Source organism: Myxocyprinus asiaticus, chromosome 35, assembly GCF_019703515.2.
Source record: "Myxocyprinus asiaticus isolate MX2 ecotype Aquarium Trade chromosome 35, UBuf_Myxa_2, whole genome shotgun sequence".
In the NCBI taxonomy this organism is placed as follows: Eukaryota; Metazoa; Chordata; class Actinopteri; order Cypriniformes; family Catostomidae; genus Myxocyprinus; species Myxocyprinus asiaticus.
Window position 1 is genome coordinate 29,919,774 of NC_059378.1, and position 72,089 is coordinate 29,991,862.

General features: G+C 38.7%; 1 protein-coding gene across 6 annotated transcripts; it reads left to right on the forward strand.

Moving 5' to 3' along the window:
- The first annotated feature begins 27,960 nt into the window (after nucleotides 1–27,960).
- Nucleotides 27,961–47,490, forward strand: LOC127425972 (heterogeneous nuclear ribonucleoprotein A1-like). Of its 6 annotated transcripts, XR_007894715.1 has the most exons (13): nucleotides 27,961–28,091; nucleotides 28,814–28,936; nucleotides 29,251–29,397; nucleotides 29,732–29,942; nucleotides 30,060–30,152; nucleotides 30,353–30,403; nucleotides 38,849–38,911; nucleotides 41,980–42,114; nucleotides 44,063–44,185; nucleotides 44,862–44,937; nucleotides 45,360–46,602; nucleotides 46,881–46,952; nucleotides 47,362–47,490. XR_007894715.1 is itself a non-coding variant. In XM_051672364.1 (11 exons), the coding sequence occupies exons 1-10, from the start codon at nucleotides 28,080–28,082 to the stop codon at nucleotides 44,927–44,929; spliced, it is 1,026 nt and encodes a 341-aa protein (XP_051528324.1). In that variant the 5' UTR covers nucleotides 27,961–28,079; the 3' UTR covers nucleotides 44,930–44,937; nucleotides 45,360–47,490. The 6 variants fall into 6 exon arrangements, 2 of the variants coding, with proteins under 2 accessions (XP_051528324.1, XP_051528325.1); XR_007894713.1 differs by having other exon boundaries at nucleotides 45,360–46,952; XR_007894714.1 differs by having other exon boundaries at nucleotides 46,881–47,490.
- The last annotated feature ends 24,599 nt before the right edge of the window (nucleotides 47,491–72,089 follow it).

Here is a 72,089-nt window from a genome sequence, read left to right on the forward strand (position 1 = left end):
CATGCACTCTCCATCCATGGGTACACTTAAAAAAAAATTGTTCTTCATAATGTGAAGTTTATTCCAGATTGCCAGTTTTATGTCAAGCTAAGGAACATTTAGAATTTGTTGATGTGTTTAATAGACAATATATTGGTACTCTGGAGATGGTTTTTTTTTTTTTTTTTATGTTGGCAAATCAGTAGCAAAATTGTTACTAAGTGATTCCTGTGGAAATGCAGTTGTATCGCAAATTCATGGATATTTATAATTTGATTGTGACTCCAATTAATGAACTAGTACTTGTTGCAATGAAGCTTGGTACATTAATCCATAAGATCTATGCATGGGCGCTTGCTTTGGTGTTGCCACCCCTCATAGTACATAGTACAAACTCTAATTGTATTTTTTTGTATACGGCCATATACCAGATTTAAATATCAGAAAATTTAAATATTGCAACAGTCCTAATTATTTAATTCTCATTTATCTTTTTAGTTTACAGATTTATTGTACATGTATTTTAACCTTAGATATGTTGTCTTGCATTACCTAACTGCACCGTAATTTGATGACCAAGCTTTTGTTGTGGCAATGTATTTGATTATGTTGTGACAGCCATAAAAGTGAATTTCCTATATTCGTAGCCACAATGTAACTTTGGACCGGTGCCAGTCCGTCATTACCACGTTGTGGCAGCATCGAGGAACAATAGTTGTTTGTTGGTTACCAGTTGGTAATTTTTGCTTTTAATGATTATTCTATGGGCGGACATGCAGTAGTGTAACCTAATTATGTCCTTATTTTCCCAACACAATTTAAAGGTGTAACACTTAAAGATGGGAAAGGAGGAAGCTGAGACCAGCTTGACAAACACATAGACATTTAATAACACTTTTCAGCGCCCAAAGAAACAAAAATACGCACTGCTTCTCAGCCAGCTGCGTCAAATCCTAAAGGCACGCGGACAAGTTTCGTATACCTCTCTCCTGTCTGCCGCTGTTTCTTCTCCTTAAATACTCCCGCCGCCCCTCGCTGGAACGTGAGGCAGGTGTGACGCGCAGGTGGAAGTCATTTGCCACTTATCTTCTCGGCCTCGCTCTGCATAGACGCCGCTCGGCTCCACCCTGCTCCCCACAAAAGGCTATTTAAACAGTTGCGTATGAATACAGAATGCAGACTAAAAGTTAATGTACTTAATTTTTTTCAAAAGAGAACAGAGAAAAAAAAATGCAACAATAAAAGAAACTGAGACCTAGTGCTACATAATTGCAACAAAATTATAAGGCTAAAATATAGCTGCAAGCAGCAATTGTCGGGGTTCAAGCCTTTTAAGAACTTTCAAAGTATGCAAAAAAAGGTATGTATTTGTATATGTACTTTGTAAGTTGCTGAATTTGCAAACTGGTGTTAAATATGACTCTGATGTCTTGTGTTCAACGATCCTGAAACAGAATAATTGTTATGGTGGTAATTTTTTTTAAGATTTTTTAACTGTTATAAAGCCACAAAGCACCCAATCTCCTAAAAGGTTTTAGAAATTTGAATATTTATTTTAGGAATTATAGGCTTTTGGATACACTTGGTCAAACCCACATGATAAATGCAACCCCTAAATAACTAAAGTTCAACTTTTCTTTGATAATTATTGACCTAGGGAGTCCTAGGTGTAGTTCACAATAGCAGGTAACATTGGATAATATACAATAATTTACACACCATTTATACCGCCATTTTGCTGAAATTTGATTGGCTCCTGGCGGCCATGCTTTTTATTTGTCAGAGTCATATTGTAGAATATGTTAGCATATGGCCCCTACAAGAAGCATACCAATTTTCAACTTCATTGATAATACAGTTTCGGAGTTATGAGCATTTTTTAGTTGTAGCGCCCCCTAAAGGCTAATTTTTTTCACGATTTTGCATGCAGACTCAAAATATGCTGTTGTATAATTGTATCAATTTTCATAACATTTGGCCTTTTCGTTTGGGATATTGGTCAATTCGTTGGCTTATATCTTCGCAGCGCTTCGACAAATCAAAATTCCTTTGATAACTTTTTGTCAGGAGGGTTCATAGTAGATACACACCAATTTTTGTGAGAATCGGATATACGGCCTAGGAAGCGTTCGAAAAAGTAGGTTTTTTGAATTATGCAAATTAGCGCAAACATTTTCATGATGGAAATTAAATCGGAGATATACGTTTTGTTCGTCTTGAGCCAAGGAATCCAATGATGTAAGACTCTTGAGTGTGCCAGTTATGGGCCATAACGTAAACATGATCACTATAGCGCCACCTTGAGGCCGCTGATACGCTGTAGTACTCTGGGGGACTACCTTCCCTCAAAGTTTCAGCTCTCTACGACTTACGGTTTGGTCTGCATGATCAGTTTTAGGGCAGAATAATAATAATAAACATTTTTAAAAATCCTTACAATTACAGTAGGGTTTCAGCCCTTCGGGCTTGAACCCCTAATAAAAATCAGAACAAATACAATAGGGTTCTTGCACCTTCGGTGCTTGGACCCCTAATAATAAAAAGATAATCCGTACAAATACAATAGGGTTCCTGCCCCTTCGGTGCTTGGACCCCTAATAAAAAGAAAATCAGTACAAATACAGTAGGGTTCCAGCACTTCGTGCTTGGACCCCTAATAATAAGAAAATCAGAACAAATACAATAGGGTTCCTGCACCTTCGGTGCTTGGACCCCTAATAATAAAAAGAAAATCAGTACAAATACAATAGGGTTCCAGCACTTCATGCTTGGACCCCTAAATATAGCTGCTAGCAGCAATTATCGGGGTTCAAGCACCGTAGGGCCTTTAAGCGCATGTTCTGGACTGTATTAGGCATTTCTCAAACATTATGTAACAAAGACAATGCACAAATTAAATACAAAATGACAACTCAATCGGAAAAGTGGTAACATTGTTACATCCACTTTAAATTTTTTCATTGTTATTGCGCCACCAAGTGGCCAAGATCCATTTCTTTGTATGTTTGTCCTCAGAATGAGCCCTTACATAAGTGTGCCAAATTTTGTTACACTATCTCATTACATTTAAGAGTTATAGCTATATAAGTGGCAAATATTTGGTTGAACGGTTTGACGGACGGTTTGGTTCTTGAGGTAAAGTTGTTCAGAATGAGAACAGCTATCATATGATATGAATTACTTGTGTTTTTTTAAAAACACTGTGTTATTTACAACCGTTAACACGCACAAAAATCGTGATAGCGCCACCCAGTGGCCGATTTTTTTTAAAAACGTTGCACAGACCTCTTAGGGCAAGAGTCAAATAGGTCGACCGAGTACCATTCCGATCAACCTTTGTTAACCTTGTCTAATAGCTGCTGAAAGCTGATTGGCTGATGCCGGCCATGTTTTTAAACGTACGCAAATGTCCTCATAGACATTGATGGGAACTGAGACAAAGACACTGCATGCAAAGATTGAAGTCAGTCGGACCAACGGTTCCATAGTTACAGCTATTTTAATGTTTTTCCCTGTTATAGCGCCGTCAAGTGGCAAAACTGCGCTGATTTTTTTGTGCATCCTCAGATAGAACCCATACATAAGTTTGTCAGATTTAGTGAAGATATCTAATTTTGTTCAAGAGTTATAGCATTTACGTAAAAGTGGCCACACCTACTTCCTGTGTTTTCACATATTGTAGCTAACATAAATCGAAAGTTCAATTTGTTTTTAATAATTATTGATATTGACAGTCCATAGAATCGTTTGGCATTGGTTTGGTCCCGATTGGACGAACGGCCTAGGACTAGTTTGCAAAAGTAGGTTTTGCAAAACATCCAAGATGGCAGAACATTTTTCATTTTTCAATTAAATTGGAGACATGCATTTTGTTCGTCTTGAGCCACAGATTCCATTGCTATAAGACACTTGAGTGACAAACGGTTAAAAAGTTATGGCCATCTTTCTAAAAAAGAATTGTTTTGCTCACTATAGTGCCACTGTCTGGCCAATCAGGGCGAGACTTTGTGCCTGAGTAGCGACAGTGAGTACTACCTTCTGGCCAAGTTTCATGTCTCTATGCCTTACGGTTTGGGCTCCACGATCAGTTTTAAGGCAGAAAAATAATAATAATAATAACTAGAGAAAACAACGGCAATTGAACCTGAGGAAACAATGTAACAAGCAGTGGTGGTGTCAGAAGTTTCCTTTAAGATTAGCCTGGACTTGCCCTGTCCATAAAGTACAAGGCCTAACAATGAACAAAGCTGTTGTATCACTTAAAAAGATGTTTGCTCCAGGACAAGCATATGTGGCATTAAGTTGTGTGACTTCTCTTGATGGGCTCACAATAGAAGATTTCAATGAGAAAGCAATTTTTGCAAAAGACTACATTGAGCAAACACTACAGACCATGCCTTCATTTATTCTAAAATACTTGAAAATCCCTTATTCAAAATCTTTTTACACAATGTTGAAGAACTCAATCCACATATTGAAGATGTTCAAAAAGATAACATATTTTCTAGCAGATATAATATGTTTAACAGAAACATGGCTAAAGCCAAACCCTTTTGCAGATGATGCTAGTCTTTCTGGATACTCTTTCCATTGCAGAGCATGATCTCTTTCATATGACACAAGTCAAGACGTTTTTGCAGAACTAAAAGAGCAAAATCATGGTGGTGTTGGTATATATCATAAAGAGGATGTCAAATGTACTTTGGTTGATTTCATCAGTCCATGACCAGTTTATCCTTCTCCATCCAAATCCAGGGATAAAAGAAGACTACGTTAATGGTGTCCTTTACAATTGCAAGTTGACACATACACAGAAGATGCATTACATTCTTCAAGCTGTCTGTGATGCTTAACTTGCCATCAGAACACTTCCACTAATTTGAAGATTTTATAGTTGTCATCTACAGCAACATTTCCTGTATTTCAAAATCAGGTGAAACTAAAATATTCTTTAACTGTGAAAATTTCCACAATACAAATGGCTAGTAACTTGTGGAACAGACATGGAGTAGACTACACTAGATCAGACTTGTTTTACTTGGAATGACATAGAAAGATTTCAGTGGGACAAAGTCCCTATCCCAAATGGCACACTTCATGTGCACTTGCGGTCCTGCTGAATTACAATGGCCATGACATGGGTTTGACCATGAAGTCCACAAGACTGTAGGTTCTCCCATTTATCATTTTAGATTTCAGAAGGGTGCTCATGAGCACCTTCCTTCGCAACTGCTATGCATCCTCAATGCACTCTTCTGTTTAGCCTGTACAGTGGACTACTAGCTGACTGTCAAATAGGCATTACATCCCTAAACTGTGAACTTGGAGGAAGACTGCAAGGACTTAGAGTGCCATTTGAAACAAGGCCTAAGAAAGATATACTTTGAGGTCTATCAGCATAACAAGGACAATCATGCGGTTATATGACAATATGTTTAACACGTTTCATGTTTATTTATTTTAAAGGACAATATCACCATTTTTAATTATTTTTATTTTTTTAACAAAAGAAAACTTACAGCAACACAAAAACATACACACACACAGACAAATAGGGCACAATGGCGTAACCACTACATTTTACTAAACACAATACTAAACACAATTTTCTCATGGAAATATCTGTGTTTGAAAAAAGCACATGGAAAATGTAAATTGTGTTTTAACCAGCAAGTTAATGTAGGGATTACTTTACTTTAAATTGTATTTTATTTTGAAGATTATTTTAATCGGGTGTAGTATGATATATTATTATCGTCTACTACTAACTGTAAATTTTAGTTTTATATATTGTCATACATTAACCCAAAAACAAAGAAACAAACTAATTTAAAACATAGACATTTACATTTATTCATTTAGCAGACACTTTTTTCCAAAGCGAGTTACAAATGAGGAACATCACAAGCAATTTTTCATAAAAGCCAACAATATTCGTAGTGCATATTGCCAAGTATATGGTGTAAGCTAGATTAGTACACAAACTAGAGAAGAAGAAGAATGCGGATAAGAAGGGAAAGAGAGTTGTTGTTTTTTTTAATTATTTATTTTATAAATAAGAGTTATAGTAACTGCCTTTGATTATGGTTGTGGGTTAGTCAAGTGCATTCGAAATAGGCAGGTCTTGAGCTGTTTCTTCAGGTAGAGGACATAGACATGGTTCTTTTTATCCCTAATTGGTTTTATATTATTCTTGTTATATTTACAATTTTATTTTCATTTAAAATTAAATAAAATTGGATTTTTTACAATTTTATTTTACAATAAAAATTTTATTGAAATTGAAATTTGACATTTAAAGAAATATCTATTACATTTACTAATAATATAATTTCTCTAAACCTATAAGGCAACTTAAAAACTGCCTCTTTCTTTTACACCCTACATTCAAAACAGCTTCTACTTGTAATCATATATGCAATAAAATACCTAAATCATGTAATTACACATACATACAGAAATCTAATGAATTAATTAATGAATCTATTTAATCATTTTTTATGTTTGTGAAATGACTGCATTAAAATTTGGTCATTGTGTAAATTGTTGTTGTTTTTGTGAAATTACCACCTTAAAATGTGTTACTTGTGTGAATTTTGTGTTTTCATATTTTTTAATAAATTGATCTAATACCATATACAATATAATAATTAGTAATTCTTGAGATATGGTACTAACCATCCCTGACCTTTTCACATGCCATTATAAAGAGGAAATGTTGCTATTTTCAGAAGTAATCAATTATAAATACTGTAGTGAGGTCAGTGATTCCCCTTTATGGTTACTTGGGGATTGCTAGCAGTATTTACTCACTACATATGTAGTACTCACTACATGTTTTGTGCTACTGTCTTGTTTTAGTTCAGAGTTTCCTGTCTTTATTATTTCCAGGTGTATTTTGTTATGCCATTACTTTATTTAAACCTTCAAACCTTTCCTGTGTACTTTGTGAGGTATTTTCCATTCGTTACTGGATTGTTTAGTTGGGTTGGTTTTTCTCTTGTTCTGTCTGATGGCTTAGTTCTGTTTTGTTGCTCTTTGCAAACTCTGCTTAATGAATACACAGCATTAGCTTAAAAGTTCCAACTGTATCGCCACCAAGTGGTCAATCTCCATTTAATTTGTCTAAAATGGAGTTATAGCCATTTAAGTAAAACAGCCCAGTCCACTACACGCATTTTGGCTGGCTGTACCCACCTTGATTGGGAAAATAAACATGTTTTTACATAATTAGTGATCTAGGGACTGCAAACAAATCATTCTAGATTGGTTTCACAATGCATTTATGAGGGTGTCCGAGTACTGTCACTCTTACTGAGTATAGCCTACAACTAGCATCTGCTTTTTTATTGCCTGATCGTGGCCAAGTTTATGATATATACAAATATGCCCCTTCATATGTGTATAAACTGTGATGGTGTTACATTATTATGTTACATAATAGCCATTTAAGTAAAACTGGACATATACAGTCTTTAGCATGCAAGAAAAACGCAAGTGCACCTTGTGGATGCTTTGCACGCACCATTGAGACCAAGAGTCAAAAAGTTCCACCATGTTTCATTCAAATCAGCCTTTGCTGACCTTGTCTGATGGCTGCTGAAAGTTGATAGGTCAATGGTAGCCATGTTTTTCAAGATATGCAGATTTCTCCAAAGACCTTGTTGGGACCTTGGACAAAGACACTGCATGCATAATTTCAAGTTATTTGGACTAACGGTTCTATATTTAGAGCCATTTGAAAATTTGTAAATTTTCCCAGGAAAATTCATTACAGATACTCACTTTGATGCCTTACAAATTTGTCTTAAGTTTGGTCAAGATTGCTCATTGCGTTCAGGAGTTATCACCTTTTAAGTGTTTTTGGCTCCGCCCACAAGATTTGACTGGTCTATTATAGCCATGCAAAATATAAAACTCAACATGTTTTTGATAGTTTTTGATGAAGGGACTCCAAAGAATCTTTCTAAACTGGTTTAATTTTGATTGAACTTAAAACATATAACTAGTTCACAAAAGTAGATTTTTCAAATAAACTCAAATATTTAATGAACAATTTGATTGACACTTATGGTTTTTGAGGCAAAGTTGTTCAGAACAAGGAGAGCTATCATATGAAATGAATTACTTGTGTTTTTTTAAAACACTGTGCAACCGTTAAAAGGCACAAAAATCGTGATAGCGCCACCCAGTTGCCGATTTTCTTGAAACTTTGCACAGACCTCTTAGGCCAAGCGTCAAATAGGTCCACTGAGTTTCGTTCTGATCAGCCTATGATAACCCTGTGTAATAGCTGTTTAAATGTGATACTTGATACTTGATAGTAGCTTGGACAAAGACACAGCATGCAAAATTTCAAGCTGATCGGACCAACGGTTCCATAGTTACAGCTGTTTTAATATTTTAAATTATTATAGTGCCACCAAGAGGCAGAGCCACGTAATTTTTTTCATGTGTCCTCAGAATGACTCCATACATAACTGTACCAAATTGGGTGAGAATATCTCATCCCGTTCAAGACTTATAACCGTTTAAGCAAAAGTTGCCACTTGCGCTACGTACAATTTAGCATTCCGTTGTGAAGATTAATCGAAATTTAAATTTTTTAAAATAATTTTTCAAAAGGGTACTCTGCTGAATCTTTCTGCACTGGTTTGGTTCCGATGGGGCAATTCGGATAGCCATTTGTTCGTCTCGAGCCAAGGATTGCAAAGATATAAAACACTTGATAATATGACAAACGGTTCAGGAGTTATGGCCCAAAACGTGTTTTCCTTTGTTACAGCTGTAGACTGTGGGAGTACTACCTACCCTCAAAGTTTCAGTTCTCTACGACTTACGGTTTGGTCTGCACGATCAGTTTTACGGCAGAATAATAATAATATAATAATATAGCTGTGAGCAGCAATTAACGGGGTTCAAGCGGTTTAAGGCCTTTAAGCACATGCGTAAAAAGGTATTATGTTTTATTTAGCAAGCATATTGCCAATACAGGCAATTTACTAAGGAAATACAAGGTTTTTCAAACTTTTTAAAGCTCATAGTGCCAGCTATGGTCCGATCTCCATAAAAGTCTGCATGCTTGTTTAGAATCATATGTCGCATGTGCTCAGCTTATTTGTACACTTGACCACGCCCATTTTCTAAATGACTCTGTTATAGTTACCAAAGGGTAAAGGGTGTCCGATTTATTTCAAATTTCTCACAGACCTCTAGGGCCAGGAGTCGAACAGGCCCACCGAGTTTTGTGCCGATCGGCCTCCGTTAACCTTGTCTAATAGGTGCTCAAACTTCATTGGCCGATGGCAGCCATGTTTTTTGAGATACGCCAATGTCCTCATAGTCGTGGCACCTTGGACAAAGACACTGCATGCTGATTTTCAACTCAATCAGGCTAACAGTTGCGTAGTTAGAGCTGTTTTCAATTTTTTCCTGTTATAGCGCCACCAAGTGGCCAAACTCTGCATTTTTGTTTTACTGTGACCTCAGATTGAGCTCATACACATGTATATCGAGTTTGGTGAAAATATTTCGTTCAGGCGTTATAGCCATTTTAGTAAAAATGGCCCGCCTTTTCGAACGTTTTGGCACCCCTTAGCGACCGTGAGTCGAAATGTCAACTTTTTTTTTGATAATTATTGATAAACAGACACCATAGTATATTTCTGCACTGGTTTGCTTCCGATCGGGCAAAAAACCTAGGACTAGTTCGCAAAAGTAAGTTTGTAACATTATCTGAAATATGTACCGAACGGTTTGACAGACACCAATGCTTCTTGAGGCAAAGTTGTTTAGAATGAGAAGAGCTGTCAAATGATATATACTACTTGTGTTTTTTTACAACACTGCATTATATACAACCATTAACACCGACAAAAATCATGATAGCACCACCTAGTGGCCGATTTTTTTAAAACTTTGCACAACCTTCTCAGACCAAGTGTCAAATAGGTCCACAAAGTTTCATTCCGATCGGTCATTGTTTCTTTGTGATTAACATTTTTATTAATTTTTCAAAACAAAGAAAAAAAAACATCTTGCGTAATAAGTACACACATATACAGAGAATAAAATAATAATAAATAAATATATATATACATACACACATACATATACATGTGTGTATATATATATATATATATATATATATATATATATATATATATATATATATATATACATACACACACACACACACACACATATATATATATATATATATATATATATATATATATATATATATATATATATATATATATATATACACACACATATACATACATACATACATACACATATAATAAACACACAACTCTAAACTATACCTCTCTCTCCACAGACCCACTGCGATAGCCCCCCAAAAACATCAAATATCTACCCCATTTCCCAATAAAAGAATCCCATATCCCCAGCCTTCTACATGTTACCTCTTCGAAGGCTGCCACCCTTCCCATCTCTTCGCACCACTCCCCAATTGAGGGTGCTCCCACCGACTTTCAACCCCTTAAAACAATCTGCCTGCCTATCATCGCACTGGTGAGGACCCAATTGTTTATGTATTTGTCACCTACGTCGATGACCGCCCCATCACCCAAAACACAGAGTCTGGGGCAAAACGAAATCCGAATGCCCAACATGTCAAACAGAACACTCTGTACCTTCAACCAAAATTCCTGAATCTCAGTGCACCACCAAAAAACATGGGCCATGTCTCCATCCTCTGATTGGCATCGCCAGCAGGTGGGTGTGTCTTTAAGACCAAGCCTATACAATTTAGAGGGGGTCCAATAGAACCGATGTAAAATCTTGAATTGTATAAGGCGCACCCTTGCATCTCTCGATGTAGTTTTTATATTTTTTAAAATCCTAGCCCATTCTCTCTCCTCCAATTCCAGGTTTAAATCTTTCTCCCATAATCTGTTGAGAGTGGTTGAGACTCCGTCCCCCAGACTCTGAATTAATAAGGAGTAATACACTGATGCCTCATGGCCCTTTCCAAAAGCAGAAATCACCTCTCCTAGAGTATCTGCTGGTTTAGAGGGGAGTATGCTATTCCTAAAAATAGTACAGAGCAAATGACGTAACTGAAGATAACTAAAAAACTGAGATTTGGGGATCCCAAAATATTGAACCAGATTTTCAAAGGATCTCATCACACCGCTCTCATAAAGATCACCAAGTGAATTAAACCCCCTCGCAATCCACTCTGACCAACAAAAAGGGGACTTATTAATGCATAGTTTGGGGTTTAGCCATAGGCTCGAGTCAACATTTAGATAAATATCTGAATTAAACACTCTGGACACTTTTGTCCATACTGAGTGTAAATGTAAAATAACGGGGTGTGATTTAACTTCTCTATTTAGTTTGATGGAAGGCTTTGCAATGGCAAAATAGGGGCAAAAAGTTCTTGTTCAATGCAGAACCAGGGAGGGGCTCTTTCAGGTGGAAGCGACCAATGAGCCAAATGTCTGACACCGAATGCTTAATAATAAAACAAAATCTTGGGTAGGCCTAGCCCACCTTTGTCAATCGGCCTATGTAACTTATTGTAATGTAGTCTGGGGCGCTTACCACTCCAAATGAAAGACTTCGCTATGCTCTCAAATTGCTTGAAATAAGAGAAGGGGACATCTACCGGGAGAGACTGTAGCAAGTAGTTACATTTTGGAATACAGATCATTTTAATAACATTAACCTTCCCAATCATCGATAAGTGTAATGAAGCCCACCTGTCTACATCGCTCGAAAACTGTTTTATTAAAGGGTCAAAATTAACTCTAAATCAGACAAATTTGTTGGGAATAAAATGCCCAAATACTTAATGCCCTGTTTGGGCCACTGGAAGGCGCCTGGCTGGAAGGCCGTTACTGGACAGTACGCTGTCAAAGCCAAAGCTTTGGATTTAGACCAGTTGACTTTGTATCCTGAGAATTTGGAAAAGGAATGAATAATTCTGTGGAGGCAAGGCATAGATTTAGTAGGTTCAGAGACAAATAATAAAATATCATCTGCGTAAAGCAGAAGCTTATGCGCCACGCCTTCCGCCGTCACCACTGGAAAATCATCCTCCTTTCTTATCGCGGCTGCTAATGGTTCCAGGTCAAGACAGAACAATAATGGGAAAAGAGGGCAACCCTGACGGGTGCCCCTATCCAGAGTAATATAATCTGAAATTAATCCATTTGTTTGTACTGCTGCTACAGGGTGTCTATAAAGTAACTTGATCCAACCAACAAACGTACTCCCGAACCCATACATTTCCAAAATCTTAAAAAGATAATCCCATTCTACCATATCAAACGCCTTTTTGGCATCAAGTGAGATGGCAGCGACTGGAGTCTGATCATTCGCCACTGACCACATGATATTGATGAAACGCCTAATATTATCAGAAGACCTACGACCCCGAATAAACCCCACCTGATCTATATGTATAAGAGGTGTCATAACTTTACTTAATCGGTTAGCCAATATTTTTGTCAAACTTTTTACATCTAGCTGGATCAGGGAAATTGGATGGTAACTTTTACACTCGTTTGGATCTTTGTCTTTTTTAAGAATCAGACTGATCCGGGCTTGTGTCATGGTTGGCGGAAGCTTTCCATTCTTTAATGATTCAGTATAAACTTCTAACAAAAGTGGAGCCAATTCTGTAGCATAAGATCTAAAAAATTCAGTGGCAAAACCATCTGGCCCCGGAGCCTTGCCTGTAGGTAAGGAGTTAATTACCTCGTCCTAATTTCCTCCAAGGTTATCTCAGAATCAAGAGAGCTTTTTTTGCTCATTCATCAGTTTAGGGAGTTCTAATGGTTCCACAAAGTTTCTAATATCTTCATCAGTAGACGAAGACGTGGAACTATAGAGATCAATATAGATTTCTTTAAAGGCATTATTAATATCAATGGCTGAGGTAAAAATTTCACCACCAGCAGATTTCACTGAGGGAATGGTAGAAAAAGACTCTCTCTGCTTCATATATCTAGCCAAAAGCTTCCCTGCTTTGTCCCCTGACTCAAAGTATGATTGTCTTGCCCTGAACAACCAAAACTCCACTTTCCGCGACAAAATAGTATTATATCTATATTTCAATTGGGTCAATTCTCTGAGACCATCAGACGACATTCGGCGCTTCAGCTCCGCTTTTATTATTTCCTTCCAACTCCACGAATTCTCGTGCTTTGGATTTTTTGGTGAATGAGGCATACTGTATGATCCGACCCCTAAGAACCGCCTTAAGTGCCTCCCAAGCCACGCCCACAGAAGATACTGAGGACCAGTTGGTTTCCATATAAACATTGATTTCAGTCTTTAACATTTGTTGGAAATCAGGATTTTGCAAAATCAGGATTTTTCTCTGTATGTGGCAAGATCTCTAAGTTCACCAGGGCATGATCTGAGACTAAAATGTTTCCAATTGAGCAATCCACAACAGATGAAATGAGGGACTTAGATATAAAAAAAAAAAATCTATTCTAGAGTAAATCTTATGAACTGATGAAAAAAATGTATAATCCCGACCAGATGGGTTCAAAAGTCGCCAGATATCTGCAAGACCAAGATTTTACAGATCCCGTGAAGCATCAGTGTTGCTCCAGGGGGCTTACACACTTTTGCTTCACTATGATCAAGGACTGAGTCCATCAAAATATTAAAGTCTCCTCCCAATATTATGTCACGAGAGATGCCAGCAGCTTGCAACATCCCATCAAGATCTATAAAAAAAGCCCTGATCATAAACGTTAGGTGCGTAAATATTAGCCAAAATCAACCTTTGCCCCAGAATTTCTCCTAAAACAACAATGACTCTTCCTAGTTTATCTTTAATCTGTTTGAGACATTTGAACTGTAGATGCTTATTTATCATTGTAATGACTCCTCTGCTCTTACTTGAACCAGCACTAAAGAAAACATGTCCACCCCATATCTTACCAAATTTTGCAGCTTCCTGCAGGGAAAGATGTGTTTCTTGAAGAAACACAATATCATATTTCTTACATTTAAGAAAAGAAATAACCTATCTTCTTTTTATAGGGTGCCCCAACCCATTCACATTCCATGTGGAGAGAGACAACTTATTCATATTAACATTTGACATATTGATAAAATAAAAATAAAAAAATGTGTGAGTCAAGATTACACAGACCACATTCCCCATTAATGCAACAATCAAACCCCAAACTTCCCCCCCAAACAAAACAAACAGAAAAAAGAAAAACATGTGCATTAACCCCACACACGACAGCAGCAACCGGCGACAATCCCTTTAAACTCAAAGAGTCCATGTACGCATGCGAGAATCCCCGCAACAACTTTGCCATCGGATTATTCAAGTCCGGTGTTTCTGCATAATTTTGTGAGGCAAAATTACATAACAGAAAATACTTTGTAAAACAGACCCCAGCCAACAGGCAGTATCACAGAAAAAAAAACATGTAGATTCATTCACAGAACTGTCTCGAAGGTGTGTTCCTCCACAAATTAAACTCCAGCTGATATAAAGCCATTCAGTTTCCTCGGACAGACAAACAATTATTCAGTGAACTGTTATGAGTGCAGCAGATGAGGTAATCATTCTACTAGGAGGCATAAGCACAAAGAATGAACAGATTTAACCACAACTGTCTCGAAGTAGTGTAATTCCACAAAACAAGCTCCAGCCGCTAGGCGGAGCCAGCACGAAAAACAAAACCGGCACCCCGGTTCCTCGGATGATCAAGAGGCAAACAAACCGGAGGCTGCGGTAAAAAAAAAAAAACACACCAGAATTTACTCAGCCCGTCAACTTTATAAAAGACATCCTTTATGTGAGCATGTAAATATTTGCGGTCATCCATAGTGTCCATTCTCGGTCTGGCCGGGAACTTCAGTGTAAAAAAAATCTTCCATCAATGCAAAAGTTTCTTGGAGTCATGCCATAAAACAAACTCCAGCCGCTAGGCGGAGCCAGCACAAAAAGAAACAGAAATGGCACCCAGCTTTCTCAGATAATAGAGTTTCTCAACCACAAGGCAGCCCACTAATATAAGAAACATCAAATGGCTTACTCCAATGTATTTATGAAGGAGAGTGCCTGTCCTGGACATGCAAACACTTTGCGACCATTCTTCGTTATTTCTCATATTTTCGAAATATTCCAGTTTTTCCTAAATTAATTCCAAATCTGTTTTGGACACGGGCGGACTAGCGGATAATTCCCTTTCCGATGATTGAATCGTTTTTCAACTTCTGTCACTCTTGTAAACAACTCAGAGAATTTAGTTTCCATCGCCATAATCGATCGACGCATCACAGCGAGATCCCCCAAGTCAACAACAACCCCCGTCAGCATCACCGAGATGCCGGACAGTTGAAGCTGGATTCCATCTCCCGACGCGCCAACCAAATCGAGTCCCCAGCTCGCAGTCCCGTCAGAGGCCTCAGCTTGAACATGTAAGTGTCTTTTAATGTCTCCAGAGTCTGAGGATTTTGACTTCTTTGCCATGTTTATCTCAAAGAGCAAGTATGTAACTGGGTGTATCGAATCTCACCGGATCACAACATGAAAATAATTAAAAAACTAGCAAAGTTCGCAGAGCTCGTGTCTCACACATCTGCCTCACGCATGGTGTCACGTGAACCCCTCCCCGATCGGTCATTGTTAACCTTGTGTAATAGCTGCTGAAATTTGATTGGCCGATGGTGGCCATGTTTTTCAACATACGTGAATGTCCATATAGACAATGATGGCAGCTGAGACAAAGACAATGTATGCAAATTTTGAAGACAATAAGATTAATGGTTTCATAGTTACAGCCAATTTCATGTTTTTTTGGCATTATCATGCCACCATGTGGCACGACCACAGATTGACCTCTTACATAAGCATGCCAAGTTTGGTGAAGATATCTCATTTCCTTCCAGAGTTATAGCCATTTACGTAAAATTGGCCACTCCTACTTCTGATGTTTTCGCATACCGTAGAAAACTACTATAACTTTTTTGATAACTTTTGATGTTTACCCTCCATAGAATCATTTGGCAATTTTTATAGGCGGTAATGAAATAGGAGATATATATTTTGTTTGGTTTGAGCCAAGGATTCCAATGGTATAAAGCACTTGAGTCTACGACAAATGGTCTAGGAGTTATGAGCAGTTTTGCGTTTTTGATCGCTGTAGCGCCCCCTATTGACCGATTTGGCCAAGTCCGTGTTTCTGAGTAGCGAGCAATACTACTACCATCTGTAGGCTCTAGGCCTTACGGTTTCCTCTGCCCGATCAGTTTTATGGCAAAATAATAATAATAATAATAATAATAATAATAATAAAAATCTTAACAATTACAATAGGGTTTCAGCACTAAGCGCTTGAACCCCTAAAAATGTAACAATAACAATAGGGTTTCAGTGCTAAGCGCTTGAACCCCTAATAATAATAATAATAATAAATATAGCTGCGAGCAGCAATTAACGGGGTTTAAGCGGTTTTACATGCGTAAAAAGGTATTATATTTTATTTAGCAAGCATGTAACCACCTAGATCATAGATGGAATAGACCATTTACTACCAATACAGGCAATTTACTATTTAAATACATGGTTTTTAAAGATTTTTAAAGCTCATAGCCTTAAAAGTCTGCATGCTTGTTTAGAATCATATGTCGCATGTGCTCAGCTAATTTCGTTGAGTTCTGAGTTTTTGTTTAGGAATTATGGGCTTATTTGTACACTTGACCAAGCCCATTTTCTTAATGACACTGTTATAGCTACCCAAATGGTAAAGTAAAAAAAAAAAATTATTGACCTAGAGAGTCCAGAGAATTGTACTGCATTGGATTTATTGAGGTTGAGCGAAAAACCTAGGACTAGCTCACAAAAGTAGGTTTTTTACATAATCGTGAATATTTAATGAACTATTTGATTGACAGCAGTGGTTCTTGAGGCAAAATTGTTCAGTATGAGAAGATCTAACAAATGATATGAATTATAGCTGCGTCCCAATTCAGAGGCTGCATCCTTCAAAGGTCGCATTCAAAGGCCGACTGCGTCACTGCTGCACGACAAAGGCTGTCCCAATTCAAAGTCTCCTTCAAATGTGGCCTCCAAATGCGTCCTTCTTTTCCCGTGAAATGAAGGATACAACAGATGGATCCTTCGCGGCCTTGCCTACCCCAGAATCCGGTAGGCTTGAACCCTTAATAAGGTACAAATACAATAGGGTTTCAGCCCTTCGGGCTTGAACCTCTAATAAAAATCCTGACAAATAAAATAGGGTTTCAGCTCTTCGGGCATGAACCCCTAATAATAATAATAAGTATGTGAGATTGTAATAGTGATGCTTTGCTCCGCAAGCACCACTAATGATAATAATAATAATAATAAGTATGTGAGATTATAATAGCGATGCTTTGCTCTGCAAACACCACTATTAATAATAATAATAATAAGTATGTGATATTATAATAGTGATGATTTGCTCCGCAAGCACCACTAATAAGTATGTGAGATTATAATAGTGATGCTTTGCTCTGCAAGCACCACTAATAATAAATATGTGAGATTATAATAATGATGCTTTGCTCTGCAAGCACCACTAATAAGTATGAGATTATAATAGTGATGCTTTGCTCCACAAGCACCACTAATAATAAGTATGTGAGATTATAATAGTGATGCTTTGCTCTGCAAGCACCACTAATAATAATAATAAATGTAGCTGCAAGCAGGGATACTGTATGTATGTATTCTAAATTCAAATCGTCTTGAGCCAAGGAATCAGAGGAAAAAAGATTTTTGTTTCTAGGACTCACGATTTAAAAGTTATTAACATAAACGTGAGTGCAAATTTGAGTTTAAGGTAGAGTCGCCAAATTTGATGTGGTAACAGAACTGACTGTCCTCTATCTGTGTGCCAAATTTCATAACTTTCCCGCAAGCGGTTCTATGGGCTGCCATATACTCAAGAGCAGAAGAAGAAGAAGAAATATAGCTGCAAGCAGCGATACCGGGGTCAAGCCAATTATCGGCACCATGAGCAGCAAAAGAAGCTTTGTGACATGTTTTTGGTTAGAGTCCAATGAACAGTGTATGATCAGTTAGAAAAAGTAAACTTTCAATCATAAAAAACCCATTTATTTTAAAAATAACAAAAAATAGCTACTTCTTAGAATTTTTGTCCAGTATGTGGCGCTGTTCTGAAACTGCTCAGGTAGTATCTGGGCATGATGGTTATCATGCAGGAAAGCATTCAAGAGTTATAAGCCAAAATAGACATTTTTCTATCTCCTGACCAGTAGGAGGCAGTGTGCCAAAGTGCTTCAGGTAACCTCAGGGCCTAATGATGATGACACATACCAAGTTTCGTCCCAATCCCTCAAAGTGTTGCGGAGATACAGCCTCATGTTCAATTTTGCACGTTTGTCGAATTCATTGAAGTGCCATTCGAAAACGGTATGGTTTATCAAAATTCTGTGAATAACTTTTTGTCGTGAGTGCCTCTAGATGATGCAGGCCAATTTTCGTGCAAATTGGAAAAACAGTCTAGGAGACGTTTGAAAAAGTAGGTTTTCAAAACATTTAAAAATGGCGAACAGGAAGTTTGCTTGATCATGAAAATATTGGTATCATTGTTCTCAGCATGAACCACAGAATCTATCAAGACCAGTCTCATGACAGTAGGCAAAAGGAGTCAACAGCTATTAGCATTTTTAGAAATAGAATTATAATTTTTGACCACAAGGTGGCGCTGTCCCGAAACTTTTTGAGTCCCTTCAGAGCATGGTGCCAAAGACACTTACCGAGTTTCATAATGATACGCCAAGTCGTTCGTAAAATACAGCATTTTATGACTAAATTCAAAATGGCCGACATCCAAAATGGCCGACATAGGAAAATATGGTATCGTTTGACTCAGTATTTAGCACTTGATCTAAAGAGACAATTTTTGTTATTTCCGGCAAAAGTGTTCAAGAGTTATAAGCCAAAAAAAAAATCTGTTTTTGCTATCTCCTGACCAGGAGAAATTTTATAACTTTCCCGCAAGTGGTTCTATGGCCTGCCATAGACTCAAGAGCGGAAGAAGAAGAAGAAGAAGAAGAAGAAGAAAACTAACGAAAACAATAGGGGTCTTTCGCCCCTTCGGGGCTTGACCCCTAATGAAGAAGAAGTGGAAGAATAAATATAGCTGCAAGCAGCGATACCGGGGTCAAGCCAGTTATCGGCACCATGAGCTTTGTGACATGTTTTTGGTAAGTCCGATCAATAGTATGAGTTAGAAAAAGTAAACTTTCAATCATAAAAAATAAATAAAATAGATTTATTTTATAATTAACTAAAAATAGCTAGTTCTTAGAATTTTTGTCCAGTATGTGGCGCTGTTCTGCAACTGCTCAGGCAGTATCATGCAGGAAAGCCAAAATAACCTTTTTTCTATCTCCTGACCAGTAGGGGGCAGTGCGCCAAAATGCCGCAGGTAACCTCAGGGCCTAATGGTGATGACACGTTGTAACACAGATGACACAGAGCTGTACATCTCTGTGACGTGTGCTTATGAGAGGGATTTGATTTGTCGACTGGAGTCGTGTGGATTATTTTGATGCAACCTAAATATGCATTTTGGACCATCAAAAACGGAGTACATTCACTTGCATTGTTTAAAGGAGGAGGCCTGAAATGAAATACTAAAAGTCTTAAATTCTGTTTTGATGAAGAAAGAAACTCAGATACATCTTGGATGGCCTGAGGGTAAGTAAATTATCAGCAAATTTTCATTTTTGGGTGAACTATTCCTTTAAAAAAAGCGTCCGGCCAGGATTTCTAAATTTGCGAAAATGTCCAGGATTCGGCTTTAGTTGCATTATGATGTGCATCTGGTCTAATACTTCATTGTGTGTGTGCACATATTTGCATTGTTTTAACCCCTCTTTGTAAGTCCCGCATTCTTGCATACCAACTGGTCAATTATAAGAGGCTTGCAGCAACAATTGGCCAAATTCCTGCCTGTCAATCTCTCCGCAAATGCGCAAAGCGCTGTTGTGTTCGGCATCAAACAGTTGCTTGACAGTAGCAGCAAATGACAGCTGAGTGGAAACAATGCCCAAACAATAAAAATTCTCATGCTTTCGTCCAGGTCGATATTCGTGGGAAGCAGAATGTATGACATGTAAAGCTGGCACTTATAAAGGTGCAAGTGATTTAGAAGCACACATTAGCTCAGGGAAGCATAAAGGGTAAGGTGAAATAAGGTGAAAGTTCATCAGATAAATGAACTTTTTGCTACCAGGTAAAATTGTTATCACATTGCTTCATTTTCCATGGCCATTCAAAATAATAGTAAATTAAGGTACACTCATATGGCATCAAATATTTTATTTTAGTACATGGACATTCAAAAGAATGTTGGAAATTTTTATTTATTTATATAGATTTATGTTATGCTAATAGAGTGTCTTTTTCACTGTATCAAAGTTTGCATTCATAGTAACACTGTTTTGAACCCTATTATTCCACCCTACCCCACACTTCCTGCTCCGTTATGGGTCGACTGGTAGCAGGAAGCGTTTTTTATTAGTTAATAAAGTTTTAGTTATCGATTTATTTTTACACTAACCTATCGATTTGCTTCTGAAGATTCACTGATCGACTGGAGTCATGTGGTTTACTTTTAGTAGGATTACACCTATTGCTATTAACTATTAATTAAGGCAGTGTCAGACAGAATCTGCAGAACATCTTGGTCACGTATGGTTCCCTGAGATGACGGGAATGAGGCATTGCGTTTATTAGCGCATATGGGAAGTGCCTTCTAACACAACCTAGTTGAAACCTCTCTACAATAACGCCAATATTCTAATATTGGCTATGGTGTTTGAGTGTCTGCTATAAAAGCAGGTGCACAAACATAATTTCCTCAGAATTTCTGACTGAGAATGAATATATGAACTATAGCCATATACAGTGCATCCGGAAAGTATTCACAGCGCTTCACTTTTTCCACATTTTGTTATGTTACAGCCTTATTCCAAAATGGATTAAATTCATTATTTTCCTCAAAATTCTACAAACAATACCCCATAATGACAACGTGAAAGAAGTTTGTTTGAAATCTTTGCAAATTTATTAAATAAAAAATGGAAGAAAAAAAAAATCACATGTACATATGTATTCACAGCCTTTGCTCAATACTTTGTTAAAGCAATTTGGCACCAATTACAGCCTCAAGTCTTTTTGAGTATGATGCTACAAGCTTGGCACACCTATTTTTGGGCAGTTTCTCCCATTCTTCTTTGCAGGACCTCTCAAGCTCCATCAGGTTGGATGGGAAGCATCGGTGCACAGCCATTTTCAGATCTCTCCAGAGATGTTCAATCGGGTTCAAGTCTGGGCTCTGGCTGGGCCACTCAAGGACACAGAGTTGTCCCGTAGCCACTCCTTTGTTATCTTGGCTGTGTGCTTAGGGTCGTTGTCCTGTTGAAAGTTGAACCTTTGCCCCAGTCTGAGGTCCAGAGCGCTCTGGAGCAGGTTTTCATCAAGGATGTCTCTGTACATTGCTGCATTCATTTTTCCCTCGATCCTGACTAGTCTCCCAGTTCCTGCAACTGAAAAACATCCCCACAGCATGATGCTGCCACCACCATGCTTCACTGTAGGGATGGTATTGGCCAGGTGATGAGTGGTGCCTGGTTTCCTCCAGACATGACACTTGCCATTCAGGCCAAAGAGTTCAATCTTTGTTTCATCAGACCAGAGAATTTTGTTTCTCATGGTCTGAGAGTCCTTCAGGTGCCTTTTGGCAAACTCTTACCAAGGAGTGGCTTCCGTCTGGCCACTCTACCATACAGGCCTGATTGGTGGAGTGCTGCAGAGATGGTTGTTCTACTGGAAGGTTCTCCTCTCTCCACAGAGAAACGCTGGAGCTCTGTCAGAGTGACCATCAGGTTCTTGGTCACCTCTCCGATTAAGGCCCTTCTCCCTGGATCGCTCAGTTTGGCCGGGCGGCCAGCTCTAGGAAGAGTCCTGGTGGTTCCAAACTTCTTCCATTTACGGATGATGGAGGCTACTGTGCTCTTTGGGACCTTCAATGCTGCAGAAATTTTTCTGTACCCTTCCCCAGATCTGTGCCTCAATACAATCCTGTCTCAGCAGTCTACAGACAATTCCTTGGACTTCATGGCTTGGTTTGTGCTCTGACATGCACTGTTAACTGTGGGACCTTATATAGACAGGTGTGTGCCTTTCCAAATCATGTCCAATCAACTGAATTTACCACAGGTGGACTCCAATCAAGTTGTAGAAACATCTCAAGGATGATCAGTGGAAACAGGATGCACCTGATCTCAATTTTGAGTGTCATGGCAAATGCTGTGAATACTTATGTACATGTGTTTTTTTCGTTTTTTATTTTAATACATTTGCAAAGATTTTAAACAAACTTCTTTCACGTTGTCATTATGGGGTATTGTTTGTAGAATTTTGAGGAAAATAATGAATTTAATCCATTTTGGAATAAGGCTGTAACATAACAAAATGTGGAAAAAGTGAAGTGCTATGAATACTTTACGGATGCACTGTAGTATGAATTAACTCCTTCACGAACCCAGTCAGGAAGGGAGTTTATTTATAATGTAAGTGCTTGTGACTTATGGTAAATTACAACAGCCTGAATGCAGGCGGATGTGTAAAAAGATGGGGAGTTCATTCTAAAAGGGAAAAGCATAAGTATATATATTTGGCCAATGAAATAGCAAGCACTCTAAACAGAGAGGACTTGTGAAGAGAGAGACGTTACGTCTAGGTTGTAAAACCTTGTGAATGTGTTTTGAGAAGACCATCCTGCTTCAAAACATATGTCTTGTAAAGACACACCATTCGTCCATGCCCATGAGGAGGCCATGCCTCTAGTTGAGTGTGATTTAACACCAATTGGGCAAGTCTTATCCTGCGACTCATAAGCTAGGGCAATTGCATCGACAATCCAGTGAGAAAGTCTTTGCTTGGAGACGGACATTCCTTTCGTGCGTCCTCAATTGCATACAAAGAGCTGATCAGACAATCTGAACTGGCATGTACGCTCAACGTATGCATGTAGTGCCTGCATAGGGCATAACAAATGCAATTATTGTTCCTCATCCGAATTAAATGGAGGAGGGAAGAAGGCCTGAAGGTGAACCACCAGCCCTATGAAGGGCGTGGTTAGGACCTTAGGCACATAGCCTTTTCTGGGTTTGACAGTGGATTTTGAAAGACCAGGGCCAAACTCCAGTCATGAATTGTCAATTGATAGTGCATGCAGGTCACCGACCCGTTTTACTGAGGCCAGAGCCAGCAGTAGTGCGGCCTTAATGGAGAGCATGCGCAAATCAACAGAGTCCAAATGCTCGAAGGGGGGCCATACGAGAGCATTTAGAACTAAAGTTAAGTGCCAAGTCGGGACTGTAGCTGGCTGAGGTGGGTTTAATCGTCTTGCTATTTAACAGAACTTTATGATTAAATCATGCTTGCCCATAGTGGCGCCAGCTTCGTGTGCATGATACGCAGATATATTCACCACATACACTTTGAGCGTTGACGGAGTGAGTCCTGCGTCTAATCGCTCTTGAAGAAATATGAGAATTTCATGTATGGGGCAGTTTACTGTGTCTTTGCCATATGAGAGACACCAATCAGTGAACAGATTCCATTATAGCACGTAGAGGCGTCTCATGGATGGTGCTCTGGCCTGTAAAAGGGTGTTCATGATTGAATGCATCAGTTCTGGCACATTTAGCACGCTCTGTTCAGGGGCCACACATGCAGGTTCCACAGCTTGGGCTGGGGATGTCAGATTGTGCCTTGAGCTTGAGAGAGGAGATCCCTCCTCAGCGGTATTTTCCATGGTGAGCTGTACAGCATCTCTATCATTTCCGAAAACCATGGCTAGTTGGGCCATTTCAGCACAACCAATAGAATCGTTTCCTTGTCCTCTCGGACTTTGCATATGACAGCGTGAATCAGGCACACCAGGGAAAATGCATATTTGCGTTTTGCATTTGTGGGCCATTGCATCCGCTCCCAGTGGGGCTTGGGACTTCGAGTACCAGAGGGGATAGTGGGTATTCCCCTCTGAGGCAAATAGATCAATTTCTGCTTTGCCGAATATTTCCCAAACCCTCAATACAGTTTGAGGATGAAGTCTCCATTCGCCCAGTATCACCCCTTGCCGTGACAATAGATCTGCACCGTAATTCAGGCGGCCTGGGACATATGTCACTCTCAGGGAGAAGAAATGATGCTCGCTCCATAGGAGGAGGTCAGCCTCAACAGTGGCGGTGAATTAATTCTGCCTTGGCGGTTTATATATGCCACAACTGTCATGTTGTCTGAGCGAACCAGGACATTTCGCTATTTCTGACTGAAAAGACTTTAAGGCTAAGAATACAGCCGATAGCTCTAGGTGGTTGATGTGCCACACTTTTTTTGCACCTGTCCAGGTGCTGAAAGTCAGGCGTCCATTGCACACCACCCCCCAACCTGTGTTGGAAGCATCTGTAGTCATGATTTTCCACCTGACAATCTGCCCCAGCACGACACCTCGCTGGTAAAAGGCAGGAGCTGTCCAAGGTATTAAAGCAGCTATACAGCAGCAGAATATATTGATGCGCATGCGCCCATGGCGCCAAACATGTCGTGGCACACAGCGCTTGAGCCAGCACCGAAGAGGTCTCGTGTAAGAGACCTAATGGAATGATGGCAGATGCCGCCGCCATAAACCCCAATGCATTTTGAAACAGCTTCAGTGGAAGTGTTCTCCCCAGTTTGAACTGAGACAAACACTGTAGAATGGCCTGAACGTGCTCGCTTGTAGAATCAAAGCAGACTCCCAAAAAGGAGATTTGTTTGCTGGGGGAGAGCATGCTCTTCACCCAGTTCAGATTGAGGCACAAGCTGTTTAGATGTTGAAGCAGTAAGTCTCTGTGCTGGCATAACAGAGCCTCTGATTGTGCCAGTAACAGCCAGTCGTCGAGGTAGTTCAAGATGCACATGCCGCTCAGTTTCAGAGGGGCGAGGACCGCTTCTATGCACTCTGTGAATGTGCAAGGAGCCAAAGACAGTCCAAAGGGTAGGACTTTGATTTGATATGCTGTTCCCTCAACGCGAAACATCCTGTGATGTCGTTTGGATATGAAAGTACGCATCCTTCAGATCTATCGACGCAAACTAATCGTGTGGGCGTACATGCGTTAAGATCCGTTTCTGAGTAATAATTTGAATGGCCGCTTTGTGAGTATGCAATTCAAATGTCTCAGATCCAGGATTGGCAGAAGCCCGCTGTCTTTCTTTGGGACAAGAAAATAACGGCTATAAAACCCTTTTTGGGCTTGACAATTTGGCACAACCTCTATCGCACTTTTCACGAGGAGATTGTGTATTTCGGCTCGTAACACTGGTGCGTCTTCGGACGAAACCATGGAAGACAGAACGCCATTGAAATGGGGTGGCCAGTGTGCAAATTGGATAGTATAACCATGTTAGATAGTTTTTTGTACCCATTCTGAAATACCCGTTTGGGTTCGCCAGGGCGCTGATACTGCTGCTTCCGTTTGAGCCACGGCTTGCATGGCTTCACCGGTGGCTCGGTGGTGGCAGGTGCCGGCGCTGAGGCAGGAGGTATGGGGCTTTTAGTCGGGTGCTGGCTCGAAACAGAGTGAGGGGGAACCAGCTGTGATGTACTCTGTTTTGGCATAAAGTGTCTCATAGCCTGAGATTGCTGCTGAGTTGTGACGTAATGCTCAGTAAACTTATTCAAAGAGGCCGGCTGGAGACACTGGAACGCCCACATCCAAGTGGCTTTTTCCATATCACTCATTTATGTGAGGGTCAGCCATACATGTCGATCCAGAACTACTAGGTTGCCCATGGACTTGCCGATGGCCTGCGCAGTGACTTTTGTGGCACGCAATGCTAAGTCTGTAGCAGTGCAGAGCTCTTTGAATGTCTCTGTATCGAAGCCTTGCTTGTCCATTTGCTTGAGGAGCTTGGCTTGAAATACCTGGAGCACCGCCATTGCGTGGAGTGCTGATCCAGCTTGTCCTGCCGCTGAATAAGCTTTTCCAGCCAGTGCGGACGTTTGTCAACATGGCTTGGAAGGATTTATGGGCCGTGATTTCCACGCCCTGTTACTCGCTGGGCAGAGGTGTGCCACTACCGCCTCCTCCACAGGGGGTAGTTGGGCATAACCGTTCTCTTCCCCGTGATCCACATTAGAGAGGATGGCGTCACTGCGCGAGCATGCTGAGAAGGGTGCGTGCCAGGACTTAGACAGTTCATTATGAACTTAGGGGAAGAATGGGGCAGATTTGCAGATGCGGCCGCTTGATGGTGTCCGGAATGCTGGAACCATTCATCGAGGCGAGACTGCTCAGGTTCCTCTGGGGAGACCACTCAAGGTTAAGCTCTTCGACCACCCTTGTAAGGATGCGGAGCATCTCCCTGTCAGTGGCGCGTACACGCTCCTCGCCCTCACTGGGGGGAGGGGCGGCAGCATCATCCACTGACCATTCGCCTGATGCACCAAGAGACATGACTTCATCATTATCATCCCCAGCGTCAGAACCGCTGAACGAATCGAGACCACGCTCTTTCAAAGGACCGGAGCTCATCTTGCACATAACATATCGGCAAAGACACATCACGTGGAGATTGAGGGGCTTGCAGTGCATGTGCCGGCACGAGGACCACCTCGAATTCATCCTGCTCTACCTCGCGACCCCGCCATACCTCCTCATGTGAATCCACGGGTATCAAAGAAGCAGCGTGTGGCAGGGCGCGTGAGGCTGAATTGTCCATCAGAACAAGGGCAATTCGCAAGTGCAGTGTCTTGAGACTCATGCCCTCGCAGTGAGGGCAATCTGTCTCCATGAGAGCTGACTCTGCATGGACAAGGCCCAGACAGTGACTGCAGCTCCCATGCTGATCTGATGGCAGGATATGCCTCTTGCACAAAGAACACTTACGAAACGACATCTTTAAAAAGATGCAAACATGTAAGCGACTCTTTTAGATATATAAATATATAAATAAATATATATTTATATTTATACCTCACACAATATACAATTGCTTTTTAAGGATACACAACACCTGCCGAAGCACTGCGGGGAATCAGGATGCTGAGGCCCGTTCACCAGCGACGCGTCAAGCGGTGAGGCGGAGTAATGTTCGCCGGAGCACTGCAGGGGAACGGAGAGTCTTCTTGTAGCCGTGAAGATTCAGCCTGCTGACTCGTGTATATCGACGGTGAAGGGTAGAGGGCTTCTAGACAAGAGATGATCGCTGTCTTGAAGGAAGAAATTCTGAGGAAATGGTGTTTGTGCACCTGCTTTTATAGCAGACAGCTTCGTGCCAAACCAGGTGGGGCTCAAACACCACAGCCAATATTAGAATATTGGCATTATTGTAGAGAGGTTTCAACTAGGTCGTGTAAGAAGGCACACCCCATATGCATTAATAAACGCAATGTTAAGTGTACCGAGTCATAAGGGAACCCAGAAACATACTTTAATACTCACCACCTCACAAATAAACCTGTGTATTTTGCATAATAACAGGAACATAACCCACAGCAGAGGATTTGACATCTGACAGTGAACAAGTGCCGCTTTAATGGATGTTAGCGGTGCCTTAAAGGACTAAACGTAAAGAATTAGAGAGATGAAACTTCTCTGAGAGAAAATCTGTTTGTGTGGAACTCTGCTCAAGCATACCATGCATGATTAGCATATAAAGCAAAACGTGTAATTTTTAAAAATTACATTAACAAAACATTTTTATCAGGGAGATGATTTTAAAATCGTTTGTCTCAAGAAACGCAATTTGCGAACAGAATAGTTTTATTATTATTATTATTATTATTATTGTTTGCTTGTTTTCTAATCATTTCGACGCTTCACACTCCAGTACAGTAGGCGGCGGAAAATACAGTTTAAAGCTGGTTTGCCAACCGCCATTACATACCAGAAGAAGAATCGCCTCTGTTTGTGACGTCACGACATGTCGTGACCTCACCAGAACGGCGGTTTCTGGCTGCTTACATTCGTAAAGAGGCTGCTCGAGGTCTGCTGCTAGTCATATAGAGAGCGCCATGTCTAAAGAGGTGAAACATTTGATATTATGGTTTCAAATTTTGATTTATTTTGGTCTGAGAAGCGGTATGTGAATGGTTTTTAATCAAGTGTAACCGAAAATAGCGAATCAATTCATTAAGAGAGACGAGTTTTTGAAAAAAACTTGTTTGTGCGTGGCTTCATTTCGTCTCTTTGTTCGTTGCAGCGGCTCGAAACGATGCACGAGCTGAAACGCATTTGAACGCGTTTATTGCTTTGAAATGATTGTTTTGCGCTCATTAGTGTCGTGTGAACAGCATTTGTTTGTGTTTCAATATGTAAATTTGTTTTGTACGGATTTTATATAAGTATATGTCCTGTAAGCACACTAGGCCGCACGGTTGCAGATGCGCTCGTGCATCACTGATAGATAATACCGATATAATATTGGCTGTGCACGTGCAGTGATGTCGTGAATGAATGAACAAGCTAGTAACTAAAAAGAAAAAAATAATTAATGTTAATTTTTATTGTACATTGACAATGTCTGTTTGGAGTTGAAAATGCCTAGACACTTCCTTAAATACTTGACTTTGTATTTTTTTATGTATTACATTTAATTTTGATACCTATGGCAGCAACAGTGTGGCTGCGTGAAAAAAATATAGCTGCCCGGATATCTGATCAAATAGCAGTGGTGTGCTATTAAAATAATTTTTTTTTAGTTTTATTTATAGATATAAAATATTCACATTGATTTTGATTCTCATAGCAACAGGCGCCCCGTGAGCCCGAGCAGCTCCGTAAACTGTTTATCGGGGGACTCAGTTTTGAGACAACAGACGAGAGTCTACGAGCCCATTTCGAGCAATGGGGGACCCTTACAGACTGTGTGGTAAGTACATTTGTATGGATTCACATGCTAATGTACATTCCTAGGTGAAATCTGTGAAAAGGATTGATTTTAACTGTTAAAATGTGTTAAATAGAGTTAAGACCTACACTCTTATTGTTGGCTGTATCAAATTAGCCAAAATATTTAGTGATCAAACATGCAAGGAGTGGAGAATGCATAGAACTTATGTGAAAGACTGAGATTTCTGCAAAGTTCTGCATGTGCAGATTCCGTCTAGGCCTGCTAATGAATGTTAGCAATCTCTGAAATGAGCTGCTGATGTGTTTTTCCATCCCCCCCAATATATTTTACAGGTTATGAGGGACCCCAACACAAAGAGGTCAAGAGGTTTTGGGTTTGTGACCTATAGTTCAGCCAGTGAGGTAGATGCAGCAATGGATGCACGTCCACATAAAGTGGACGGAAGAGCTGTTGAACCCAAGAGGGCCGTGTCTAGAGAAGTATTTTAATTTTGTCTTTCTAAATACACTTGGATCACAACACCAATGTTCCAATAAATGTTTCACTATATATTAAATGTTGTAAAATACATGTGCTTAACATTATATAGTTTAATTTATCTTATATTTTAATATTAAAATATATTTAAGTTATTAATTTTTCAGTTTAAAATATTCGACAATTTGATATTTGATAGTAGTATTAGTCCAGTTTAATTTTTTTTTATTTTTTATACCCTTTATTTGGGTCTGTCAAAGTATTTGCGCCTATTGTGAATTAATCTGTTGTTGAGTTAATTTTGTGCCTCATGAATTACTCATCCAATCTTTTCAGGACTCATCAAAACCAGGTGCTCACTCCACTGTTAAAAAGATTTTTGTGGGTGGAATCAAAGAAGATACGGATGAAGAACATTTGCGTGAGTATTTCTGTCAGTTTGGTAAAATCGAGGAGGTGAACATCATGACTGAGAAGAACAGTGATAAGAGGAGAGGATTTGCCTTTGTCACATTTGATGACCACGACTCTGTTGACAGAATTGTCAGTAAGTGATTCCCCTCATTTATATATAAAGCATTTAATTGCTAAAGCTCAGTGGCTGTTAGTTTATACCCCAATAGCTTCAGTGAATTTTTTTTTTTTTTTTGCCTTTAACCCACAGTTCAGAAGTACCACACAGTAAATGGACATAACTGTGAGGTCAGGAAAGCTCTCTCCAGAGAGGAAATGAACAGGGTTTCAATGAATCCACGAGGTGAGAAATGAGTACTGCAAATGAAATATTGTTTTGCTTCATTGAGGTTAATTTATTGCATATAAATGGATATATATTAATAAATATATTGATATAAAGTGAACCATTTTTATTAGAGCTTTCTTGATGTGTCATGCATTATAGAAATTGTCAGATGTGATAGGGTTAATTAGTTAAACTGTTGTGAAAACCCATCTTAGGTGGCCGAGGTGGTGGTGGCGGCAGCAACTTTGGCAGAGGAGGCTATGGAGGTACAGTTTTGAGTATTGCTATATATACCTGTTAGGAGTGCATCAATTTTGGGCACCAAAAATGTCATAGTGTAATTTTCAAAATTGTAAGTTTTGGGCCGAAAGCATAAATGCAAAAAATCTGAAGCAGAAACAGTTTTTTTTAAATGCGATTACTCTATTTAATTTGATGAAAATTCCTCTAATGAAATTGCTGAATCAACAAATTGAAAATAAGGTGGAAATGACTTATTTAAAATCAAATCACTTTTATTGTCACAACCATATACACAAGTGCAATAGTGTGTGAAATTCTTGGGTGCAGTTCCAAGCAACATAGCATTCATGACTGTGATGAGACATATACCAATTTACAATAAACATCAGATTTACACAACACAATTTAAAAACCAATATACAAATAATAACACAATGTACAGTATACAATACACACAATATAGAATACACATTATGCAATAAAAAATAGTATATATAAAATGTACAGTAGGTTGTATTGAATGTCAGTACAGTACAGGCTGTCAGTTGATAGTCAGTTGCCAGTGTGTTGTTAAGAGAGAATATCATTTATGACAGTCCAGTGTGAGATAAGATTAATAAAGTGCAAAGCTGATGTATATTGATCGTGAGAGATCAAGAGTTCAAAGTCTGATTGCTTGGGGGAAGAAGCTGTCATGAAGTCAGCTGGTGCGGGTCCTAATGCTGTGATACCGCCTGCCTGATGATAGCAGTAAGAGCAGCCCATGGCTCAGGTGGCTGGAGTCTCTGATGATCCTCCGAGCTTTTTTCACACACCGCCTGGTATATATGTCCTGGAGGGAGGGAAGTTCACCTCTGATGTGTCTGGCAGTTCGCACCACCCTTTGCAGGGCTTTGCAGTTGTGGGTGGTGTTATTGCCATACCAGGCAGAGATGCAGCCAGTCAGGATGCTCTCTACAGTGCTGGTGTGGAACCGTGTGAGGATATGGCTGTTCATTCCAAACTTCCTCAGCTGTCTCAGGAAGAAGAGGTGCTGATAAGCCGCCTTCACAACGGCCTCAGTGTGTATAGACCATGTGAGTTCCTCAGTTATGTGGACACTGAGGAACTTGAAGCTGCTGACTCTCTCCACCAGTGCTTCATTGATGGTGATGGGGCTGTGTTCTCTTTCTCTTCTCCTGAAGTCCACCACAAGCTCCTTTGTCTTGCTGACATTTAGGGAGAGGTTGTGCTCATGACACCAGCGTGTCAGAGTGTGCACCTCCTCTCTGTAGGCTGTTTCATCATTGTCAGTGATCAGACCTACCACCGTCGTATCATCAGCAAACTTAATGATGGCACTGGAGCTGTGTGTTGCCACACAGTCGTGTGTACAGGGAATACAGGAGTGGGCTGAGAACTCAGCCCTGTGGGGCTCCAGTGTTGAGGGTCAGTTGCTGCCCATTCTAACCACCTGGCGTCTGCTTGACAGGAATTCCAGGATCCAGCTGTACAGCGAGCTGTTTAAGCCCAGAGCCCAGAGTTTCTCATCAAGCTTGGAGGGCACTATGGTGTTGAATGCTGAGCTGTAGTCTACAAACTGCATTCTCACATAAGTGTTCCTTTTTTCCAGGTGGGAGAGAGCAGTGTGTAGTGTAGATGCAATGGCATCATCAGTGGAGCAGTTGTTGCGGTAAGCAAAATGCAATGGGTCCAGTGAGGGAGGCAGCACAGAGCGGATGTAATCTCTGATTAGTCTCTCAAAGCATTTGCTGATGATGGGGGTCAGAGCAACAGGACGCCAGTCATTTAAGCAAGTGATTTTGGATTGCTTTGGTACAGGCGCAGTGGTGGATGTTTTGAAGCATGTGGGGACCACAAACAAGGAGAGGGAAAGGTTGAAAGTGTCCGTAAAAACACCAGCCAGTTGGTTCGCGCACGCTCTGATGCGGCCCGGAATGCCATCTGGACCCACCGCTTTACGGATATTCACCTGTCGGAAGATCGGGTTACATCCGCTACAGAGACGGAGAGCGAACTAACCTCTGTAGCTTCGGCCGCGAGAGCTCTCTCCATGTAGGTAGTGCTATTTCCCTCGAAACGAGCATAAAATGTATTTAGCTCATCCGGGAGAGAGGCAGCGGTGTTCACGGCGGAGTTTTTATTCCCTTTGTAGTCTGTGATATTAATTCCCTGCCACATGCTTCTAGAGTTGGTGGTGTTAAACTGTCCTTCAATCTTGTTCCTGTACTGGCGTTTTGCTGAATAATTATTAATTATTTCTGATAGTAACACTGATCTAAACAACCAGTAAAGCCCTACACATGCTATAACTGCTGTGAGATGCCGGTTTGATCTGACCGTTCAGACTAAGACACATTAAAAGACAGATTTTAATCAGATTCCAAACAACCTACGAATCTGGTTTGGATCAGGCTTGTAAAAGTCAGATTTTGTTTGTTTGTTTGTTTTTGTTTGTTTTTCAATTTCGGACTACAAAAACCTTAACTGAATCGATTTTTATTTTTTTATTTTTTTGTGGTTGGAGTTCTGTTCTGTTTAAATTAATGACCATTCGAATGTACATACGATTAGGACTGGGTATTGGTGTAGATTTCCAGATTCAATTTCGATTCAGTATGGATTCATATTGGTATTTATCAGTTAGAATGTACCTTTTGCATACATATGAATAATTATTTCCCAGCTAATGCTGTTAATTCTAACTATGTACATTATGAAAATATTAAATTATTTATTCAGTCAATAAATATCACTTCATATTTGTTACATGCTTGTTGTTTAATTGCATAATTTATTACTGTTAACAAGTATTTGCATTGATTTGTTGAAAACGTGCTTAAACCGGTACAGTCTCTTTAACAAAACCGACATTTCTATAAAGAGCATAAAGATGACATTTACATTTATTCATTTGGCAGACGCGTTTATCCAAAGCGACTTACGAAAGAGGAATGTTAAATGAGCACGTTAACGAGAGACTCGATGCTTTATCTCATCTGTGCCATGTGTGATTAGAATTAAATGTTTATTTTTTGTTGTTTTTGATCAACAACTGACTTTAACAGAGTATTAAAAGAGACATTATTCTATGACAAATGAGTCGCGTGGATCTTGTTTTTGGAAATACATTTCACGGAACAACTTACACTCAACATGCAGTGAAAGGATCTCACTGCTGAATATTTCACCAATATACAACACAATTACTGGTGAATGAAATGTAAACATTTACCAGCCAGTTGCCAAATATATACATTTAAGTAGCATAGCGCAAAATTTGATTGCAAATTTGAATGATTTCCACTCATTATAATGGAGGGTTGTGCATAGTAAAAGATCGATCTTGGGATTTAAGAATTGATATCAAGATCATTCAAATGATGACTGCGATGCATAGGAAAATCGATATTTTGACCTACTCCTACATACAAAATCTCCCTTATGCAAATTAGATTTCAAGACGATTATGTCTGAAATATTTTGCAATGCCCCACTTCAGATAAATACTTTAGTTTTATTGCCGTTATCACAGGTAAAACTCAACGTAGGAACTCAAAGAACTTTGTTCACTGAATAAAGCCGCAGGTCTGTATGCTGTCAGTCAAAGGTAAATGTAAGCTTGCTGTTAAGCCACATGGATGTGCATCTCTCTTCCCCACAGATGTAATATGAAACAGGCTTACTTGAGGGAGTAAAGGCTAGTCTTTGCATGTGAAATTATTACTCAAGAAGGAACAGAATGTCCAGATACTTAAGGGCATTGTACATGGCAAGCGACAAGATTTTGTGATCTAGTCAGTTTGTAGCACAAGTATAACCATGCCCGCAACTGCTCCAGTACAATGCAAGAGTAAAAACATCTCTCAATGAACCGATTACTGTAAATAGACTATTGTGTTCCATGTTGCATATAAGTGATAGTTAAAAAACAAAACAAATAAAAGGGCTTTTATATCTCCATAAAACATTTTAACCATGAATCCTCATACTCATCCTCAAACAAGATTGGTGGGCATACATTGTTTTCTAAAAGAAATTATTTCATTTCAATGGCCTGTTTTCCCATATATGTTCTAAACAAATGAGTAGACTGTGGGGAATTGGTAGGCCTTAAGATTTGGTCAGTTCTAGCGGACAGTAATAATAAAACTGAAACCCTACGATTACAATAGGGTTTCAGCACTTCGTACAAAAAGATCTTGCAATTGAGAAATTGGTGATCACAGGATTTTTCCTAAGGGTCACAATCAGCTTGCTTTCCAAAAGTTGTCTGTCTGTTGATTTTGTTGAAAAATAATGATTGGGTAGACACGGACAGGCTGTCGGTGTCTGTTTTGGGGAAAAAAGTTGGAGGTAAATAAAATGGTACAATGTCAAGTTTAACCTGTTGATGTGCATCCCCCCCCCTCAGGAACTGATGTCACTTTGCTTAAATTAGTTCACATTTACTATATAGTCTAGTCAAAAAAGAGTTAATAATGTTGACATATTATAAAGATGTATAATTTGTCAACATTATGAACAATTTTGAACAGCACACTATATAGTAAATGTGAACTCATTTAAGCAAAGTCAAACCCAGGGGTGGGGTCAATGAGCATCAACAGGTTAATGCTCAGACCATGTATTTATTTGTTAAATATTCATTCTTATTGTAGTAAAATAAAATGATAAAATTTGTGGCTTTCTATTCTTGAACAATGATGGATAAAATGTGATCAGTTCGCCGTTGTTGCTGCGTCGCTCGCGTTACAAGATTATGTGGAAGACTGGCTCAGATCACATTGCTGAACTGCTCATACTTTACAAGCATCGCCGACTGTAGCAAACACAGATTTGGCTACAATTCGGGGGCTTTGTCACAGACCTCGGAAATCTGTCTGTGACGACAATCCAACCAAAAATAGTTTAATGACAGTGCGGCTTAAGTCTCAAGTTCATCGTGGACAGACAACAAGCACATTAAATCAAAGCAGAAAGCTACGGCAAGCACTTCTGGACATAATTTGCACGTAGTAAATTTGAATATGTGCAACGTGGGATTATCTATCAGTGGGCAGGGCTTCACGTGAGACTGAGAGAATTTAATTTTTTTTTTTTTCGGCCACCTAAGCAAATTAAATGACTTTCAAAAGTGCTAAATATGCTTCTCTTTTGACTTGCCCATCTGTTTTTCTCACATGTGTGGGAGTCCAGCAGGGTTCCAGAAATTTGTGCTCCAGAGACAGGAGAGCGCAGAGCTGGATCACTCGCAACACAATCATTTTTGGCCAAGTAAAAACCCTAATGGAGAAAGACATTTCCACAGAATGGGATGACTCCCAAACTGGTCAGGAAAATGAAGAGGAGCTTGTTATTAAAACATGCGCAACATCTGTGGTGTGGCTTAACAAAAGCCGACACCGAGCAGAAAAATTTAATCTGTAAACTGTTGCACGACTATAATCACTTGTAACACAAGCAGTCTGTTTTACCACCTCAAAATGAAGCATGCAAAATAATATTATTGAAGCCAAAAGATGCACGCCACGTTAATTTGGTCAATTTTTCTTTTTGCAAGAGGTGTTTATTTGATATTTTAGTTTTATTTTCATTGGATTTAAAAAAAAAAATGTATTTGCATTGCTTTGAGATCTTGAGTTTCTTGAGGAAAGTTTATAATAATATTGGTTAACAACATCAGACTGAAATGTGGCATAATGAGAAATTTAGCATTTTGGTAAGGTTAAATTTCCAAAACAAAAAAATGTGAAAATTCAAAAAGAGAGAATTAAGTAGTTTTCATTTATAAAGTATTTAATTCACTGACTGGAGTTCCCAAATATAGGCATTACAATATGGTTATTTAAAGAGGCCCTATTATGCTTTTTGGGATTTTACCTTTCCTTTAGTGTGTAGTATAGCTGTTTGTGCATGTAAATGGTCTGCAATGTTACAAAGCACAAAGTCCATGCAAAAGGGAGTTATTCTCTCCCACAGACAACACTGTTAAAGAACTACAAGATACTTTCTGTAAAGTATCTATGTCACTATGTAACACACTTGCATAATGCCTGCCTAAGGGCTACTTTGGCCCACCCTCAAACAAAGGTAGTCATAGCAAAGGCCAGGATGAGTTGGGTTAGTGTTGTCGCCTTTTCGAGAAGACGCTGTTTTCTTCACTGCAAAAGCAAAACCTCTTTGTTTGGACTTCCAAAGGCAGAAGAATTGAAGAATCAGTGGTTAAAATTTATTTTAATTATTTAGCTGTACAACCACAACCAATGCTGGATTTTCAAGATGCTTTCTCCTGAAAGATAGAGCAGTTCCCATTTTTGTTGGGACAATCTGGCACTTCAGGATCACAACCTATAAGTATGCTTGATTATGTGTGGATTTATCTGCTACCGAGAGTTAAAATGCAGAGTTTTGTGTTGTAGCTACGGTGTACACCCAGTGCACTGCTGTAGGCCTCTGCTAACCTGCTAGATAATGTTGTTGAAATAGTTTTGCTAATCAGCTTCTGGTCCACTTTTACCTACAATTGTGTAGAATTATGCAGATTGTCATTCTTACTATCATGAATAGTGATCAAGTGTGGAGATGGATTTATTTTTACAAACGGTAATTTTACGTTTGCAATCCACGGTAGTGCTCTGATAACTTGCTATGTAATATTTTGTTTTGGTAAGGGTTTACTATTCAGCTGTGGGACAGCTTTTACCTAAAACTGTAACAAAATGGTTGTTCTTTGGAGTATTGTATAATTATATAATTACAAGCTGTAATGTTACAGCTGCTATCAGTAGTCCACGGCTAACTTACTCTCAAATACAACCCGGTAATGTCCAACCGGGAGTAAGCCTCTGTTCATATCTCGGGCGAAAAAAGTTCGACTACACCCATTCCAGCAAAAAATTACTAACTTGGATGCACTACGTGTCTTTTACTTAAATCTTTGTTAGGTTCACAATAATCAACATTGTAAGAAAGCTACAAAATTAAAACTTACCACTGTGAAACGGCCTGCTCAAGTCACGCTTGTGAAGGTGGTTCGGGTCGATCAGCTTGTTTTTCCGGACTTTTATTATCGGACTCAAACTGTTACGGCAAAAACCGACGCCATTGTTACCATAGTTACAATAGTGTTTACTGCTGTTAAGGAAGCCTGAAACTTGGTAAGGGGCGTTACATATCCGACACGCTCTACGCGGTTGACCAATCTCAACAGACTGGGCCAGCTGACCAATCAGAGCAGACAGGGCGTTTCAAAAAGGGCGGCTTTAAAGTGATGGGACCTAAATCAGAGCATTTGAGCCAGAGGATGTAAATAGGTTTTACAGAAATGTGCAGTATGAGAATGTGTTTTGAACATTAGAGCATGTCTACTAGAATAGGTTTACCCCCAAAATAAAATCACAAACCTGTAAATTAGCATAATATAGGCTTTTTAAAGGTGCTCTAAGTGATTTCAGCTTTTCTACTTCCACAAGACTGAGCTGTTGGATTAGCTACACCCCCTCTTCCCAAAACCCCAAAGATACCAAAATGAGCATTTTTGGAGCAGAAATAGTTGTTAAAAACAACAGCAGCAAAATGGCGCCCTCAACTGACAACTGTTATGAGCAGTATGACATAAAAATGCATTGCCTCAATTTGCTGCAATTACAATACTACGAGAACATGCAAAATGATTGACTGGCAGAAAGCGTCACGGTCTGTGGACACTTGTTTGCTGTTTACAGAGTCTAGAGCTGTCACAGAGACCGGTGAGAGAGGTCATGACACTTAATTCAGTAATATCTTTCAGAGAGTAGGAATTTGTTTTTGCATGCCTTTCCATGAAAAAGAAATTGCTTACAGCACCTTTAAAATATAAATCAATTTTTGTTTTTCCAGAAAATGTTTACTATATTGTGATATACTGTATATTGTTGTCGTGGTATAAAATGACTTCTATCGTGATATCACGTTTTGGTCATATCGGCCACCACTAATTGCAGATGCCAAATATCCCCACATTCTTTCGAGCCGAATTCTACATCCAGGGTGTCAAACACAGTTGTTGTCACTTGCATATGCACTAATTCATGTTTTACATCTGAAAAGTATAACAAAATATGCAATGGTCATTGTGTTATTAGCACTTTGAGGGAAAAGTGTTCTTGTATAAGCCAAAAGTCAGTTTTTACAAAGTTGTGAAGTATTTAAGAACAATATTTTATTTTAAAAGTTGTTGGAGCCTACATGTTAACAATACACTATCTTTAGATGGCAAACATTTGGACAAATATTATATTTAGAATTTTATTCCAAAGTTAATTTAAAATAACCTTTTTTGGGAAAGGGTTTCCAGAATTTTTAGTTTCTGATGAGAATTTAATTTCAGTTTATCACTAATACATGTTTATATTTTTTATAGATTTGGTGGTCCACAGTGTACTGTTTCTTGTTTTTAATCAATGTTTTTTTTTTTTCCTCTTAAGGTGGATATGGAGGAAGAGGAGGTTATGGTGGCGATGATGGATTTAATGGCTATGGAGGGAATGGTATATATGATTTAATTTAAACCATAAAGTACATTGTTCACATTAAACCAAATAATTAAACAGATTATTTACAACCCTTTATGGACACGTTGGAGAAAGGATCGCCACTGGCTTGTACATTTTTGGTTTTACTCACCATCTTTTAACGTAATGCATCTAAAAACTGAGAAAGATATTAAGTTAACCAGGAAGGGAGCATCTTTACATAGTAATACGTATGACTTAACGTAATACAGTATGTGAGGTTGTAAATTTTTTTTAAAAATATAATTTAAATAATATTTTAGCAATTAAAATTTTACAAATTTCAAATACATTTATATGATTAATTGTATTAATAATACAAACTATTGTCACGGTTTCAAATTTTATACACATTTTTAACAAAATATTCAAGTTTGGAACCTAATAATGAAAATTCTTACACATAATTAATAATTATATTATAAAAATTATTTACTATACCAATGTTAAAGTTTTTTTTTTTTTAACCAAACCCCTGCATAGATGCTGCAAAATGCTTAGCCTAATTGTTAAAATATTTTATATTTAGTGTTTTTTTTTAAAGTGAAAATATTTCATAATGTATGATTGTCCCTTTAAACATTTACTACATTTTCTTACATTTATATTGCATTTACATTGATATGTATAATAAGCACTAAATTGGTTCTGTTGCTTCAAGAGAAAATGTTTCCGCGAGCTTCAGCTAGCAAGTTTTTACGGTTGAATAAGCGCAGCGCACACTAATAAAAGTTACGCAGTTGTTGGTACCTCATCCGGGCAATGCGTAATTAAAATGTATATTTCTCTTTTACTTTTTGGTCAACAACTGACTGTAAATAACAGAAAGGGTATTAAGAGACATGAAATTCTCATCTTTAGACACAATACACGAAAGAGGCAAAAGGAAACTTTTACTTGCATAATGTGTATTGACTTGCTTGAACAAATATTTATTGTACAAGTTCTCAAATTCAAATCTACAAGCGCTCGTTTTTTAACACTTACCTTCTAATAGATGTCCAACAGGCACAGAACAGCGTCTGTAGTCATGCTGTAGAACGGAGAATGTTGTGAAAACAGTCCATGGAAAAGTTTAACCGAAATTAGAGTTAACGTGATTAAATGCAATGTACAGTGCATTCAGAAAGTATTCAGGTCTCATAATTTTTTCACATTTTATGTTGCAGCCTTATGCTAAAATGCTTTTATTTTTTTCACGTCAATCTACACTCCATACCCCATAATGACAAAGCAGATTTTTGATAATTTTGCAAATTTATTAAAAAGAAAAAGCTTAAATATCACACTGACATAAGTATTCAGACCCTTTGCTATGACACTTGTAATTTAGCTCAGGTGCATCCCATTTCTCTGGATCATCTTTGAAATGTTTCTACACTTTGATTGGAGTCCACCTGTGGCAAATTCAATTGATTGGACATGATTTGGAAAGGCACACACCTGTCTATATATGATCTCACAGCTGAAAATGCATATCAGAGCAAAAACCAAGCCATGAGGTCAAAGGAACTGCCTGTAGAGTTCAAAGACAGGATTATGTCGAGGCACAGATCTGGGTAAGGCTACAAAATTGCATTGAAGGTTCCCAAGAGCACAGTGGCCTCCATAATTCTTATATAGAAGAAGTTTGAAACAACCAGGACTCTTCCTAGAGCTGGCCGCCTGGCCAAACTGAGCAATCGGGGGAGAAGGTCCTTGGTAAGAGAGATGACCAAGAACCCGATGGTCACTCTGGTTGAGCTTCAGAGATCATGTGTGGAGATGGGAGAAACTTGCAGAAGGACAACTATCACTGCAACACTCCACCGATCTGGGCTTTATGGCAGAGTGGCCAGACAGAAGCCTCTCCTCAGTGCAAGACACATGAAAAAGCACCTAATGGACTCTCAGACTGTGAGAAACAGGATTCTCTGGTCTAATGAAACAAAGATTGAACAGTTTGGCCTCAATTCCAAGTGTCGTGTCTGGAGGAAACCAGGCATCGCTCATCACCTGCGCAATACCATCCCAACGGTGAAGCATGGTGGTGGTAGCATCATGCTGTGGGGGTGTTTTTCGGCGACTGGGACTGGGGGACTGGTCAGGGTTGAAGGAAAGCTGAACGCAGCAAAATACAAATATCCTTAATGAGAACCTGGTCCAGAGCGCACATGACCTCTGAGTGGGCTGAAGGTTCAACCTCCAACAGGACAATGATCTTAAGCACACAGCCAAGACAACGCAAGAGTAGCTTTGGGGCAACTTTGTGAATGTCCTTGAGTGGCCCAGCCAGAGTCCGGACTTGAACCCAATCGAACATCTCTGGAAGACCTGAAAATGGCTGTGCACCGACGGTCCCCACCCCTGACAGAGCTTGAGAGGATCTGCAGAGAAGAATCCAGGTGTGCAAAGCTTGTTGCATCATACCCAAAAAGACTTGTAATTGCTGCCAAAGGTGCTTCAACAAAGTAATGAATTAAGGGTCTGAATTCTTCTATCAATGTAATATTTCAGTTTTTTCTTTTTAATAAATTTGCAAAGTTATCAAAAACCTGGTTTTTGCTTTGTCATTATGGGGTATGGAGTGTAGATTGATGTGGGGGAAAAAATCATGTAAAGCATTTTAGCATAAGGCTGCAACACAAAATGTGAAGAAAAAAAAGAAAAAAATGAAGGGGTCTGAATACTTTCTGAATGCACTGTAAATGTAAATATGGCATATCATGGTTCAACTAAAGCGATGGAGACACCACAATCCATGAAAGCTCCGGACCCACTGCAGCCAAATAAAGTCAGTTTCCTTCAGAGTGTGTGTGCTCATGAGACACAACATGCAGTTATAGATGAGGCTGAATCCAGCTTGATTGCAAGCTTCTTATTCAGTAAAAAGACTTTGACTTCGCCACTACACCGCTCAATCACTGCAGAGTGAAATCTGTATATGTACTAGCCAGTGCCTAATAACTGACATATTTTAGTCGCATAGGGCAACATTTTTCCATATCTGAATGATTTACTCGCAAAGTAGAAGGCTGACATATGTAGATGCTCTTATTTCCCAGGTGGTGGCTATGGTGGAGGCGGTAACCGTGGTTACGGAGGTGGCAGCGGTGGTGGTGGTTATGGCAACCAGGGAGGAGGCTACAGTGGTGGTGGATATGATAACTACAACAATGGAGGTGGAGGCAACTTTGGAGGTCAGTGATCTTGTAGAGCTTTTTTTTTTTATTTATTTTTTCAGAAACTAAGTGCAAATAACGATAACTGCAATTTGCACAGTATAAAAACTAATATACAGTATAAGGGGCATCACTGCAACATGTTTGTGTTTAGTCTCACAGACACCCTGGCCTACACTGACCCCTAAACCTAACTCTAACCATCTATTTTTATTAAACATTAAACATGGTTTTAGTACAGTAACTGTAGTATCACCATGATATTTTGCAGTAAAATCATAGTAACCACAAAATTAAACATGGTTGATTTATCTGTTGATTGGGATAATTTCTTGCATAGAAATGATGGGAATTCTTGTAGTTCTTGAACTGAAACTGTGACTAAATTGGTGGATAAATACTACACGCACTTAATGTTATAGAAAAATGGTGCCATTACCTTGGCTAAACAGTGAAATCCGTAATCTTATGAAAAAAGATACAAGACTTTAAAAATGGCAATATCTTAATTAAATACAAATAATCTAATTTACAAAAGTCTTTGATAGGAATGTGTGAGACTAGTCGAATAAACTGTTCTGATGCTGCTAGTCGACACTGGAATTACTAGTCGGTTAATATTTCCCCCCATTAAACTGTTCAACATTTTTACACATTTATGTTTGGCTTTATATTTTTACAGAGGCTGCACTTAAATTACTGTCATATTAATGTTACATATTTTAAATAGAATTAATAATACAAATATTATAAAAAAAAAAAATTAAAAAAAAGGAGCAGATACAGAGTTTAATTTCACCTCAGGCTGCGCATGCTTCCTTCTCTCACTCGCAGCGCGCGCAGGAAAATGTCCTCTCGCTAGACAATTAAACTCAGCAAAGTAGTTATGAAGTCACTTCGGTGATGCGGGAATCGGCTTTCCAAATGTTTGGAAGTCCCTAAGGATGTTTTCACATTTGAGTCTTCTTTACATCTGCATGCTTGGATGTTATTTTTCCACTGAGCAGTCTTTTTCAAGCGCAGGAGAGCCGCCTCGGGTGAGTCAAGTCCCGTCTTTCACTGGACCATGTCGACGTGTTAATTTTACTCCTCAAAAAATGTTTGCTTTTAAGTAGCCTAGAAAATAACTGTTTTAGACTAGGTATGCCATTTCTTTTTATTTGCTGATTAAGAAGGCTATTTTCAATGAGGTGCCAACTGCTTAACGGGTTAAACTATCTTTTCTGTGTGCACGTCATGTTTAGAGTTCATTAGGTTTATTGTAGGCTACATCACAGGCCTTTTTTTTCTCTCTCATAGATTTGGCTTAGTCTACCTGTTATTTATTTTCAAAAATGTCCTGACTGTTTTAATATGTTAAGTAACTTTTACTTGGTAATTTCCATTTAGAACAGGCTTTTAGGGTTGTTCCATTGACACTGCACTATTCATTCAATTGTTTTCAATACATATGTCTATTAAATATTCACAAACGTTGATTCAGTAAATGCATGTCATGTTCTATATTTAATGTACAATTTGATCATATTTTAAGGTGAGCACGTCGCAGATAAATGCCCCTTTTCAGTGGAATTTAGCATCGGATTTGGAATAGATTAAGTGTTTTAAATGGGTCGCATAAAAACATATATATTTTTTTTACTGTTTTCTGAAGGTTGGTTTCTCTTCAGACTAGTCAGTTACAAAACTTCCGTTTAAACGACAGTCAAATTAGTCGTAGCGCACATCCCTAGTCTTTGATTTAAATAGTTCTTGTATTGCATTTAAGTTATTGTATTACACAACTTGAGGAAACGCTCAAAAACAAAGTTTAACATTATGGAAACATTTGTATAATTTAACAAAGAAAACTCATAATTAACAGAATTAAAGAGTTGCAAATAAACGGAAAGTTTGTTAATGACAGCTAATATCGAAATTAATTTTATAGACTCGGTAGATTATTTGTATGTATGTATTTTTGCAGGCAACTTTGGAGGTGGAGACTATAATGACTTTGGCAACTACAACAACCAATCCTCCTCTAACTATGGCCCCATGAAGGGAGGAAACTATGGAGGTGGTGGAAGGAGCGGTGGTGGCCCATATGGTAATGTGTACAATTCAGTGTTTTACAGGGTTCACTTCAACTAAGGTGGAATTCAGACTAGACCTTTTCAATGCAGTACATATTCTTTGTTTCTATGTCCAAGTGTCAAACATTGTCAGATTTTTATGATTGAAGCTCATCTGGTAGTCTAAACAATGTCACATAAATGGGGGCCGGCGTAGCTCAGCGAGTATTGACGCTGACTACCACCCCTGGAGTCGCGAGTTTGAATGCAGGGCGTGCTGAGTGACTCCAGCCAGGTCTCCTAAGCAACCAAATTGGCCCGGTCGCTAGGGAGGGTAGACTCACATGGGGTAAGCTCCTCGTGGTCGCTATAATGTGTGGTTCTCGCTCACGGTGGGGCGCGTGGTGAATAGCGTGAAGACTCCACATGCGCTATGTCTCTGCGGTAACGCGCTCAAGAAGCCACGTGATAAGATGCGTGGATTGACTGTCTCAGATGCAGAGGCAACTGAGATTCGTCCTTCGCCACCTGGATTGAGGCAAATCACTACGCCACCACGAGGACTTAAAGCACATTGGGAATTGGGGAGAAAAGGAGAGGAAAAAAAAAAGTTGCATAAAGCTTTTAAAAAGTTATTGCAGCATTTATATTTTATATTAAATTTATAAAATTTGCCAGACATCAACCTTAAACTTTTTTTTTTTCCTTTAGGTGGTTATGGAGGCGGCTCTGGTGGTGGTGGTGGTTATGGTGGAGGCTCTGGTGGCCGGAGGTTTTAAGTTCCAGGGTAAGAATTACCCCACTTTTGGAAGGTGTCTGGACTTAGACATTAGTTCTAGCACATCCAAGCACAAACATCTCATAAGATCCATGACCTATGCAAATGTTAGCCCATAATCATTCATGATTTGGTCAGTAAATGGGTAAAACCATTGAGTTTTCAGAGCAGGGGATCCAGCAGCAAACCTTCAAATTTTTTTAACCAAAGATCCAGTATCATGAGACTAATATCGATTTTGAGTTGTGCTCCAAAGCTTCTGACTGTAGAACATGCCAACCCACCTGCCACTGTCCTAACCATACAGTCGTAGCTGACCTGAAGGTTTGCTTCTGTGTTATTACTACCCATTCCCCTCCAGTTAAGCTCTTAATGAAGGCAAAGCAAGGATGCAAAGTGTAACTAAATGTATGTTCCATATTGTCCAACAGGCCACAGTACTTAGGAGAGCCAGAGAGAGAGATGACAGGGAAAGGAGAGAATGAAGGAAAGCAGCAAGCAGGTTTACACCTAGATCTACCCAGCCAAGCGGCGTGGTGGCAGTATTAACCTCTGCCACGCGAAGAGAACATGTTCAATAGGGGAGGAAAATCATGTGGAGGGGTGGGGGTGGGGGGGGGAGACAACAACTTGTCAAAAGTACTCTCATCCTGGCGAACATTTACTAGTTTGTAGATTGTCCCTTTTTTGTTTGTGAAGTGCAAAGCATTCCAATGAGGTTTTATACAGGGTTTAATTTTTGGCTTTTCTCTTAAACCAGAAGGGTGTCTTTCTTTTGCTCTTTTAAATGTAAACATTTACCAATCAAGATTAAATAAACCGCTCCAGTTTTTTTAAATTATTATTGCATTATTGCTGTGTTTTAATTTAGTTAAATGTGATATTCAACAGTCGCTCACTTGTGTACGAATGATTGTGTAGTACACAACGGACCCTTACCAAACTGTTGTGTGCTTTTGTGTAGCTATCTTTCCCAATCTTTAAGGTTTGTCTGTAGATTTAAGCCTTAAACATTTAGTCACCTTGACTTTTTTAAAGATTAATTAAAAAGGTTTGGAAGTACAACGGTCTTGGTAGCTGCAAAATGAATGCAACATTGGTTTCACTGGGATATCAACCTTTCTTTGCAGTGAAGTTTCCAGTAAAGGATTTCCATTAATGGTTTATGTCCGTAATTAACTTTAGTAGGATAGTGCATTTTATTTGTATTATTGGGCTAAGTATTTTTTCCCCCATTTTGACATTTTATATATATACTGCTATTGCTAGTTAGCATGTAGTTTCATCTTTTGGACAAGTTGAATGTCCTTATGTTTTTATGATTGAAGTCCATGAGGAGTTTTAGCAGCTCTGCATTGCCAACTGAAGGCGATCACTCGCATAAACGATCAGACTATCCAATGAAGTGTCAAGTTCTAGCCGTCGGGAGGAGCCAGCTTAAAGGCTAGACAAACAGAAGAGACTATTGAGAAGTGCTCCAGCGAAGAGAGGCTAGCCATTGGATTGAGCCAGCTGAGAGGCTAGCTTATTGGAATCGCCAGCTAAGGGACAGTAGCAAGATCCACGCTTGGAGCCAGAGAAGCAGGGGACAGCAAGCAGTCTTTTTGAGAACAGATGATTGCTCTTGTAAGACTAGCGAGAAACAGCTACCAAAGTATTTAACATACCAGACTGGTAGGTAAAAGGAGAATTTTAGTTTTGTTTAATGTCAATTATTTGTGCACATCAAAATAAGTTAAAAGATTTTGTTGATTTCGTTGTTGTGGTAAAAACATGGCTGCTGAACTATAACGGTGACAATTTATAAACTGATTAAAGGATCGGTATCTTTAACTTTTGTTATAAAAGTACTTATGTTTTTATGGTGGTGCATGTGAGACTTAGACTTCCTGTGCTTGGCTACATGTTTAGTGATGACCACTTAATGTTAATGTGGTTATTTCTTCTTCTAGGTGGATAAACTGGTGAATTTTAATCCTGTGGCACATCGTTGCATCAACAGTAACTGGCTGATAATCTTGAAGGTAACTTTCATATGTTAAACATAATTTTAAAATATTTCATCTCTCTCTTTCAAAATGATTCAATTTCTTTACTTCCAGGCTAGCTAAAGACCGCTGCAAGCCTCTACCCCAAAAAAGTTTTTAAAATTTAATTTCTATTCTAAAGCTCCAGCTTTTTACCCATGTTTTAGGATGGACAGAATATCTGAAATGGTAATCTATCCTCGAACTAAACTGAAGTGTGAAACGAATAATACTAACAATTAGTGTTTGATATCTAGAAACAGTGTTGTGGGTTTTTAAACACATCTGTATGAATTTCTAGATGTTTTCTTTGCTGAGCGACATTTAATGCCAGGCTTAAGTATGTCAGCTGTGTTGGTGTCTCTACTTTTTTTAGTTATGAAACTGAACTTTACTTTTTTTCCAGGTTATCACAGCATGGAGCCAAATCATAGCTGCTGGGCAGCAGTAGACACTTTTGTCTTTCAACTGTTTTGACAGCGATTTCTCTTAGTTTTTATTATTTATTTTTAATAAAATTGAGATACATGCATTACGTGGTGGAATGCTTAATTTACCAATGGACTAACGGGAAGAAACTGGGGCAAGGATTTTCATCCTACAAAATCATGGTAATGGTTGATTTAAACAAGAGACTTGTCCCTGCAAAATTCACTTCCTTTTGATTCTTTGAGTTTTGGAATAGATTTTAAATAATAGAGAATTATGATTGTAAGAGGGTTGATGCATAATCTGGGGACACAATTTGTCAACTGAAAAGGCATAACACTGGCTTTTATTATTTGATTTAAAAAGAAAATACAATTTTAAATAGCAGGGAGAAGTTAGAAGTTTTGTGTTCGGGGAAAACCTATACTGTAAGTGTGAAAAGCTTTCATTGGCAAGAGGATCATGGGGTAAAAAAGATTTGGAAGATAGAGATCAAGATTCTCATTCATTACCAAGGCAGTAACTGATATGGGTTCTTCCACGGTTGATTCTCAAATTATATATGGTCGCCTTGAGTGCTAAATATGGTGTAACAACCTTGTTATGTGCAAAGAAATAGGCATGAGAGTTTTGTCCTTGAAACAGTAAACAAGATGTTCACCAATGGAAGCCAAGACGAATAGTTCTGTGAATGATTCTGGAATATATCTGAAAGATGAAGGTGGGTTTGGCTTGATAGAATCGTACCTCAAACTCTGGTCAAGCAACCAAAAACCAACAATGTAATCAAAACTCAGTCTCTGTGATTGAGTGCTACACTTACTGAGCGATAGTCCTCAGAAATAGCAATAATGTAATTTGATATTTATTTCAGGGCTGTGTATGCATCCACTGCTATACACCTTGATGACCCAGAACTATTTGGACAAAATTTCAAAGTAAGAGCATTACATTAATGCCAATAGTTGGGTAACTCTTAACAGTGACAAGAAAACCTTTAGGGATGAGAATCAGAGTCTGACATGGTCGATGACAAAAATGATTACTGTTGATATTCTATGGTCTGAAACGGTTCACATTTAAAATCATGTTTTAGCTGTGCATTCAAGTGTTTGTGGAAATGGTTCCACCTATTTGTCATTAAATCCTTTTCTATCTCAAGTTTTTTTGTGCCTGTTGCAGCAAGAAAAGTTTTTGACTGAAAGATGGTCTGGCAAGAGGCCTCAACTTTTGAGAAAGCTATTCTGTTGGGTGAGAAATTAGACAAACTCTTAATGGGGCATAACAGCAGTCAGGGCAGCGTCTTTTCTTCAGCAGGATGAAGACTGTTCATTTCTCTGTTTTTCCCGTGTGGTTTGGGTTTCTCTCTGGCCATCTATGCTCTTCCATGAGGCTGAAAAAATGCCTTGATTTCTGATCTGGGAATACAAACCTGCTAGTGGGAACACAACATTACAGAGCAATGCCATAAAGTAACAGCAAGTAAACTAGCAAAAAAAAAAAAGAAAAAAAAAAACCTTAGTGGAGGGAGAAAAACCTTGTGAGGAACCTGTGTGTCCTCAGAATGGTCCCCTAAATTAGTATGTCAAGTTTGGTGAAGATAGCTATTTCCATTCAAAAGTTATAGCCATTTAAGTCACATTGGCCCTGCATACTATGGACATTTTGGATGGGCGTTGCCATGCTGAATTGAAAGTTCAATTTTTTTATTTTTTTGATAATTATTGATATTGGGACCCCAACAAATATTTCTGCACTGGTTTGGTTATGATCAGTCAGGCCTAGGATTAGTTCGCAAAAGTAGGTTTTACAAAAAATCACAAATTGCGAAACAGTTTTCATAATGGAAATAAAATCATAGCTATTTTGTTCATCTTTAGCCATGGAATCTAATGCTATAAGGCATGTGGTTCAAAAGTTATGGGCATTTTGGCAAATTTGATTGATCACTGGAGTGCCACCGTGTGGCCGATCAGGGCGAAACTTTGCATCCACCGTGTCAACTGGAGCACTAGCATTCCTGAAAGTTTCAGGTCCCTAGGACTTATGGTTTGGTCTGCACGACGAGTTTTGCGGCAGAATAATAATAATAATAAATATAGCTGCAAGCAGCGATTAACGGGGTTCAAGCCTTTAAGATCCTTTAAGTACATATGTAACAGATATTAAGTATTTATTAGACAGTATGTTAGCAACTAAAACATTTTAAAGTGCCTTAATTTTCAGAAACATCTGGTCAGATAGCACAGAGATATGGTATTTTTACATTCCTGACTTTTGTAGCACCAGCAAGAGGTAAAGGTATGACATTTTTTTCAGATGTACTCAGATTGATCTACAGAATTGTTTTAAATTTGGTGATATCTCATTCCGTTCAAGAGTTTTAACCATTCAAGGAAAAGTGGTTACTCCAGCTACTTACCTTTTGGCCTTTTGGCGTAGCTTTGTGACGGTTTTGATAATTTACTGGTTTGGTTCCGATTAGTTGGACGGCCTAGGACTAGTTCAAATAGCTGCAAAAAGTTAATCTTTTTGATGGTGGCCATGTTTTTCTAAATATGCCAGTGTTCTCATAAACTTTGATGTCAACATGGACAAAGTCACAGCATGCAAAATTTCAAGTCGATCGGATTTTTTAGATTTGTAGTTATTATAGCGCCATCAAGAGGTAGATATGCGCAATTTGTTTTGTGTGTCCTTAGAATGATCCCATACATATGTGTACCAGAGTTGGTGATAATATATTATTCCATTCAAGAGTAATAACCGTTTTCATAGAAGTCGCCATGGGTGCGTACATTTTGGCATACCGTTTGACGATGAATCAAAATGTCAAAATTCCTTTAACTTTTCATATTGGATGCTGCTGAATCTATCTGCACTGGTTTGGTTCCGATTGGGCGAATGGCCTAGGAAGAGTACGTTTTGAATTTTTTTCAAACAATCCAAAACAGTGGGAAAACGAAGGGGTGGAGCAAAAATTTGAAAGGGAGGCAAAACCATTCGTCATGATGCAAGAAATCACAGGAAAAAATAATTTTGTCTGTAGCACTTACGGCCCAAGAGTTATGACCCAAAATGTGATTTTTTTTTTTTTTTTCTTCACTATAGCACCACCTAGTGTCTGACAGGTGCATGGATGCCTGAGTAATGGGGGGGATTTGGAACCATCCTGCCAAGTTTGGAATCTGTGCAACTAACGGTCTCTGATGCCCAGACACTTCATGAAAAAGAATCAAATAATAAATATAGCCGCAAGCGGCAATCATCGGGGTCCAAGCACATGTGAAGAAATAACCAAAATAATCAGAATTGACAGAAATGATCCAGTGGATGCCAAATAAAACAAATTGATATATAAAAGCTGCTGAAAGCTGTTTGGTCGATGGCGGCCATGTTTTTCAAAATATGCGACTGTCCTCATAGACCTCGACACATTGGACAAATAAACTGCATGCAAAATTTCAAGGCGATCGGACCAATGGTTCCATAGTTAACCATTATAGCGCCACCAAGAGGCAGAGGTGCGCAATTTTTGTGTGTCCTCAGAATGATCTCATACGTGTACCAAATTTGGTGATCTCATTCCATTCAAGAGTTATAACAATTTTAGTAAAAGTGACCCCGCCTACTATGTACATTTCGGCATACTGTTTGACAATGCATCAATTTCAAAATTCCTTTGATAACTTTTCATATTGGGACACTGCTGAATCTATCTGCATTAGTTTGGTTCCGATCGGGCAAATGGCCTAGGACAAGTTCGTTTTGAATTTGTTTCAAACAATCCAAAATAGCGGGAAAATGAAGGGGCGGAGCAAAAATTTGTAGGTCGCAAAACCCTTGGTCATGACACAAGGAATCACAGGAAAAAATAATTTGTTTCTAGTCCATATGGCCCAGGAGTTATGGCCCAAATTGTGATTTTTGTTTGTTTTGTTCAGAATAGCACCACCTAGTGTCTGATGGATGTGTGTCTGTACGCCTCAGTAGTGGGGGGGAATTTGGAACTATCCTGCCAATTTTGGGGTCTCTACGGCCTATGGTCTCTGACACCCAGACACTTTTGTATTTTTTTGTATTTTTATTTTTTTACTAATAATAATGCCACCAAGAGGAGGACATGCACAATTATTTTTGTGTGTCCTTAGACTCCATACATATGTGTACCAAATTTGGTGACAAAATCTGATTCTGTTAAAGAGTTATAACCATTTTAGTAAAAATGTATAATGATGATAACTTTTCATAATGGAACTCTTTGTTTGAATTTTATTCAAACAATCCAAAATAGTGGGAAAACAATATGATGGAGCAAAAATTTGACGGTCGCAAAACCCTTTGGCAAGACGCAAGGAATCACAGGGAAAAATAATTTTGTTTCTAGTCCATACGGTTCAAGAAGAATGGTCCAAATTGTGATTTTTGTTTGACGCCTAGACACTTTTAGGGCAGAAAAAAAACATTTTGTACTATTATAACGCCATCAAGAGGTGGAAATGCACAATTGTTTTTGTGAGTCCTTAGACTCCATACACCTGTGAAGCAAATTTGGTGACAATATCTGATTCTTTTTTAAGAATTATAACCATTTAGTAAAATGGACACACCCACTACTGACGTTTTGGCATACCGTTTGACGATAAATCAGAATTTCAAAATTCCTTTAACTTTTCATATTGGGACAAAAAAATAATTTTGACAGAATAGATCCTGCCTTAACTAAATGTGTTGAAAATTGGGTACCAAAATTTTGAAGCTGTAAAAAGCACATAAAGGCAGCATAAAATTTATCAATACACCTCAAGTGGCTGAATCCATATCTTTTGAAGCAAAATGGTAGATGTCAATCTGTTCAAAAGTTATAACCGTTTTAGTAAAAGTGGCCACAGCCATTACGTACGTTTTGGCGTACCATTTGATGATAAAATGTAAAAATTCCTTTCTGGAATTATTTCTGCACTGGATGGGTTCCTAGGCAAATGGTCAAGGACTAGTTCAAATAACTGCTAAAAGTTTGTGTTAATGGCGGCTATATTTTTCAAGATATGCAACTGTACTCGTAGACCTTGATGTCACCTTCAACAAAGAAACTGCATGCAAAAGTCAATTGGACCAATGTTAGAGAAATTTTCAGTTTTTATATTATTATAGTGCCAACAAGAGGCAGAGGTGTGCCACTTTTTGTGTGTATCCTCAGAATGACCCCATAGATAAGTGTATCAAATTTGGTGATAATATCTCAATCCATTCAAAAGTTATAACTGTTTTAGTAAAAGTGGCCATGCCCACTATGTAAGTTTTGGCATATCGTTTGACGATGAGAAGTAAAAAATTCCTTTAACGTTTTACATTGGGACTCTGCTGAATCTTTCTGCAGTGGTTGGTTCCAGTCGGGCGAATAGCCTACACTAGTTTGAAAAAGACGTTTTTTTTTAATGAGCGTTTTCTTTCACACCAATGGTACTTGAGACTAAATTGTTCAGAATAAGGAGATCTACAGTATGGTATGAAAAAAGTGTTTCTTTGTGAAAAACAGTGGAATATACAACGATTTACATGTATGTAAAGCACCATAGTGCCTCCAGGAGGCCACTTTTTTTCACATTTTGCACATACCTCTTGGGCCAGGAGACAAATATGTTTACTATACTAAGTTTAGTTCCGATCTACCTTATTTAACTCTATATAAAAGCTGCTGAAAGCTGACTGGTCAATGGCGGCTATATTTATAAAAATATTCTCCAGACAGTTTCTTTTACAGTCAGACCCCCTGCCAGTCCAAAATAGGTGACCTGAAAGACAATATTGTCAGTTACAAATGGTACAGTGCCTATAAATTATAAAGTATTCATCTTCCTAAGAAGTTGTCATGTCTTACAACACAGAATCAAAGTAGATTAAATGTGGTTTTTATGAAAATATTTAACAGAAAAAATCCCTTAATATCAAAGTGAAAAGAGATGTCTACAAAGTTATCTAAATTAATGACATATAAAATACTAAATCAGGGCTCCAGACTGACTTGGATCTTTGAATCTCTTTAAGCAAAATGAAGGAATGTTTATTTAAGTCATTTCGTTCAATTTGAGCAGAATTAAATTAGAATGTTATATTTATAATAGCCGAATTCCCCCCGATACGTCTAAATAGGAGATACCAACCGGCTCTACCTTTGGAGAAGCATAACGGTAAAGCTGGATGACGTCATGTAAACCTGTCATATAATGGCACCAACGTCAGTGGACGGCCTTTAGAGTTTTAATTTGATCAAAAACATCGATTTTTAAATTTTCTTTACACAATATACAAAATGTATTATTAAATTGTAATGCTACACATTTGTTGATATAGGCTGGTGGTAATTTCAAAAATGAGTTTTACCTGTCGCAACATTCACTACACCACCTTGTGTTATTAAACAGCATTTTTATCGTTGCAAACTCTACATATAGTTCACTACAAAAGTATACTGTTTAGTGTAAAAAATGTTGAAGATTAGCAGACAGGCTGTCGATTCATGAAGTGATAAGCTTTTAAATTGGCTACCATAATTCTCAAGAGTATATATAACTTAATATCTGCCAACCCACGATTTTAGCTTCCTTATAAATAAACATTACGTCGATATTATATGTGTAGAATGGTTTATTAAAATGATGTTATATATTAGATTATCAAAGATATACTCACCGCGGTAGCAAGCTAGAAGTTTTTCTGCTGTTCTGGCGGTTAATTTAGCAGCTCCAAAAGCCCAAGTGTCGTCACTAGATGTCGCAGCTAGAACGCATGTCTTGAAACTCAGCAGAGATGGTGTTTTTTTATTATTATTTTTTTTATTCAAAACCAGTTCCCTTAACTACTTTAAGCTTGTTTGATTATATGAATTAAATCATTAATTACCAAATTTAGTTACATTTAATGGATTAAAGAAACAACCTCCATGATGAAATCACCAAAGTTAAGAAGAAAAAAAGAGAATGTGGAAAAAAGCTAAAAAAATAAAATAAATGATTAATAGGAATTAAAATAATAATGAAATACAATAAATAACATAAAGTTGACAAGGGCTTTACAACTGATCTTCCAAAGTATTTTTTTAAAAGATAAATCATTTTGCAATTAGTAATTCAGCCTAGTTAATTATGTGTGTGTGTGTACAGGTTTTGCTATACTTGTGAGGACCAAGTATTGAGAATCAACCTGTTCTGTGAGGACATTTCTGGTTGTGAGGACCTTTTGGGTGGTCCTCACAAGGGAAATGGCATATTAAATGATGTTTTTTTTTTTTTTTTTTAAATGTAAAATTGCAAAAAGGTTTCTGTGAGGGTTACGTTTAGGGGAAGGGTTAGGAGATAGAATCTATAGTTTGTACAGTATAAAAATCATTATGTCTATAGAGGGTCCTCACAATTAAAGCAAAACCAACATGTGTGTATGTGTGTGTTATGTTAAAAGATATTATGTTTAAGTTTAGGGGTCACTGCTACATAATTTTATGACAAAGTCAGACCAATTTGCCACATTGTTAAAAGGTGAACCACCTTGAAAAGACATCTCTACCCTACCCCGTGCCCCAGTCCTTGATCTGTCCACCCCCAGCACTCAACCTAAACTGGTCCGGGTCTGTATGGCCATATCTCACCCAAAATGAGGCAATCAATTATGGCCAGTAGTTGGGCCGAATGTGGCTAAATGTGCCATGTCTTAACCCAAATCGGGCCAAATCCACACATCCAAAGCCTAGCCAAATCTGGCAACCATTACTGGGCCAGAGCTGGCTCACTTTTGGTGAGCCGTTGCCAGAGCACAGCCGAGTGAGCCAACACCCAGGCGCAATTGGCCCGATTGCACTGGCTACCTGGGAAGTTTCTACTATGTTCTGGTGCAGAGATATATGTTTTGTTACTTGGTTGCTAAGGTAACCCCATCTGGTTGCTAGGCAGTTACCAAGGTGATATTCAAAAGGCTCCTTGCAACCCTGAGTCAAATGAATGAAATCAGAAGTTTCTACGATGTTCTGGAGAAGAGATATTTGATTTGTTACTTGGTTGCTAAGGTAACCCCATCTGGTTGCTAGGCAGTAACTAAGGTGATACTAAAAAGGCCCCTTGCTACACTGAGTTAAATGAACAAAACCGGAGGTCTCTACATTGTTCTGGTGCAGAGATATGTGATTTGTTACGTGGTTGCTATGCAGTTACCAAGGTGATACTAAAACAGCTCCTTGCTATCCTGAATTAAATGAACAAAACCGGAGGTCTCTACAATGTTCTGTTGAAGAGATATGTGATTTGTTACTTGGTTGCTAAGGTAACCCCATCTGGTTGCTAGGCAGTTACCAAGGTGATACTCAATAGGCTCCTTGCTACCCTGAGTCAAATGAAAGTAACTGTAAGTGTCTACAATATTCTGGTGCAGAGATATGTGATTTGTTACATGGTTGCTAGGGTAACCCCATCTGGTTGCTTGGCAGTTACCAAGGTAATACTCAAAAGGCTCCTTGCTATCCTGAGTCAAATGAATGAATTCAGAAATCTCTACAATGTTCTGGTAAAGAGATATGTGATTTGTTACTTGGTTACTAATGTAATTCCATCTGGTTGCTAGGCAGTTACCAAGGTGATACTGTATATACTCCTTGCTACCCTAAATCAAATGAACAAAACCGGAAGTCTGTATAATGTTCTGGTGCAGAGATATTTGATTTGTTACTTGGTTGCAAGGGTAATCCCATCTGGTTGCTAGTCAGTTACCAAGGTGATACTCAAAAGGCTCCTTGCTACCCTGAGACAAATGAATGAAACCGGAATTCGCTACGATGTTCTGGTGCAGAGATATGTGATTTTTTTTCTTGGTTGCTAGGGTAATCCCATCTGGTTGCTAGGCAGATACCAAGGTGATACTCAAAAGTCTCCTTGCTACCCTGAGTCTAATGAACGAAACCAGAAGTCTCATTCTGATCCTGAGATCCCCATCTAAGCATTCTGAATGGAAGTCAATGGGGTTTGGTTACAAGGGTGATCTAAATGGTTGCTAGGGCATGGCTAAGTTGTTTCCATGATGAATACTTGAAGAATGATTGCTCACCCAAGTAAAACAAAGCAACTGTCATTTCTCTAGGACATTCTGATCCAAATATATCACTCTCAGATTTTTGAATGGAAGTCAATGGGATTTGGTTGCTAGGGTGCTCTAAATGGTTGTTAGGGCATGGTTAAGTAGTTTCCATGATGATACCTGAAGTCTGATTGCTCACCCAAGTAAAAGAAGCCAACTGTCATTTCTCTAGGACATTCTGATCCAAATATATCACTCTCAGCCATTTTGAATGGAAGTCAATGGGGTTTGGTTGCTAGGGTGCTCTAAATGGTTTCTAGGGCATGGCTGAGTACTTTCTAAGATGATCATTAAGGGATGTAGAAATGATATGTGAGGAATCTGTTGTCACGGTCTCGGTGAGTCCGCTGGTTTGTTTTTGTTTGTCATCACGTTCTCTGTTGAATTCATGTGTCGCTGACTCACGTAATCTGTGTTGCTATGGAAGCCATGATTGTTTCCATAGTAACGCTGATCATGCCAGCTTGCTGCCAACAAGTGGCACCTGATCACCGTTAGTTCCCTGGCTATATCTACCTCCCTCATATCAACATGGAATTAGTGCACAATACAAAAGAGCACTTGAACAGACTACAAATACTTTTAATACCAATCCATGTGAACATGAGATGAATTCATACAAATAATACAAATATTCATGTATTAATATAAATAGCTAAATGGAAGTGCACGTTTTTTCCCCCAAATGTTTTTAAAATGAAAGAAACACGAGCACAGATTTTATGCATGTGCAGCTACAAAATAATGAACGAATCACTCTCTGAGACTACTTGTTTTTCCGAGTCATATAAAAGATTCGTTCAAAATTAATGAATCTTCATGAATGACCTGTCACTAGGAACACATTATAAATTCATATCACTTAAACGTGATGTAGTAATTTGACACTGATGGTACTCCACTACTTGTTGAAAAAGCTGCACAACTTTAAGAGTATAGACGTGTCAAACTACTACTGCACCCACAGTATTAACTTAACTGCTCCATATTCTTACCTGTTCTCTCACAAGTGATGGAGTTCCCATGAAGTCATGAATTGAAGACGATCCAACTTGAGAAACTGCCGCCAAATGTTTCGCCCCCTTCATGTGGCTCTTCAGTGGCCTTCCCCATACTTGACAGCCATAAGTCCTTTTTGCATAACTTACAACAAGCTCTGTGTACATTGCTCATGTCTGGCAAGAGCCAACCATAATAAAGTGTCAATGTCCAGCTATGCTGGATTGAATTTACACTGACCAGGTATGATAGTTATCTAAACCATGACCATTATTAAGGTTCAAATTAGCCGATTAACAAAACTGAGCACACAAACTCAACTGAATCTGAGCGTGAAAATGTCACTAAATTTATAAAATTCATCCATCGCAGTGGTAGTTGTAAAATGGTGAGGGAGGGGGATTCCACTGTTAACACTAATTCAAGGTAAAAGGCAGCTGTACTATCAGTCACACAGCCCTTCCAATCAAGGGCGGTTTGTGTCCTGCCTGCAGGGAATATGAACAATATTATATAATAAAGACTTTAATGACTTTTTTGTAATTTGTACAAATCACATACACATTCCATTTTTAATTTCAAGCACTTTTAAGCACTTTTCCACAAAACAAGCCAATTTTCCAGGTTTTCCAGATCTTAAATTTCGAAAAGCTAAACTCAAGCACTTTAAGGACCTTGTGCGAACCCTGTTATTACATTTCTTCATTAAGCAGATGCTTTTATCCAAGGCAACTGACAAAGCTATTCTTCCAAAGGAGAAATTAAGAATAAATAGCTGTAAATTTAATAATTTAATTGTCTGATTTACAAGGAGTGGCTGAATGGCAAAATATTTCAGTATTAACTGTTAGTACTCTTTGAAGACATTTCTTGTCGTGTGGCTCCCTCTGGTTGACAAAAAGTACAACAGCCTATTTATGTACAATAACAGCATTAGTACAGTTGTAAAAAAATACCTATTTCTTATGTTATAGCTCTGCCAAATTGATGAAAATTGGCATGTTACCTCAGAATGTTCTCAGAAAGTTTTGATAAGTTAGAATTTTTCGCTCACAAGATACAGGCCAATTAGTAATTACAGGCCACACTCAAAAACGTATTCGCTTATATCTTTAAAACTATTTGACACTTCAAAATTCTTTTGATATCTTTTTGTCAGGAGGGTCTGCAGATGATGTATACCAAGTTTTGTGCGAATTGGACAAACGGCCAAGGACGAGTTCGAAAAAGTAGGTTTTTCAAAAAAATCTAAATGGTAGAAATGATTTCATGTGGAAAGAAAAATCCTTGTGATCATATCCTTTAAGGTCACTAATGAATTTGGAGAAACAAAAAAATATATTCTAGCCTATACAGTTCTGAAGTTATTAGCAAAAATGAAAATAAGCTTATGATAATAATAATAATACGTTTAATTTATATAGCGCTTTTCCCGAGCACAAAGCACTTTACATGCAACAAAATACATAAATACATCAAAACAAAACACAAAAACAATAGTCCACACAAACATAAATCACTAAAACAATATAGTCTACAAAAGCACAACATAACAAGCCAGTAGTAAAATGTATAGTCCAAAGTGAAAATGTGGATGTGCACAAGTCTGATCAAAAAGTTCAAAAGAAATGTGCAGAGAGGGAAAAAAATGACATGACCAGAGTTGTCCCTCGTGGAGTGGATGGCACCAAGCAACCCGCGCCGACCCGCATCTCCCACGCCACAGAGCCAAGAAGAGTACAAACTCCAGGACACCAAATGGCGAATGGGAACACACAATGATGACAGGCACCATGCCGCAATATCTCTCTGTAACAAAGAACAGCCGCGCTGTAAATGCTGCCAGGTAGGCAGGTCGGTGGAATCAGGTAGACCGGGTAACACACTGTACCAGGCCGGTGAGCTGAGCAGCCTGCCCCCACACAACAGTGGGAACCACGAAAACTGGCGAAAGTCCGTTGGAATTAAATCCAAAAATGTCCATTTTATGGGTGTGTGAACGAAAGGGGAAAAAGTGCATTTAAGTAAATACAATGAGACAAAACAAAACTAAAGACAAACAAACAGCTCCAGAGTGAAGCGGCAGCCAAGCACAGCGTACTCACACCGGAAACACAATCTCATAAAATCATTATTATAGCGCCACCATGTGGCCGATTCTCACAAAATGTATTATACAGCTTCCTATAGAGACCCTCCTTGTGTATAATATGTTTCAGTGCTGAATTTGAATGGCTTCTGGCGGCCATTTTTGTTAATTTGTCGAATTGATTTTTTTAAGAATATGTTAGTATTTGAACCAAAGAAGATCCATATTTAATTTTAACATTGTCGCTCAAATGGCTGCAAAGTTATCACAGTTTTTTAGTTGTAGCACCCCCTAGTGGTGGAATTGTACAAAACTTTGCTGACATCTTTTAAATATCCTGTTGACTATGTGTCCCAAGATTGGTTACGTTTGGATTTTGCGTTGAGTATATATTGATCAATTACTCAAATTGCATTTAACCGAAGGAATTATATCGTTAATATCTTTGGAAAGATTTTATGTATCGAAATTATTTTGATACATTTTTGTCAGGGGGGTCTGCAGATGATGTATACCAAATTTCGTGCCGATCAGACTAAGGGTCTAGGAGGAGTTCGAAAAAGTAGATTTTTCAAAAAATTCAAAAAGGCAAAAAAGAAATTATAGACAGAAATAAAATAGGAGATATACATTTTGTAGGGCTTGACTCAAGGAATCAGAGGAAAAAAGAATTTTGATTCTAGCCCTTGGCCCAAAAGTTATTAACACAAATGCAAAGGTTCTTATTATAGCGCCACCTAGTGTCTGACAGATTGGTGTGTGGGTGCCTGAGTATGTGGGCGATTTGGAACCATCCTGCCAAGTTTGGAATCTCTATGATTTACGGTCTCTGGTGAAATTATCGAAACCATGAGCAGCATAGCTTTTTTAGAAATAGCATTATAATTTTTTATAAAAATTGTTTGTGTCTCTTCAGATCATGGTGCCAAAGACACATACCAAGTTTTATAAGGATACGCCAAGTCGTTCATAAAATACAGCATTTTATGTCTGAATTCAAAATGGCCAACGTCCAAAATGGCCGATATAGGAATTTTTCATATCGTTGGACTTGCTATACCCCACTGAATCTAATGAGACAAATTTGATGATTTTATGGCAAACTGTTCAGAGGGGGGACACGTGACCCCATGCAAGAAGCAGATGTGTGAGCGACTGGCTCAGCGCACTTTGCTAGTTTTTTAATTATTTTCATGTTATAATCCGGTGAGATTCAATACACCCAGTTACATATTTGCTCTTTGAGGTAACATGGCAAAGAAGTCAAAATCCTCAGACTCTGGAGACATTAAAAGACACTTAGATGTTCAAGCTGAGGCCTCTGACGGGACTGCGAGCCAGGGACTCGATTTGGATGGCGCGTCGGGAGAAGATATTCAGCGTCAACTGTCCAACATCTCGGTGATGCTGACAAAGGTTGTTGCTGACTTGGAGGAACTCACTGTAATACGTTGATTGATTATGGCGATGGAAACAAAATTCACAAGAGGTTGGTCACAAGAGTCGCAGATGTTGAGAAACGAATCGATTACCTGGAGTCATTGGAAAGGGAATTATCTGCAAATCCGCCCACATCCAAAACAGACTTGGAACACATTTTGGAGAAACTGGAATATTTCGAAAATATAAGCTGAAGGAATAACATATGAATTGTTGGAATTCCTGAGCATGAAGAAGGCAGAGATATGGTGAAATTCCTGGACGAGCTCTTCCCGAGTCTGCTCGCCATAACAGGCAATCAATTGAAAATCGAGCGAGCTCACAGAGTCCCGGCTCGCAGATCTGCTGAGGGAAACAGGCCCCGATCAATTCTGGCCAAATTTCTGAGATCATCCGATAAAGATCTCATGTCGGGCCAGGCGAGAAGCAAAGGAAAGCTTTCTTGGAGAGTCGCAATATTTTCTTGTTCCCGGACTTTGCGAGTTCAACAAGAGAGAAATGCGATCGGTTTAAGGAATGTAAGAAACTCTTACATCAATGGAAGATCGCTTTTGCACTGATGTTTCCGGCCAAACTGAGAATAGACACCAAGGACAGCAGTATTTACATGTCCCAAACAGGTACTCTTCTTTATAAATACATTACAAGTGGGTAAGCCATTTGATGTTTCTTATATTAGTGGACTGACTCGCTGTTCAGTGACTCGATTGTCTGAGGAAGCTGGGCACCATTTTTTTTTTTTTTTTTTTTGCATTGGCTCCGCCTAGCGGCTGGAGTTTGTTTTGTGGCATTGATGGAAGATCGCATTTACACTGAAGTTCCCGGCCAGATTGAGAATGAACACTATGGATAACCGCAAAATATCTACATGCTCACATAATGGACATCTTTTATAAAGTTGACGGGCTGAGTAAGTCATGATGTACTTTTTTATGCGGCCTCCGAGTGAGTTTGGCTCTTGATCATCCGAGGAACTGGGATGCCTGTGTTGTTTCTTTTCATGCTGGTTTCGCCTGGTGGCTGGAGTTTGTTTTTGTGGAGTATTTTTAAGGGGCATTAGAATGATTACGTCATCTGCTGCACTCATAACAGCCAGCTCACTGAACAATTGTTTGTCTGTCCAAGGAAACTGAACGGCTTTATATCAGTTGCAAACCGCTGGCACCCCTCATGATATAATATTGGGAGGAGATTTTAATCTGTTGATGGATTCAGTCTTTGATCATAGTGAAGCAAAAGTGTGTAAGCCCCCTAGAGCAACATTGACGCTTCACAGGATGTGTAAAAATCTTGGTCTTGCAGATATTTGGAGACTTTTCTATACATTTTTTTTTATCAGTCCATAAGATTTATTCTAGAATAGATTTTTTTTATTATATCTAAGTCCCTCATTTCATCTGTTGTTGACTGCTCAATTGGAAATATCTTGGTCTCAGATCAGGCCCTGGTGAGTTTAGAGGTGTTGCCACATACGGAGAAAAATAAATCATATAGTTGGCGCCTTAATGTATCCCTTTTGCAAAATCCTGATTTCCAACAAATGTTAAAGACTGAAATCAGTGTTTATATGGAGACCAACTGGTCCTCCGTATCCTCTGTGGGTGTGGCTTGGGAAGCACTTAAGGCAGTTCTTAGGGGTTGGATCATACAGTATACCTCATTCACCAAAAAATCCAAAGCACGAGAACTCGTGGAGTTGGAAGGGAATATTAAAAGTGCAGAGGCAGAGCTGAAGCGCCAAATATCGTCTGATGGCCTCAGAGAATTGACCCATTTGAAATACAGATATAATACTGTTTTGTCATGCAAAGTGGAATTTTGGTTATTCAGGGCAAGACAGTCATACTTTGAGTCGATATATATAAAGCAGAGAGAGTCTTTTTCTACCATTCCCTCAGTGAAATCTGCTGGTGGTGAAATATTTACCTCGGCCATTGATATTAATAATGCTTTTAAAGAATTCTATCTTGATCTTTATAGTTCTATGTCTTTGGGAAGATCTTAGAAATTTTGTGGAACCATTAGATCTCCCTAAACTGATGACTGAGCAAAGAAATTCTCTTGATTCTAAGGCAAACTTGGAGGAGCTTGACGAGGTAATTAAGGCCTTGCCTACAGGCAAGGCTCTGGGGCCAGATGGCTTTGCCACTGAATTTTTTAGATCTCATGCTACAGAACTGGCTCCACTTTTGTTAGAAGTTTATACAGAATCATTAAAGAATGGAAAGCTTCCGCCAACCATGACACAAGCCTGGATCAGTCTGATTCTTAAAAAAGACAAAGATCCAAGCGAGTGTAAGAGTTACAGTCCAATTTCCCTGATCCAGCTAGATGTAAAAATTTTGGCAAAAATTCTGGCTAACCGATTAAGTTATGACATCTCTTATACATATAGATCAGGTGGGGTTTATTAGGGGCTGCAGCTCTTCTGACAACATTAGGCGTTTCATTAATATCATGTGGTCAGTGGCGATTGATCAGACTCTGGTCGCTGCCATCTCATTTGACGCAGAAAAGGCATTTGATAAGGTAGAATGGGATTATCTTTTTAAGATTTTGGAAATATATGGGTTCGAAAATACGTTTATTGGATGGATTAAGTTATTTTATAGACACCCTGTAGCGGCGGAACAAACAAATGGATTAATTTCAGATTATTTTACCCTGAATAGGGGCACTCGAAAGGGTTGCCCTCTTTCCCCATTATTGTTCTGTCTTGCCCTGGAAACTTTAGCAGCCGTGATAAGAAAGGAGGATGATTTTCCAGGGGTGACGGCGAGAGGTGTGGCACATAAGCTTCTGCTTTACGCAGATGATATTTTGTTATTAGTTTCCGACCCCACTAGATCTATGCCTTGCCCCCACAGAATTATCAATTCCTTTTCAAAATTTTCGGGATACAGAGTTAATTGGTCTAAATCCGAAGCTTTAGCTCTGACTGCGTACTGCCCAGTAATGGCTTTTCAACTGGGTGCCTTTCAACCGGGTGCTTTTCAATGGCCCAAACAGGGCATTAAGTATTTGGGTATTTTATTCCCAGCAAATGTATGTGATTTAGTTAGAGTTCATTTTGATCTTTTAATAAAAAGGTTTTCGAGCAATGTGGGTAGGTGGGCTTCATTACATTTATCGATGATTGGGAAGGTTAATGTTATTAAAATGAATTGTATTCCAAAATTCAACTACCTGCTACAATCTCTCCCTGTAGATGTCCCTCTCTCTTATTTCAAGCAATTTGATAGCATAGCAAAGTCCTTCATTTGGAATGGAAAGCGTCCCAGGTTACATTTTAACAAGTTACATAGGCCGATTGACAAAGGTGGGCTAGGCCTACCTAAGATTTTGTTTTATTATTACGCATTCGGTCTCAGACATTTGGCTCATTGGTCGCTTCCACCTGAGAGAGCCCCTCCCTGGTTTTTTATTGAAAAGGAAGTTCTTGACCCTATCTCGCCACTGCAAAGCCCTTCTATCAAACTAATTGGAGAAGTCACACCCCGTTATCTCACATTTACACTCGATATGGACAAAGGTGTCCAGAGTGTTTAACTCAGATATTTATTTAAACATAGCCTTGAGCATATGGCTGAACACTAAACTATGTATTAATAAGTCCCCTTTCTGTTGGTCAGATTGGATTGTGAGGGGGGTTAATACACTTGGTGACCTACACTACCAGTCAAATGTTTTGAAACACTTACTCATTCTTTATTATAATTTCTTTCACATTAATAGTAAAGTCATTAAAACTATGGAATAACATAAATGGAACTATGGGAATTATGTTGTGACTAAACAAAATCCAAAATAAATCAAAACTGTGTTATATTTTAACATCTTCAAAGTAGTCACCCTTTGTCTAGAATTTTCAGAAATGTACTCTTGACATTTTCTCAACCAACTTCTTGAGGTATCACCCTGGGATGCTTTTTAAACAGACAGAGTTTCAATCTATATGCTGGGCACTTATTGGCTGCTTTTCTTTATTATTTGGTCCAAGTCATCAATTTCAAAAACTTTTTTTTTAATTAAATTTTAGATTTATAATGAAATAAATTAATATGGTGGCACCATTATATTTTTGTCTACAAAACTAATATCAAACATTTAAGCATACTCCTTCAGATCAAAATTAAAGATCATGGGAAACATTTCGTTCAAGTGTTTCAAAACTTTTGACCGGTAGTGTATATGAGAGTGGAGGATTGAGATCTTTTGAAAATTTGATTCAACATTTTGGGATTCCCAGATCTCAATTTTATAAGTATTTTCAGCTGTGCCACTTGCTCTGCACTGTTTTTGGGAGTAGCACACACCCCCCTAGAGCAGCAGATACTCTGAGAGTGGTGATTGCTGCTTTGGGGAAGGGTCATGAGGCATCAGTGTATTTAATCCTTGCTAATTCAGAGTCTGGGGGACGGAGCTTTAAATTCTCTCAAAAGATTATGAGAGGAAGATTTAAATTTGTTATTGGAGGAGGGAGTGTGGGCTAGGATTCTAAAAAATGTCAAGTCTGCATCTAGAGATGCAAGGGTTCGCCTTATGCAATTTAAGATTTTATTGGACCCCCTCTAGATTGTATAAGCTTGGTCTTAAGGACACACCCATCTGCTGGCAATGCCATTCTGAAGATGGAGACACCACCCATGTTTTTTGGGGGTGTCGTAAGATCCAAGAATTTTGGCTGAAGGTGCAAAGTTTTGTGTGTGATGTGTTGGGCACTCAGGTCTCGTTCTGTCCCAGACTCTGTATTTCGGAAGATGGGGAGGTCATGGATTTGGAGGATAAATACATGAAGGACTGGGTTTTGACCAGTGTGATGATTGGTAGGCAGGTTATTTTGAGGAGTTGGAAGTCGGATGGAGCACCCTTGTTCCCTGAGTGGTGCACGGAGATGGGGAGGGTGGCTGCCTTTTGGGAGGGGTCGAGCATAAGGATGGGAGTTAGGGATACTTACAATAAGAAATGGGACAATTACTTAGCATTTTGGGGGGAATCTCAAGGAGGGGCGGTGGAGGGAGTAATTTAGAGTTTAGATTTTTTTTTTTATTATACTTGATTATAGTGTTTTATTTTTATTTTATTTTTTTGTTGTTTTAGTTTTGTGTTTTTTTTGTGTGTGTGTCTATATTCTATTGACCACAGGGGTGTTCGTGGGGGGGTTAGGGTGGGGTGGGAGTTTGGTAGGGGGAGGGGATATAGTGGGGGTTTAATGTTTAAAATGATTGATTCAATATATATATATGTTGTTGTTTTTTTTGTGTTAATTTATGAATCAATAAAAATGTTAATAACAAACTGTTCAGAAATTATTAGCAAAAATGTGCTTTTTTCATATCTCGTGACCACTAGGTGGGACTGTTCCGAAACTGAGCAGGCACCCTCAAGTCATGGTGCCTATGACAAATAATAAGTTTGGTTTGAATATGCTAAAGCATTACAGAGATATACTCTCACATCCATTTTGGCCTGCTCTTCATCGAATTAGTTGAAACGCCATTTGAAAACGGTATGGTTTATAAAAATTCTATGAATAACATTTTGTCGAGATTGCATCTAGATGATGCAGGACAATTTTCATGCAAATCAGACAAACGGCCTAGGACGAGTTCCATAAAGTAGGTTTTTCAGAAAATTCAAAATGGCCGACGTCCAAAATGGCCGACATAGGAATTTTTCATATCGTCGGACTCGCTATACCCCACTGAATCTAATGAGACCAATTAATGATTTTATGACAAACTGTTCAGAAGTTATAAGCGAAAATGTGCGCTTTTCTTATTTCTTGACCAGTAAGGGGCAGTGCACCAAAACGCTGCCGGTATCCTCAGGGCCTAATGATGATGACACATACCAAGTTTCGTCCCAATCCCTCAAAGTGTTGCGGAGACACAGCCTCAATTTCAATTTTGCATGTTCTTCGTCGAATTCGTTGAAGCGCCATTCGAAAACTGTATAGTTTATCAAAATTCTGTGAATAACTTTTTGTCGTGAGTGGGTCTAGATGATGCAGACCGATTTTTGTGCAAATCGGACAAGAGGCCTAGGAGGAGTTCGAAAAAGTAGGTTTTACAGAAAATTCAAAATGGCGGAAATATTTTCATGACGGAAAATGACATTATAGTGTGTAATAGAATTGTCTTGAGCCAAGGAATTTAATTTTGTTTCTATGACTCACGGATCAAAAGTTATTAACATAAACGTGAGTGCAAAATTGGGTAGTTGGTGGCGCTAGAGGGTTTGAGGTAGAGACTCCAAATTTGCTGTGGTAACACATCAGACTGTCCTCTATCTGTGTGCCAAATTTCATAACTTTCCCGCAAGCGGTTCTATGGGCTGCCATAGACTCAAGAGCGGAAGAGAAGAAGAATAAGATGAAAACAATAGGGGTCTTTCACCCCTTCGGGGCTTGACTACTAATAAATATAGCTGCAAGCAGCGATACCGGGGTCAAGCCAATTATCGGCACCATGAGCAGCAAAAGAAGCTTTGTGACATGTTTTTGGTTAGAGTCCGATGAACAGTGTGTGAGTTAGAAAAAGTAAACTTTAAAAGTAAACCCTTCGGGGCTTGACCCCTAATAAGATGAAAAATAATAAGAAAATCAGAACAAATACAATAGGGTTCCTGCACCTTCGGTGCTTGGACCCCTAATAAGAAAAAATATAGCTGCAAGTGGCAATCATCGGGGTCCAAGCACATGTGAAGAAATAACCAAAATAATCAGAACTGACAGAAATGATCCAGTGGATGCCAAATAATAAAAAATAATAAAAAATTGACTATATAAAAGCTGCTGAAATCTGATTGGTCGATGGCGGCCATGTTTTTCAAAATATGCGACTGTCCTCATACACCTTGCATGCAAAATTTCAAGTCGATTGGACGAACGATTCCATAATTAGAGCCATTTTTTGTTTTTTTATAATTATAGCACCACCAAGTGGCAAAGGTGTGCACAATTTTGTGTGTCCTCAGAATGAGCCCATACATAAGTGTACCAAATTTGATGATAATATCTCATTCCATTCAAGAGTTATAACGGTATTAGTAAAAGTGGCCCTGCCCACTATTTACATTTTGGCATAATGTTTGACGATGAATCATTTTCAAAATTCCTTTGATAACTTTTCATATTGGGACACGGTTGAATCTATCTGCATTGGTTTTGTTCCGATTGGGCGAATGGCCTAGGACGAGTTCGTTTTGAATTTTTTTTAAACAATCCAAAATAGCGGGAAAACAAAGGGGCAGAGCAAAAATTTGACTGTTGCAAAACCCTTCATCATTACGGCCCAAGAGTTATGGCCCAAATTGTGATTTTAGTTTGTTTTGTTCACAATAGCGCCACCTAGTGTCTGACGGATGTACATCTGTATGCCTGAGTAGTGGGAGGGATTTGGAACCAATTTTGGGGTCTCTGCAACCTACGATCTCTGATGCTCAGACACTTTTAGGGCAGAAAAAAATATATTTTTTACTATTATAATGCCACCAAGATGTGGAGATGCACAGTTGTTTTTGTGTGTCCTTAGAATGACTCTATACATATATGTACCAAATTTGGTGACAATATATGATTCTGTTAAAGAGTTATAACCATTTTAGTAAAAGTGTCCACACCCATTACGAACGTTTTGGTAAACCATTTGACGATAAATTAAAATTCCTTTGATAATTTTCATTTTGGAACGCCAGAGAATCTTTCTGCACTGGTTTGCTTCCAATCAGGTGAACAGCCTAGGACTAGTTCGAAAAAGTAATCTTTTAAAATAATCTAAAGTATTTTCTGAACGTTTTGTTTCAAACCAATGGTACTTAAGGCAAAGTTGTTCAGAATGAGGAGGTTTACAGCATGGTATGAATAACGTGTTTCTTTTTGAAACAGAGCGGAATATACAACAATTTACATGCATGTGAAATGCCATAGCGCCTTTAACGCATTTTAGATTGGCGGTGGCCAATATTTTTTCACATTTTGCACAGACCTCTTGGGCCAAGAGACAAATTGACCCTCCAGGTTTCATTCCGATCGGCCTTATTTAACCCTATATAAAAGCTGTTGAAAGCTGATTGGTCGATGGCGGCCATGTTTTTAAAGATATGCGACTGTCCTCATAGACCTTGATGGCACCTTGGACAAAGACACTGTATGCAAAATTTCAAGTTGATCGGACCAATGGTTCCATAGTTAGAGCCATTTTTGTTTTTAATTATGACAGTGCCACCAAGAGGCAGAGGTGCACAATTTTTTGTGTGAGTCATCAGAATGACCTCATACATGAGTGTACCAAATTCCATTCAAGAGCTAAAACCATTTTAGTAAAAGTGGCCCCACCCACTATGTACATTTTGGCATACTGTTTGACAATGAATCAATTTCAAAATTCCTTTGATAACTTTTCATATTGGGACACTGCTGAATCTATCTGCTTTGGTTTGGTTCCGATCGGGCGAATGGCCTAGGATGAGATCGTTTTGAATTTTTTTTCAAACAATCCAAAATAGCGGGCAAACGAAGGGCTGGAGCAAACATTTGAATATATATATATATATATATTATATATAAAACAATACTGTCTTTCTGGAAAGATCTCACCAGTGAGTGAAAGTCTGAGAGCAATATTCCATATATTCCTCTGGATCATTGTGAGTTACAATGCTATGTTGGATCTCAACATGAACGTTAATCCACTGAACAAGTATAATCCAAGGGGAAGACAGTTGTTAGAAACAAAGAGTGAGTTGCTATTAATGTCTGCTTTTGCCAAGAACACTGTTAATAGCCACATTATACCGTCCAGATAACATGAAGAGATGATGCCATCGGGCAAGTACGGAGTCTTTGTAAGGACATAATTCAAACGACAGGTACTATACATAGTGGCTGCATCTAAAACCTTAGGCAGCTACCTTGTTGCCTCACTGCCCTGTCAGTCAGTGACTTCACAGGCAGCGTTTTGTGTATGAAGGTACCTCATAAGGAAACTGCTTTCGGACAGGCTTCAAAGGCACCATAACATCACGTCTAATGATTTAAAACAAATTCAAGTGAGCTTTAAACAAAACCAAGCGAATATTTAGTGAATACAATGCTTATTTCTTGGTGGAAATTTAGTCATTAGATTGAAAAAAAAAAATTAAAAAGAACATTTATTAATGAAATGACTCTTTTCAACTGCTCCTTCAGATGGCATTTTAGTTTTTTCCACCAACCGCCAACCTGCGCGCACTGGATTGTGGGATATCATAGGCAGTGAAGGATGCGTCTACGCTGCCTTCAAAAATAGGCCAGATTAAGGTATCTCAGGAGTCAGGATGTGTTTCAAACATTGGATTCGGATGTGCCTTGATGTCTTCCTACCTTAGAATTCAGCCTCCGAAGGCAGCATTTTACAGTTTTCGGACGCAGCCATATAGAAATGAGGCAAGACAAAAATAATATAATTCCAGACATATGTAAACATATCCCTAAAACAATCTGACATTTAATCAAGTCTGGCAACTTGAAAAATATGTTTTCAATATTTTTAGGATAAGTACAAATTAAGGTGACATTTGATTATCTATAATCATTTTGGAAATCACAGATTTATTAGCAAACTAATATTATAAAAGTCAGAAGATATTTTCAGTTGGTTCAAGTGTACCACATTTCTTCAAATAAATGTATATGCATTCATCCACTCATGAAAGCCTTAGACTTAAAAGGATTTCTTATCATGTGTTATTACTATACTATTAAAAAATAGTATTACCGCTTTCATTGGTCATTTGAAATGGCTGATTATTTAAAATTAGCTGTTAGATCATAAATCCATGAAATTTAGTATGATTCTCAGAATGTCCTGTTTTCTATATTTACACAGTTTTGTGAAGTTTGGCCTTTGTGCACACAAGATACAGGAATATTAGTCATAATGGGCCACACTAGTCAAATATATCGGATTGTATCTTCTAGACGATTTAATGGATCATAATTCTTGCTACCCTGAGTCAACTGAATGAAGCTGGAAGCCTCTACGATGTTCTGGTGTAGAGATATGTGATTTGTTACTTTGTTGCTAGGGTAAGCCCATATGGTTGCTACGCAGTTACCAAGGTGATACTCAAAAGGCTCCTTGCTACCCTGAGTCAAATGAACGAAGCCAGAAGTCTCTACGATGTTCTGGTGCAGAGATATGTGATTTGTTAATTGGTTGCTGAGGTAACCCCATTTGGTTGCTAGGCAGTTACCAAGGTGATACTCAAAAGGCTCCTTGCTACCCTGAGTCAAATTAACAAAACCAGATGTCTCTACGATGTTCTGTTGCAGATTTATGTTATTTGTTATCTGGTTGCTAGTGTTGTGGAGCGTGGAAAACTTTTCTTCCCTCTCTGTAATAAAACTCTCGAAACAAAAACAACAAAACCCAAGATGTCAGCTGAGATCTGACTCTCTCGGTCAAAACCCTCAGTCTTCATACAGTTTGTTATCTAACATTACCTCATATCTACGCCCTCTTAATATTTTTTGTATCCAATGGATACAAAGTCCACACTTCTAGTAACCTCATATGCCCTATCCTGGGTCACACACAAAGTCCAGGCTATTCTATATTAGTACTTTTCTACATTTGATATATAAAAATCTACTATATATTCCCTCCTTTGAGACTTATAAAAAGTCTCACCTTCTATCGCCCTTTCCCAGAGTGCAACCTCACAAGCCAGTCTCCTTCATTTCTTCCAAGTGACCAATATAAGTCACACATTCCTCTAACAATGCCTGCTCTTATGGAGCTGCACTCCGAAGACCAAACATCTCCCTCCACATTTGACTAGAAGGAAGTAAAAGATCTCATCGCTCCCTAGCTAAGTTATTTTCCGGAGGGTATCAGTAATCAAATTCTTGTATAAAGCATGTGCATGCAAAGGTGGCCTTGCGTTATGTAGAGTACATCAGTGATTAGACTTATTTCAGCAGGTTAACATACTATAGTGATTAGACAATATCAGTAGATCATTCAGCATATGATACGTCCCATGGTGCCAGAGGAACTCGCAGACATTTCCAG

Coding starts and splice junctions, on each gene's coding strand:
- LOC127425972 (XM_051672364.1), top strand. Junction 28,937..29,250: donor GGACCCTTACAGACTGTGTG/GTAAGTACATTT, acceptor TATATTTTACAG/GTTATGAGGGACCCCAACAC. Junction 42,115..44,062: donor AGGTGGAGGCAACTTTGGAG/GTCAGTGATCTT, acceptor GTATTTTTGCAG/GCAACTTTGGAGGTGGAGAC.